The sequence below is a fragment of the Protopterus annectens genome, chromosome 13.part0 (genome assembly GCF_019279795.1).
Source record: "Protopterus annectens isolate FY-2018-M chromosome 13.part0, PAN1.0, whole genome shotgun sequence".
Taxonomy (NCBI): domain Eukaryota; kingdom Metazoa; phylum Chordata; order Ceratodontiformes; family Protopteridae; genus Protopterus; species Protopterus annectens.
The window spans coordinates 120,994,079-121,066,167 of record NC_056747.1 but is presented as its reverse complement, the minus strand read 5'-3'; the positions used below and the strand labels follow the sequence as shown (position 1 = coordinate 121,066,167).

Below are 72,089 nucleotides of genomic sequence, written 5' to 3'. Positions count from 1 at the left end.
AAGCGCTTTCAGCTAAGCAAGTCCCCAGCCTTCATCAGACAATCTACTTTCCTTTTGTGTGGTTTACTCACATTTATGGCTTACTTTAAGTATATTTTTAGACACTGCAGCACTCTGTAAATGCTGAAATAACAGGTTGTGGTTGAAAAAAGATTTCCTTGGACCAGCTAATCCACCTGATCAACAGAATAATAAATTAAATAAATCTAGTTTTATCTGTGCAGTGTATAAACTGTGTAATTACAGTAAATCCTTCCAGAGTGTGCTTTGTTATTACTTATTATAAAAGCTTACATGCAAAAGGCACTCCTTTGTGACTCTTGGTTATATAATGTCCATAGAGGAATGCTGAACTCTTGAGGAAAAAAATTCATCCTGACTTGCTTTACTTCCTTCTCTGCTGAGCCCCAAAATTCCTCTAGCAGATAGTATCACTGAAGGCAAATGACTGAACTAGATACTGACAATGTACATACAGAGATGGCAATGATTTTTCCTTACAGAATTGCATATGTAAACATTTCTACTGATCAGATTGCAGAGTAGAACCTTGGGCTTCCATTGTAGCAGCACATACTGAGCTGAGTTTGCTTTTCAGATCTGCTATGTGGAGACACAGAAGCACTGTACTGACTGCATTAGTTGACATGGAGGCATTTTCTATTCCTCTTTAGAAGCAGGCCTGCATGCACTGACTGACACAATTAAGCTTTTATGATCTAAAGATGATTGTTATTGGAGTAAACAAAAACTGAACAGCTTGCAGGCTGTGTAAGGTAAGCATCTGTCTAATTAATGAAATTATAAATAAATCATGATGCTACAGATGTCTTCTTTATCCTATTTAACTCATGTAGCTTCATTTACGTGTGCAGAGCAGACATAGTATGCAAGATGAGGACACAAATACCTGTTGAATTATTACTGATAGTGGAAGCAGATTCATTGTGTCTGACTGTTTGTAATGACACTATATAGTCACATTTTCATAAAATGCATAAGTATAAATACATAAATAAATAAAATGATATATGATAGTATCAGACACAATCTGATCCATGAGAAAGATACTATTGTATCTACAAAACAGCTTCCTTAAAGCATGGTATTTCATGGCTTAAATAATGAACACTACTTTAAAGTTTATTTTGTGAATTGCATGTACCACAGAGGGACCAGGTGCCACTTTTCAGCACTGACTCAGGAACATAGTTTCATTATTTCCTTATAGTTGTATAATTTGTATGTATTTACTAAAGGAATCGAACCTAAGACTTAACCATGAAAAATCTTAATCTCACATATTGCCTTAACCTACTCTGCTAAACTGTCAAGTGAACTTCAATACATGAACATTCTCATTTGTTCATAACCTTTGCTTTTCCCTGAAGTGATTGGTTTTCTAGTTTAAACAAAAATATGAATAATTGTTTAAAAACATAGATAAAAACATACAAATATCCATCCATACATCCATCCACAACCCCTTTTATCAATTATTTTACATTGTCTTGGAGTATCATTTCAACAGTGACAACCACCTGGAGCCAATGTTCACATTGCTGGTTGGCTAGTCCTGCCAAAGATCAGTGACATTCATTTGAGGAGGGCATAAAGTACTGTTGTATGTTCACATTGCTGATTGGCTCGTCCTGCCAAAGATCAGTGACATCATTTGAGGAGGGCACACAGTACTGTTGTATAACTTGAGAAGCATTCATTAATGCTTAAATATCCACTTGTGCCTATGAAGGGAAGGACATTATATATTTTCAATTGGGTAAAAAAGAAAACTTGAAAAATGCTAGTGTGGAAAGAAATGTGCAGCTCAGACTATACCTCAGTGATAGACAGTATGAGTGAGTGAGTGTATGTGTGTGCATGTCTATGGCTGTGTGTTTGTGTGTGTGTGTGTGTGTGTGTGTGTGTGTGTGTGTGTGTGTGTGTGTGTGTGTGTGTGCATGTCTATGTCTGTGTGTTTGTGTGTGTGTGTGTGTGTGTGTGTGTGTGTCTGTTAGTGTGTGTGTTTGCTTGTGTGTGTCTATGTGTGTGTCTGTGTTTGTGTATGTCTGTATGTGTCTATGTCTGAGTGTGTGTGTGTGTCTATGTCTGTTTGTGTCTATGTTTGTGTATATGTGTATGTGTCTATGTCTGAGTGTGTGTGTCTATGTCTGTGTTTGTGTGTGTGTGTGTGTGTGTGTGTGTGTGTGTGTGTGTGTGTGTGTGTGTGTGTGTGTGCATGTGTGCGTATGCATGTGTGCTTGTGTGTGTTTGTGTGTGTGTGTGTGTGTCTATGTCTGTGTGTCTGTTAGTGTGTGTATTTGCGTGTGTGTGTCTATGTCTATGTGTGTCTGTGTTTGTGTATGTCTGTATGTGTCTATGAGTGTGTGTGTGTGTGTGTGTGTGTCTATGTCTGTGTCTATGTTTGTGTATATGTGTATGTGTCTATGTCTGAGTGTGTGTGTCTGTGTTTGTGTGTGTGTGTGTGTGTGTGTGCGTGTGTGTGCGTGTGTGCGTGTGTGTGTGTGTGTGTGTGTGTCTATGTCTGTGTATATGTGTGTGTGTGTGTGTGTGTGTGTGTGTGTGTGTGTGTGTGTGTGTGTGTGTGTGTGTGTGTGTGTGTGTGTCTATACATGTGAGACAGATAGAGGGTGCAACTGAAGAAGACAGGGGCATACCCTGCTTTAAAAAATAATGGTGACCTTTGCAATAAAATGTATACTTAAATGCCTTATGCGTTCCACACAGATCTGCATGACTGAGAGTAGGTGAAGTTGAAGGAAGTTGTTCTTGGTGAGAAGAGGAAGGATAACCATTACTTAAAGTATTCTAGCCCTGTGGTGTCCGTCTTCTCTTGCCAATGTTCATATGCCAGTAATATACTTCTGCAATAAGGGTTAACATATCCCTCAAATGTGGAACAACAACTGGAGAGGCATTTAACTATCAGAACACCACTATAATAACACAATCAGATGGCTTTGTACTTCAGACACAGTTCTTTTCCTGACTTTATGTTGGGGTAGATTGTCAACATAGTAAAACAGAAGTAGTGTATCTTTACTGAAGATTGGTATACAACTAGAAGAAGAAAGTATACTGTATATAACACAGACAACTGCACTATTCACGTTGTGTTGGTGAAGCTTAATTTGTTTAAATATCTTCATAATTTTTTATAAGTATAACTATTTTTTTTCAAAATTAATATATGTCCACAAATGCAGCAACTGCTTATTTGACTTGCAATTGAAAGAGTATCTTTTATATGCAGTGTAGTTTTACACAGAATGCCTAATTCCAGCTGGCATTATTCATTTTAATACTATTGTCTTAAAATAGTTCGAAGAGGGGAAGCAGGAGGATGTGATGCTAAGGGGTCTGTAATGACGCATTTACAAATTGACAATGGTCTCTGAAGGCATAAAATCATCTATTAGTCTTGGTTCCTATGAAACATACAGTGGATGGTCATACTGGAATTGAATTACAGTTACCATTAAAGCTCAGACTCGTAAATTGAAAAGGCACTTTGCAGTAATAGCGTGTATAAATCATGATGTATATTTATCTACTTATATTTCAGCTTTTTTATCTTGATGTAAATAACATTTACTTGTAACTAATATGGCAATGGAATGTGTGCATTGTTATAAATGTCTTCACCATGGTAGTGAAAATAAAGTTACATAGTAAAATACTTATCAAGTAAAATCTGCTAAAATATATCTGCATCATTTTTTTCACCAGAGTTTGTCTTTTAAAACCTGTAACATTGGACTACTTGCCCAATGTTTGTACATGTATCTAACTAAGTTCATATTCTGTTAGCACAGGTATTAAGACTATGAGTTGTTAGCAAGCTACATTCTGTGGTTGAGGGTTTGATTCCCTTGGTGTCCATTTGCCTACTGTGCAACACTGAGTGAGTCACTCCCCAGCCTGACCCTCAAAAATGGTCATGTGTATCAACATTCTACTCCTGTCAGCAAATACAGATATGTAGGAGCCATCCTTGGGATTCAGTAATACCTACATTAAGTATACAATAAGTGTACACCATTCTGAGTGAACAGACAACAGAGGGATTCCGGCGTGTAGCTCGCAAGACATTTCCCTGCGAGCTACATCGCCGAAACCAAACAGCTGCATCAGCACTTTGCCGTAGTGCAAACTGGCTGAAAAGCATAGCCGCTGCAGCTATAATCTATGAATGGGCAGCTACAGCCATACGGGATGTGTAACGCATTCCTTCTTCTCATTCAAGGAATGCATTTATTTATTTATTTTGTTGTCACAGAAGATGTGCGACTGTTTCCAATTCTGTTTTGCAAAACCTACATTTGTCTGTTTCTCCCACATGTTCAATGGACTTTGTAAACCAACATGTATGTAGTCCACTATCTTGAGCCACCAGTTTTAACCTTTTGTCTTTTGGTTTTAATTCACCTCTCCTTAACCATTCCTGTGTTCAGTCCTAATCAAGAAAAGGTTGTTCCATGAGTTTTCTATACTTACAACTGTATTTATACATTTCCTACATTCTCATCTGATCCTTCAACTTATAGAGGTTTATAGGTTTATAGATTAGTACTAGGCTAACTGCCCTTGCAAGCCATTTTAAGCCTAGCCAATTATCCCTTGTGAGACTCAAACCCAGCACCTTGTGTTTGTAAGGCAAACACCTTAACCATTAGGCCACTTTCCCAATCCTTAAATTATTTCTTTCTAGTTTGATTTCCATTCCTGCTTGATGCCAATATGCTTCTGCTAAACTAAGCAGGGAAGTCATCTTAGACTTATTCTCCTCATGTTTCAACAATTTCACTACATTTGGGTCTTTTGAGGTCAGCAGATATGTAATCAATTTTGATGAGGCCTATATCCCCTTCAGAACTGGGAATATATAGTTTTGGTATACACTGATTTTTATAAATCATTTGATGAGCATGAAGCATCCTTCTTGTTTTCCTGTCCAACCCGCCCAATGCTTTCTGGGGCCAGTCAATCACTTCAAAACTGTCAGTTATAACAGGGACTGGTTAAAGCTTGGACTTTATTCCTAGATGTCAACACTGTTTTCATTATTAATTTTAGTCTTCTAAAGTATTCCTAACTAAGTTTAATTCATGTTTTATTGTTGATTCTTCATCAGTTCCCAACTATTTACACACTCTCTCCTGCTCAAGTTTTTTTTTTATATCACATTCTTGTCCCAAAATAATGTTTTCTTGGTGCTGAAGTTTTCCTGCTTTAAAAGTTGCTTTTGCTCATTTATCAAGACTAAATGGCATTCTTATTGTTTGTTTGTGTTTTTCGGCTTTTAGGGGTCGCCACAGCAGAACTCCGGTCCGCTAATGATTGGTAGTGGATTTTTACATACCAGGTTACCAGCCCTGACGCACAACCTTCAACGAAGGCACGCCCCATTCATGTATGCCTCCACACAGAAGACGCTCTAGCTGAGAATCGAACAGGACAATGTCTTGCTATGAGGTGACAATGCTACCGCAGTACCACCACCGCAGCACTAAATGGCATTCTTATATCATCTGAAAAAGTTTTGACCACTTGCAGTTGTGCTTTCAGTTCCTCGATCGAATGAGCTATACAGTTTTAAATCATCTATAAAATGAAAATGAGAAGTCTTTACACTGTTGTTTTCTGAGAGCCAAACTGCAGCCATGACCTAATTTGCTAAGTAGACATCTTAACACATTAAGGGCATAACAAAAGAGTGAAGGTGACAGAGAGTCACCCTGGAATATCTCCCTTTGAATGTTTATCCCTGGAAAAATAATGTGTCCTTTGTCATGGCTTAACTGTAAAGTAGTTTGCCACTGTTTCATGGTTGCTGTGATATAATCGATCAGTGTAGCATATATCTTATACATTTTTAAGCACTCTTTTATCCATGAATGTTGGATACTGTCAAATGCTTTTTTTAGTCCATCCATGCCGTAGTTAGATTCTTCCCCTTTTTACAGTTCTCCATTCTAACTTTATTTAACAACAAATCATCCTTTGTTCCATATGACTTTCTTTTGTTACGCTTTTGTTCTATTACCATGATTGACTTTTCTCCTAAATGACTATATACTATGTCGGCATCAATTCCAGTGTATAATTTATACGTTGTTGGAAGGCAAGTTAGTGGTTTATAGTTTTTAGGATAACTTGCAGGTTTGCTCTTAAGTAGGAGCATTGTTTTTCCTGTTGTTAACCAGGCTGGTGTCTGTTAAAGGTGCCCATATAAATAGTTCTTACTCATGGCCAAATCCTTATGTAAAAATGTTAATACTTTTAGCCAGAACTTAGGTACTGCATCTTGACCTGGGGTTTTCCAAATAGGAGATTTTCTTAACTTTATTTCAGTCCTTCTGGCTGTTAACTTCATCCCATTTCATATCCTGTACATTTGAACTTCTTATTCTTTCTTTTACTTCTTCTGTCCATTTAGCATCTTTGTTATGTTCCACAGGATCTTCATAGATCTTTCTCCAAAATGTATCTGCATCTTCTTTTTTGGTGGTGTTTCAATGCCTTTTGCCTTGCTTCCCATTTCTCTTATAAATCTTTTTTTGGGTCATCAATAAATTGCTTATTTTTACTTTTCCCTTATATTTATCTGCATATATTCTAAGTTTTTCTGCCTTTTCTGATATTTTTTGTTTATTATTTGTGATAGCACATGATACATCCTGATCTGTTCTGATAGTGTGCATTGCTTTTATCACGTCTATCTTTCTGAGCATTTTTCTTGATCTGTTCCCTCTTCTATACTGTTCTGACCGTGTCACTTCTTGTCTTAATTGCCTAATAGGTTTCTCTACTTCATACTTCCATGATAACATTCAGTTTCTCCCCTTTCCCTTACTACTTTGTGTTTTTGTGGTAAGACTTTATCTGTTATTAATTTAGTTGTACAGTAATATATCAGGAGTGTGGCAATGAATCGAGAGAGATGGTGACAGTTAACATGATACCCCAACCCCATGTAGAAAATGGGAAAAAGGGGGCTGATGATGATGATGAGTAATATATCCTATTTATTGTTATATCGCATCAATCTCTATGAACACTCCTAATTACTGTATTCATTTGTTTTATCACTCTTTTAATGTTTTGGGTTTTATTGACCTTCTGTAGTCTATTTCTTTCATTGATCTTAATATGTCTGTCCATCTCTATTAAATGAAGCAGCTCTTCTCTTAGATCATTTTCTTCTAAAGTGAGGGCATATTCTTTGTTCACCATTTCCTGCGGGCATTCTATAGAAAGTTCCAGTGCATCTTCCTGTGTCATATTCTCTGCAGTTTCACCCTGTGTCAACCATTGCTATTTCATATGGCCTATCACACCACAACATTGACTGTGTCAGAGTTGCCACAGTTCCCTGTTCTTTCCCTTGCTGTAAACTCCAATTGAACTTTTGTACTTCACAGGTAATCCATAACTTCAGTTTCTATTTTTTACCTTTTCCATTACTTATCCTCTTTTCTACTTTTTCTACTTGTTTTCTTATTTTTTGTATTTTGTAAACTTTTCCAAGACTGGATGCCTTTGCCTGTATTTCCTCTTCAAATTTCTGTGGTACCACTCTTTTTGTATTGGCTAGTTTTGCTTCCTCCTTTGCATAAATATTGTACCATATTGAATATCTTTTTCTTTCCCTTGTCCATATTTCTTCCTTAGATGTCTTCTTCTCCTCCCCTTTCACCTTAATTTGGGGACTTGTTTCATCATCTTCTTCTGTCAGCTATTCCTGGTTAGGGGTCACCCACAGCAGATCACCTGTCTGCTCATGATTGGCAGTGGAGTTTTATGGTGTCTAGTTGCCAGCCCAGTGCCCAACCTTCCACAGAAGGTGCACACACACACACACACACACACACACACACACACACACACACACACACACACACACACACACACACACACACACACACACACACGCACACACACACACACACACACACACGCACTCATGCCTAGGGACAATTTAGGGCATCCAATCCACCTACAGCATGTCTTTGGGATGTGGGAGGAAACCGGAGCACCCTGAGGAAACCCACGTGACCACAGGGAGGACATGCAGACTCTGCACAGAAGGCACCCCAGCCGCTGCACCACCATGGCCACCCAGGGACTTGTTTCATCATACTATGATATAACCCTTGTTAGACTTCCTACACCAAATCCTTCACTTTGCAGGTATTCCATAACTTCAACTTCTATTTTTTAACTTCTACTTTACTAATCTTCTGTTCTGCATTCCCTTTTTGTGATCTTATTTTTTGTATTGTGAAATTTTCCATATCTGAATGCCTTTGCCTGAATATCTTTGGAGCTGCCTTTTTTGTATTGATTAATTTGGCTTTCTCCTTTGCATAAATATTGCACCATATCAGATTTCTTTTTATTTCCCATGGAATGTTTCTTTTTTTATACCTTTCAAAAGTCTCGATTTTATTCTTTATATTTTCAGACTTCCACAGTTCCTTCTTTTTTCCAAATGGCACAAGGCTCCTTGGCCTATACAATGTTTTTCATAAATCTGTTGTAGTCATCATTATGGACTTTCCTGATATAATGAAAGTAATTCTGTAAATTTATGTCACAGTTCTTTTAACAATCTTGTTATCTTTTTTCTATAGCTAAAATTGTCTGAAATGGGAGTAATCATTATCACTTATACCTACTGGCATTGTAATATTATATAAAAGTCACATTTCTGTAAGCTTAACATTTTCTGTCTATAATGTTAACCAAATGTTTATATTTTTTGTACATTCAAGAAAAATATGTTCCCAATCTGCATGTACATTTTCTTTACATTTATAGAATTTCCAGTTGCTTTTAATTTTTGTGATTCTAGTTATTTGTGCTGGAGGATTTTTCCAAATGAATGAGGTTGTATTACACTCGATACATCTTAATATTAATGCTTTTTTCATTTTTAATAAATTCAATTCTTTTTACATTTTAAGTAGTTTATTTATTTAAATGTATTTATAGTTTATTTGTTGATTTATTTATTATGAACAATCATAGCAGGGCTAGCTACCCGACAATATGAACCTTGGCTCCAGATGATTGTCACTGTTGAAGTGACACCCCGACCCTATGTGCAAAAATGGGAAAAAGCATTGTAGATGGATGGAGGGATGGTGTCACTCGTCCTATGTTATGATTCAAAATGAACAGGCAGGGTAGTTCTTTTATATGCTTTGTTATATAGAAACACATCAGGATAGATGGAAGTATCATAAAATATAAAGAAACTGATAAACTGACAGACTGCACAGATATGCATGCTTACATCTCAACAGCTCTCTACAAAATGGCAGTCTGGCGCGGATGTGCTCAGTATTTATACACATGTGCAATCCCATGGGAAGCTTCTTAAAGGTACATGCATACTGATCTATATCCTCCCTCTTTAATGAACTGCCCACAATACAGTGACATTTGAAAAGAGACATGCGATTATACCAACACTGAAAAATAAACACAATGTTCCTTTCCAAGTTGTTGTATATCTGGAACATGGTCTGGAAATGCGACCTGATCTAGTGATATAGCAATCAGAACTGGGTTTAGCAAGAGGGACAGTTATCAATGAACAAACATTTTCTGGAGTTTCGGGATTCCTCTCTAGAATAGGGATATTTACTGCAATGTCCTCTGGAACTGAAATGTTGGATAACTCACTCTGAGATCTAAAGTCTTTCTCGCAGATATGATACTGCAATACAGGCTCGGATACTGGGATTAAATGTTTCTAGTTCTGCTTAAATTCTGCTTCTTGTGATTCCACAATGTGCGATCTTGGCTCTGGATATACACGTTTCATGACAACAATCCGATCAAAACCTTTGGACAGCTGCATCCTTACTTTCTCCCCTTCTTGTAATGGATTGAGACGTTTGCTGGACTTATCATAATAGGACTTCTGGGATAAGCGTTTCTTTAACATTTGCTTTTACTAATCTGTTGTCCTTGACACATGGAACTAATAATGTACTATTAATTGGTAGTTTGGTTCTGGTTTGTCTCGACACAAGTCTCTGTGCAAGTGAACCAAGATGTTTATCATGAGGAACATTTCTGAGATTCAAAAGATTCAAGAAAACATCACTATTGTCTCATTTTGACTTCTCTAGTAATTGTTTCACATTTTGAACTGCACATTCTGCCAAACCATTTGACTGTGGATACTCAGGGCTACTTGTAACATATGTAAAGTCTTTTGGTCTGGCCAATATACCACAAGGATGGTTCACAATCACATCCCAATAAGTTAATAAATATTCTGACTTCTCTTTGGTTATCCAGGAGGTGGTTACTCGTTTTTGGCCCATTGTTAAGCAGGATAGTGAAGTGGGACATCTTTTTCCTGATAAGGCTACTTTCTCCTTTAGTAGATTTTGTAATTTAAAAGAGATTTTGAATAACAAGGTATATGAGCATACGGGTACAAGCAAGGGTACTTTTCCTTGCGGTAAATGTAAGGTATGCAGCAAAGTAAAAAATCTAAATGGAACAAGTATTAATGGTCGAATTCATAGGTCCCGTGGTTATTTTAGTTGTAATACTTCTGGGGTTGTATATATCTTGGAATGTCATTGTGAACCATCCTTGTGGTATATTGGCCAGACCAAAAGACCAGTTAAAAGAAGAACAATGGAACATATGGGGACATAAGCAATGCCAGAATGGAGAGCCCAATAGCCCTACATTTTCACCAAGTGCACAGGGAGTTTATGGATAGTTTAGTTTTGAGTGTATTAGTGAAAGGGTTTGAGAAACAGGGCTTTTATTTGGTAAGGACCTTGTTAAGAATGGAGACCAGATATGTTATCAGTTTTAATGCCCTGTGGCCTAATGGTTTGAATATGGAGTTGGACTTGAATGTATGATCGTGTTTCAGAAGACTGTGTTTTTGGTTACATTATCATGTTAGTACATGCATCTACACTGATTTTTCATAAATGTTTGTATATTTTGAGCAGAGAAATTGGTCTCATAAAATATTTGCATTTTTTATGAAAAGCTTTTGTAATGCATTTAGTTTTTGTATTTCCAGATATTTTTGAAGAAATTTTGTACAAATGATGGATAAATTGTGAAGATTTTTTCTTTTGTTCAATTCTTGAAGTGAATAGAATGAATTCAATTACATAATTATATTATTATATAATATGTTAATTGGATAATTGAGAGTTGCGTTTAATATGGTATCCCAGATGATAAATTTATTCCTTGGAAGGCTTGTGTAAGCCGTGGTACCAGAATCATCAGTAAAACGTGGATATCTACACCAGTGTCTCCGGTGGGTTTTTGTCTTTATCAGTTTACTTTTGGATTAATTTGTACTATTACATACAGAACAAGATGAAAGTACTCTCTCAATGTCTTGTGACATAGAAGGTCAAAATACTAGTCTTCTTGCCCTTCTTTTAGTAGAATCAGTTCCTGGATGGACACGATGCACAATAGTAATATACTCTTGTTGCAAGGACTTTGGAACAATCACTTTTGGACCTTTCATGATGATTTTGTCAAACAAAATCTCGTCTCTGTAAGGAAAATAAGGTTGCACTTCCACTGGCATACAAGAAGAACTGGATCTGAGGCTGTATGACTTCTAAGCTCATCAAGATGTACGGAAGAAAAATGTCTCACTTCCATGACTTCAAAATCAAGTTTCTCATTTTCATGCTGTTCAGTGGTATTTCTGGACAATCTGGATAAAGTATCAGCAAGATAAAGAAGTTTGCCTTTTGTGTAGACAAGACTGAAATTGTACTTTTGCAATCTCAGCATCATGTGTTGCAATCTGGTTGGAGCTGTATGCATAGGCTTTCTCAAAATAGTGACTAGGGGTTGGTGATCAGTTTCAATCTGGATAGCAGGATGACCATAAATATAATTATGGAACTTCAAGCACACAAACACAATTGCCAAGAGTTCTTTTTCTATCTGAGCATACTGCATTTCAGTTTGGGTCAGAGGTCTGAATGCATAGGCTACTGGTCTAATCTCTTGAAGAATGACTGAACCAAAACCAAACTTTGAAGCATTACAAGAAAGAGTAACTGATTTGTGAACATCATAGTATCTGAGAGTTGGTGGACTGGCAATTTTCTGTTCCAGGACATAAAATGCTCTCTGGTGTTGTTTTAACCATGACCAGGATACACCTTTGTGTGTGAACTCTCTGAACAGTGCTAAAAGTTGGCTCAAGTCTTGAATGAACTTGCCTAGATAGTTAACCATGCCAAGAAAATGTTGTAAGGCTTGGACATTGACTGGAGCTGGCATCTCAAGAATTGCTGTTTACTTGTAAGGATCTGGTCATAAGCCTGAACTGGTAAACAAATGACCAACAAAATTAACTTCTCATAGCCTGAATTTACACTTCTGATGATTCAGCATAGGATTCATGTCATGTGCTCTTTCCAAAACTTTTTGAGGTTTCTGTCATGTTCTGCTTCACCATTACCTCCTACTAGAATATCATCTACTATAATAGCACACGGATACCCAGAAAGAATTTGCTTCGTTGCTCGCTGGAAAACTTCACTGGCAGAATTTAACCCAAATGGCATTCTGAAAAATCTGTACCTGCCTAAAGGAGTAGTAAAAGTGGTTAGCAACGAGGACTTTCTGTCAAGCAAAATTTGCCAAAATGAACTATTTGCATCTAAGACAGAATAAAAGTGGCAACTGACATAAGAGCTGCAACTTCTTCGACTGTACGCATTGGATGATGAGATCTTTTCAGTACTTTGTTCAAATCTCTTCAATCAATACATATTCTGACATCATCTGAACTTTAATTATGAGCTACAACCATGGAGGATACACATTTTGTTGGTTCATCAACTGAACAAATTACATCTTGCTGCACTATTTTATCCAGCTCGGCTTTGACTCTGTCCTGCATAGGTACTGGAACTTTTCAGACTGGTCTGACAACTGGCTGACCTCTGGGTGTAACTTCATGGAGTATACAACTGGGAGTTTGTCTAGTTTGTCTTTGAAAAGATCAGCATAGGTAGAAAAAATAGACTAGGCAAAATTAGAACTGTGGTCTTTCAAGTTAACACGGTGAACTTTCTTATTAAATCAAGCAGTCCCGTTTTCAAACTGTCTCTGAGGCCTAATAATGACTGTACGTGCCTCTGAATATGTAAAATTGTAAGTCATAGCTGTTCCCAGCAGAGTAAAATAAAAGCACTGCTGAACCTTCAGTTTGAATTTCTTCACCACCATAGGCAACAAGCTTCACACACGTTGCCAAATCAAGCTTCTCACCAACACATATGCTAGCAAATGTTTCTGCTGACATAACATTGCACTTTGAACCTGTGTCAACTTTGAGCTCTATTGGTCTTCCATTTATCCATACAGTACAAAGTCCTTAATTCTTTGCCCATAAATCTACTGCACTGACTGTTTCATTAAGCACAGACACACCATCAACATAAAAAGTAGGGTCACAGCTTTCTAACTGATTAACTTGTTTCTTGGAATGTTCCCCTTTAATAAAAGAATGAGTCCCTTTTGATTTACAAAATCTTTGAAAATTATTCCAGTTTTTACATCTGTGGCACTGCTGACCAAAAGCTAAGCACTTTTCTCTTCTAGCTACACAATTACCACCACAATTATGACAGTTGACTGTGAGGCTAGGTGAGGGCACATACTTTGAGTTTGCTGACTCACCCTTGTGCTTCAGTGAGACTTGTGCGCACTCTGGAATTTGCTAGAAATCTACAAGGTTGCCTAGGGACTGTTACAGGGTTCATAGTTGTTGCCATGTGCTTTGGCCTGTTTCTTTTAACCATGTGCTACATACTATCAATATTGACATTGGAAGATGCTGGAAGCATGCCTTTCTCATTTGTAAGCATATTTGTGTGCTCTTCTGTGAGCTCATATATTTGACAGATCTCAATGGCTTTATTCAAAGTTAAATCACTGTCATGAAGCTAAATCTTTCTCACAACATCATCTTTAATACAACACACAAGTGTGTCTTTTATCAACTCATCCATTAAATCACCAAATCTGCACATCTTAGCTTTGTTTCTCAAGTCAGTTATATATGCTGCAAAAGTTTCCCCAGGCTTTTGATCTCTTGTGTAAATAAGTGCCTTTCCATTGTAATATTCATTTGGGGGTTACACATTTCTCTAAATTTACATTTTAAGCTCTTGGGGTCTTTCCTTGTTTCAGCCGGTACCACTATATGATTTTTCCCCCACACCTGCAAATACTGCAGGTACATACAGAAACAAATGCTCTCTTTCTATGCCTTCTTGAACCAGCTAAATTAAGGTGAATAAATGCCTTTGTACGTGCATCTCTGTCAGAAAATGCAGCTTGTATGAAAATATCATACTCTTGCTCAAACACTCTCCATTTCTCTACAATATTATTATCAAATACAAGCAGAGCTGTTTTTCGAAATCCTTCAGCCATGCCAACAAAGTATGCTTAAACATACTGCAAATATGACCTTTGTAATTATGTATGAACATGCACACACACCAGGTACTTGTAATAACATTAAAATGCACAATAACCTCTTTGAAATACTGTACTTTGTGAAATATGCTCTGTAACAGCTGTATTTTGTGAAATAACTGTACTGTAATACTGCACAAACATGCAAACTCTCTATATAGTTTGGATGTTTTAAATAACTTTAAGAAATGTAAAAAAGTATGTGCTATGAGCTACTTAACAAAAAATTAGGTCGTTTTCCCTATTTTGTTCATTTTATGCAATTCAGACTTTATTTGAAACATTTTCCAGAGTTAATTAAATATTTTTTTCAACGTCACAGTTTTGGACATTTCTTTTACTTAAAAATTCATTTAGAGCATTCTGAGAACTTTGTTTGCTATTTTGCAATTAAGAGATCATTTAAGTAAGCTTTGGGACACGAAATACATTTCTGAACTGTTTTTGTGAGTTAAACGTGCAGTAGGAGTGATCCATTCCTATATATTCCTCCACCTTTAATTGAGTGCCTTCTCAGTCTGGAATCTGGATTTCGGTATCACATTCTGACACCATGTCACTCATCCTATGTTATGATTCAAGACAAACAGGTGGGGTAGTTCATTTATATGCTTTATTATATAGAAACACTTCAGGATGGACATCAGCAATACAAAATACAAATGAACTGATTAACTGACAGACTACACAGACATGCATGCTTACATCTCAACAACTTACTACAAAATGACAGTCAGGCTCGCACATGCTCAGTATTTATACACATGTGCAAGCCCATGGAAAGCTTCTTAAAGGTATACATACATACTGGTCTACAAATAGATGGATGGATGGATGGATGGGTTTATTTATTTATTTATCCATTGACTTTGCTGTAGGATAGTCTAATAAAATAAGATTGTCGGTGGAAACGTTTTGTACCAAGTTTCACCAAGTCATTGGGCGTGATAGAGTCTCAGTAACCAGAAAAAACATGCTATCATGATAGAGTTTCAGTAACCAGAAAAAACATGCTATGTTGGTTTGTAGTTTGACAGAAGCTTGTTTGTAGGGAAAGCTGAAATACGTCTTGTCAAACTCCCAGAGCATTTGAAAACTGCAACTGAGCTCCTGTGACCAAGTAACTGAAGCCATCTCCACCACAAGGATGAACTCTTGGCTTCTGCTAATGTTGCTTGCTGTTCTACCTAATCTGGCAACAGCCAACAAAGGGATCTCTCTTCTGGAGCATGGATTTTGCCAGCCTATCTAAATCCCTTTGTGCATGGACCTTGCCTACAGCCAGACTATTTTGTCAAACCTGTTGTGCCATACTAACCAAGAGGATGCTGGGTTGGAGATGCACCTGTTTTACCCTCTGGTGAAGGTGCAATATTCCCTGACTTATGTTTCTTCCTGTGCTTCATGTATGCTCCTGTGTGTACACTGCTTGACAAGCTGGGCACTCTGTGAGTGGGCTCATCATGGCTGCAAGGTGCTCATGAATAAGTTTGGGTTCCAGTGGCCTGAATGGCTGTGCTGCAAACATTTTCCAATGCATGGTACCAGAGAGATCTACATGGGCCAGAACACATTGGAAGGAACCAGAGACAGCTCCACTCCTGCCTATCCTACACCATACAACTGTGGAAACTTTGCATTTCCCACTCTGGGCCACTATTGTCCCAGGTTTGTGTGCCAGTGCCAACTGGAAGTGCCTTCTTATCTAAGATACCACTTTATGGAGGAGAGGGTGTGGTGCACTTTGTGTGCCTACTAAGCCCAATGGACTCATGTACTTCAGAGAGGAAGAGATCAGGTTTGCCAGACTGTGGGTAGGCATCTGGTCTGCACTGTGTTTATTATTCACCCTTTTCACAGTCCTGACTTACCTGGTGGATATGAGACATTTCCATTATTCAGAGAGACCCATAATATTTCTTTCAGGTTGCTATTTAATGGAGGCCCTTGCTTACAGAATTGGCTACCTACTGGAGGGCAGGGTGATCTGCATTGACAGGTTCACATAATATGGGTACAAGACAGTAACCCAAGGCACTAAAAAAGAAGGCTGCACCATTCTCTTTATGATTTTGTACTTTTGGAATGGTCAGTTCCATCTGTTGTGTGATTCTTTCACTGACTTGGTTCCTAGCAGCAGGCAGGAAATGGGGCCATGAAGCCATAGAGGTTAACCTTGCAACATGGGCAGTCCCTACAATGAGACTCCCCAATTCTAAGTTCCCAACCATCAAAAGAATATTGACACATCTAGGTGTTCTTACTTTGTTAACTGTAGCAGCCTACAACTCCAGCTACCATACTACCATACAACAACCAGTCTCACACCACGCTACCTCCATGCATAGTAATTTCTCTCAGACATCTGCTAACTTCACTATATCACCATCCATCTTCAACATATGTATCCATCATTTTACTCACTATTCATCACTTCCTTATGCCACCACACCCACTCCTTCTCTAAAAACCTCTGGTTTCTATTGTCTCCAACTTAGCTCTCACTGGCAACATTCATCCCAACACTCAAAGAAGTAAAAACACCAAATGTAGAATCACGGAACCTCCACTTTTCATTGAGACAATACAATATAAAATCCACGTTAAGCGCTTTCACCCAGGAATCTCCTGAGCTTCATCAGAACAGTTCATACATAAAATGGCCAGCCTTTTATAAATATCCATTCATATTTCCACCAAAAAAGGAGGTTCCGTGATTCTGCATCAGTGTTTTGACTTCTTTGAGTGTTTGGCGCAACTGTTGGTGGAAACATTCATCCCAACCCTGGCCCCTATACAAATCCTCACTGTTTTACTACTGCATATTTCAAACAGATGCAATGCTTGACAATCCCTCTAGGGGCAAATCTGACCTTCTAATCCTAACCTTAATATTAGAAGTATCAGTAACAAAATCCAGGACCTACATGCCAGTCTAGCACTATATTCCAGACATAGTCCTACTCACCGAAACTTGGTTTAAACTTGTCACTTCCAATAATGAGATTCTCCCTCCAGGGTACAATATCCTATGGCTCGACAGATCAGGGACAAAGGGTGGCACTGTTATCTTTCTATATCAAAATCATCTAACACTAGAAGCCTTCAAACAAAACTTCCCATCTTTGACAAAGCGGAAGTATTTCTTGCCAAACATATCCTGAACTCAAATAAACATATTAACATAAATGGAATCTACATCTCTCCCAACAATAATACCCTTACGTTGGAAAACATACTAAGCTGGTCTGACAAATCCCTACCCCAAGAAACGATTATCCTAGGAGACTTTAATATAAACTGGACAGCTTGTAGTTCTCAAAATCCCACTAACCACATTAATCTGTATAGCTTTACCCAGCTCATACAAACCCCTACCAGGATCAGTAAAACGTTCAATAAACAATCCATACTAGACTGGATATTAACTATCCAATCACTACACATCATCCACTCTGGCTGTCTCACAGACTGCCTAAGTGACCATCTCTCAACCTACATAATCAGACAATGAACCAACTCAAAGAAACAAATAACTTACAAACAAATGAGATGCACAAAACGATTTAACACCAAAATCTTCATCAACTCTCTAGTCCACTCCAGCTGGCTGTCACTGAAACATCTTCCCCTGGAGGATGCTATCCATCATTTCAATAAAGCCTTCTTCTCTATTCTAACACTCACACTCCTACCAGAACCACACATGTAAAATCTAATTAGGCCTCATGGCTAAAAAAAGAAACAAGGTGTCTATTAGTTGCAAAAGATAACGTATGGAATCAATGGTACAAAACGAAATCCAATACCGCCAAACAAAAATGCCAAGAGCTCAGAAACAAAGCTAAGAAACAAATCAGGCAAGATTACTATATCGATATCCAAACTAAATACCAAAGGAACCCTCAAAAATTCTGGCCAGCAATAAAAAACGTACTCCAGCCAGGTAAAACAACTACTCCACAACTCACTACCTGAAATAATGCAGATAACATAGCTATCCAGTTCAATAAATACTTTACCGAATCCATAGCAGTCCTATCTAGAAAGCAACCACCCTCCCCTGTCCTAGACAGTCCAAGTCTCAATAAAGCTGAAACCACCTTTTTTCATTCAGCCAGTATCAACTAAAACAATAAAAGTAAATTCTTAGTAAACTGAAGCCCACTACTCTAGACACAGACAGTTTACCACCCCAATATCTAAAATTAGCAGCCGAAGAAATAGCATACCCAGTTTCAATACTTATAAACAGATCTATAGTCGAACACCAAATCCCAACCTTATGGAAGATTTCCCATGTAATTCCACTTCACAAAGGAGGCAATTGTACTGTCCTAGCCAACTACTGACCTATTGCTATCTTATCCCCACTGTCCAAAATATTAGCGAGAATTGTCCATACACAGCTTATGCACTACCTGCAAACAAATAACCTATTAACTCAGTCACAACATGGTTTCCATCAACACCACAGTACAACCACTGCCCTGTTATCTTTTACCAACACAATAAACTAACAAGAAACAATCACAAATATGTATCCTCTATTTTCTTAGCCTATCAAAAGCCTTTGCTATGGTATCCCACAGCAAACTCCTAACCACGCTCGCTTCACTAAACTTTTCTCAATCTGCACTTGACTGGTTCCAAGACTATTTGACTGGACGCCAGCAAGCAGTACAATGGCAAGGAGCTCAATCACCCCTTCTACCTACCACCATAGGTGTCCCCCAGGACTCCATACTAGGTCCCCTCCTTTTCTCATTATTCACCAATAACCTCCACATGTCAGTCCCACAAGCATTCATAATTCAGTATGCCATTGATTCCACAGTAATTTGTGCTGCCTCTACTATCCAATAATTACAAGTGCCCGCCCAAAACTCATTTCTTGCAATCAAAACCTGGCTAACAAACTCCCACCTCATCCTGAACTCAAACGAAATGAAACTTATGCTATTACACCCAATCAAGACTACAACAGCTCCCTCTTCATTCACTATCGAATCTGTCAACAAAACCAGAATCTCTCCCACTGTCCATACTAATCTGTTAGGAGTTGAAATAGGCAATAACATGAGATTTGATTTCCTCATATCCCAAACCATAAAAAAAGTCCACAAAAAAAAATAGGTACTCTGTATAGGAATAAACTTTACCTCACAAACAACGCAAAAGCCACAATAGCTCAAACACACTTGATCTCAGCCCTACTGTACACATAATCTATTCTCATCAACCTTAGGAAATCTAACCTTGCAAAACTTGAAACATGTTATAATAAAATTGCTGGATTTTCAACCTACTCAAACTCCAGGTCTCATCACTGTAAAGCCCTCAGGCAGCTTAAATGGCATGAGTTTCCTCAGCTCCTACTTTACACCCAACTAACCATAGCCACAAATTACTCCATCAGAAAGAAAAGACACCTGCCTTGCAAAATCTACTACAACCATACCCCAGTACCAGAACTTTATGATCCAATAATAAATCTGGGATAAAAGTCTCCACTGCCAATAATCAGGCTGGGGAATCCCTCTTCTCCAACTGTATAGCTAAAATCTGAAATACATTACATCCCAGTATAATATCCACCACAACCTCACCTCAATTTAAACCTTTACTAAAAACTCACCTATCCAAAAGCTGAATATGTCCATGTACGGCTCCTGACTAACCTACTTGTTCCTAATGCTGATACTATATTGAATTCAATCTTACTAATTGTACATATAAACACAAATGACATCTAGTACTCTGTTTAATTACACCATGCATCTCACATTATATATTTAACTGTGTTCTGTTGTGTTTGTTATATGTTAATTGTATCTGTGTTGTATTAGCTTACTTTTATGTGGAGCTTTTCTCCACGGGCCTCTGCTGAAAAAGGACTCGTGTCCAGTCGGACTTTCCCAGTTAAAAAACGTAAAATAAATAAATAATTTATTTATTTTATTTAACCTTTGTTGACTAGGTTAGCCCAACTAGGCTAGCAGCCTCTTTTCAAGGGAGACCCAAGGTGGTATTTACACTATTAGGTGTAATTTGACTAGGGCATCACAGAACTTTCCCCTACTCAATTAGTGTATGGGGATGCAGTTTGCAGTTATGCTTCCTGCTTCCAGTCCAGTCATGAAGGTGGCTCAGACGAGCAGAGAAGCAGTATTGAGGAAGATAGTGCAAACGATAGTGTAAGTGGGTGAAAAGAAGGAGAAGTGATAGTGAAGGCAGTCAAGCCTTCATGAGAAACCTAATTTATGGTGAAAGAGATCATGACAATAGAGAAGTAGAAGAAGAAGGGTATGACGTTTCAGCAGGAGGACAGTGATAATGAGAGATTATTCCAGCAAAAGTTGTTTGAGGGTGAAGGAGAGTCACAGAAGGAATGTATCATTAAAATTCTTTAGTCAGAAGGGTTGGGAGATGTATATTAAAAAGATTTGATAAAACAAAGTGAGCCAGAAAGTGAAAAATAAACATCATCGGGAGAAATAATAGACAGAATACAGGAGGAGGAAATACAAGAAATATGGTCAGGAAAAATAAATCATATGTGCAAACTGTGAAAGAAGGAGGAAAAAAGGATGAAAGGAAATTGTAAGTTAGAAGAAAACATTGTATGAGAATAAGTAATAAAGCAGAAAAAGAACTAGACAGGTATGAAATGTAGGACAGCATCATATCATCACTGGGTATTGAATCCAGAGAGGTAAGAGCATTTATTTGTATTAATAAAGACTCTTTTCATGACTTTTTTTTTGACGAGGCACAATATATGGAGAAATTCTAGAGCAAGATGAAAGAAAAAAGAATGATAATCCTTGGAACTTATATGTGATACAGGCTTTTAATAGAGAAGCAAAAAACGAGAATGTATACATAATTCCATACAGACGTTGAAAGAGACAATTTATAAACTATGTGTAGAGAAGTAATGGATGTTATGAAGGTTTATGACAACAGAGGTTTATGGACTGGGGATGAGAATGTCTAGTGATATTGCAAATACAAAATAAAAAGATAATGCATGTGCCTAGAGTAATCAATGTGGAAGAAAATGCGTGACAAAAATGATCATTTAATTAATAATTGTGACAAAAGAAAATGTATTTGTAGTAAAATTGGTCATGAAGCAAAAAATAATGTGAACTCAAATATATCAAATGTAAAAAAGGTAGGATATTCATGGATGGATTGTGATGTAAAAGAAAAGAATATACAAGAAAGGAGGGAAGCTACGGTAAATGAGAGTGTAATAGAAGATTATGTAAAAAATACAAAAAGGAAGACAAGAGAGATACTACAGTAAAAATAAAGGCAAACAGTGAAGAAGTAGAAAAAAGAAGAAATAAGTAATTCGATTGAAGAAGAGAAATGGATATGAATTAAAAGCAAAAGAAATTCTATTGGAAAAAGAGTAAAAAGAAAACATTCATGTAAAAATATAGGAATAGGAGAAAACAAGTAAGGAAAAGGAAAAAAATCACCTAATATTTGTTATAGAGTGATAATCTTATCTATAAATGTGAACAGTATCAAGGATGTAAGAAGAAGACTAGGGGTAGATTATTGGATATGGATATCGTAATATTAATAGATATAAGAATTTTGACAGAATAAGAAAGAATGCAAGTTAATGAACTATAGGAAGGAAAAGTAATATGGAATATAGGAGAAGAAAGTTGTTCCTGAATAGCATTTCTAAGTAAAGAAAATATAGAAATTTTACATTTCACATTAGTAATTCTAGGAAGAGTGTTAATAATGAATATAAAATGGAAGAATCAAGTGTACAGAATTCTGGCAGCATATGCATACATTATACAAAAACAAAGAAATTATGTTTAAGAAAATTCTTGATTATGTTAGTGTCAACATGCAAATTATATTAGTAGGAGATTTTAAGTGTGACTTAAAACATAGGTGAAAAGGAGCAGATGTTAACGTTATTTTGGAAGTAATAAAAAGTGGCAAAATGTATTTATGGGATAATAAGCAATGGGCTTACAAAGGAGGTAACTTAAAGACAGAAACTATTTTATAGTATCAGATAATATGAAAGTATTTAATAAAGGTATAAAAATTGCATGATTTTCTGATTACATAATTAGGGTAGAGGTTTAAGATAAGGAAGGAGATATTAAACTAGGTAGAAACATTAAAAGATTAAATGAAGTGGAAATAAATGAAAATATAAGAAGAATAATGTTGCAGTTATGGGTAGATCATACAAATATGAGGATTTTTTTTTACAACAATTGGACATGCTGGTGGATAGCTTTTAAAGGGAAATATAAAAAAATAGTATTTGGAATGGCAAAATGCAAAATAAAACTAGATAGCTGTAAATATAAAGAAATTAATAATCAAAATGTTAGATATATAAATAATAATAAAGAAGGATTTATAGAAAAGGGAAAGAAAATATATGAAATGAATCAAGAAAGGATTAGAAAGATGTTTAAACAAATATATTTCTACAAGGAAGAAAACAGGTAGTAGTGCTCTACCTAAGAAAGATGGTTAAAGAAAATAATAGAATAATAAGAGGGTTAATAGATGAGGAAAGTAATAAAGTGAAAACACAGAAAGAAATAATGCAAGCAATAAACAATTATATTATGAAAACATTTGCTAGAAACAAAAATAAAATAAGGTATAAATGAAACATAAAAAATAGTTAAAGAAGATAATAAAGAAATGGAAAAGAAAATTACTATAACAGAAAAAAGTTTTTAAAACAGTTAGCTCAGAAGCTGTGGCAGGAATAGATGGAGTAGAATATTTGATGTACAAAAATTTGAATGAATGGCAAGAGGTTTTTAATGAATGGTTAGAGAAATGTATATAAGATGAGAAAATATGTATGAATGTAATGAAGTTTCTATGGAAGAAGGGAGATAATAGAAATATAATGAATTGGAGACTTATAGTGTTAAATTATGTTCATTAAAGATATTTATGAAAATATTACAAAGTAGAATAGAAGGTGAAGTAAATAAGCTATTGAATGAAACATTTTTTCAAGAAAAGGAAAAGGAAGTTAAGGAATTTTAATGATAAGAGAAATAGTAGAAGATATAATAATAAGAAAAGTGGAAGCTAAAATCTTAATAGGACATGTGAGTAAAGCATTTGATAAAATACATTATGCAGTGTTGTGGGAGATGAAAAACCTGCTGTGATCTACCATCATTCATATTGTTATGGCTCCCTCTGAATGTTGGTAGATCACAGCAGGTTTTTCATCCAGTCCCTCTTCCAGTGTCCAAAGAGAAGGTGAACACATACCTCTCAACCTGGAAACATCAAAAATCTGGACAAAGGCCCATGAAAAATAGGTACAAATCTGTATGCTAATTAACGTAACATTTACATACATAATTATGTAAACCCACCCACTCCAATGGAATTGTGGGATACCAACTTTCAAACACAAACTGAAGACCAGACAACCAAAATATGGCCTCAGGCACTGTAGTAAATGGTAACCATTTTTTTTTAATGTGTAGCAATGATGTTCACTGGGAAGGGAGAAGATGCTGAACCTTAGGATTTTTTGTGATTTGCAGTATATGGGTTTTGTGGTAAACGTAAGGCATTTAATGGTAGGTAATATTCTAATCTTAGCAAAAGAATATTACAGATTGCTAGGACCTCCAAAAGTGGATTCTCCATGGCCTACTGGTCAGTGGTGTAGCTAGAGTTTGTATTGCCCAGGGTTGCCTGAGTTTGCTGCCCTCCACCCCCTCACAAAATCATGGTCAAATGGACCCCCCCATACAAAGCCCTCCACCCTGCAGCCATTCCAATGCCCCATTACTTGGCTATTTTGCTCTATTTACCATAAGCACTGTAATGTGTATACTTTACTTCTACAATGATTATTTGGATTTCATTTAAAACTTATATCTTACATTTTGTAGCACAAACACTGATATCTTCTAAACAAAGCAATACAGTCTCAAAATGAAAATAGATTTAGCATTAACACTTATCTGGTCTTGAACCTAAACTCACATTCATTGAAACAGCATTGAAACCCACATTAAAAAAAAAAATTAATCTGGCCAGTGGCAGATAAAGATTACCTTTGTTCTGTTTTCAAATCATAGGCTCCTTGCACACAAAACACATGTTTTCTTTGATACACCTTCCTGATTGTATTAAATTATATTCTTTGTATAATACAGCACACTTGTTAGAGCTCATTTTAAATTTCAGAATATTTCCATCATAAAAGTCTAATCAAACTTCTACAATCCACCAGTATCAGTAAATATGCATAATCTCTGCAGAAGTAAAAGTCATCTAAATAATTCCACATTAAATAGATCTATAACTAATGAAGAGGTTGCTGCTAGCAAACAACTTTATATTTCATTGTTTCATCTACAAATAAAGTACCTGTTACCCTTGAGGAATAAATTACCTGTTAGATAAGCTACTAATATTGCAACAGGGAATAGATGGCAAACTGATAACAGGTTCATAGTTAATAGGTATCTCTGACAAAGAGGACATTCTCAGGACTGCAACATCCACCCCCTTTAAAAGTACAACACAGTAAAGTATCAGCATTACATCTGCATACTGTGGGAGTAGAACCCACAAGCTTCTGAATCAAAAGAAAGTATTCTACCAGTTATGCTACTAATACAAGCATAATTTGTATAAACAGCACCAAACTTCTCTACCCCTGAGGAACTATGCAACACAAGAAATCTGGAAAAAGCCAACATTTAATGGGGGGGGGGGGACAAAGGTCAAAAGCCAGGGACACATTTTAAACACTGCTTGTATAATCTTAGAAAAGTTGCTAGAATAAAATGTTTTCTGTTACCATGTGTTTCCTGAAAGATAGCCATTTAAGTTTGTCTTATTATTATTTAGCAAATTCAGTTCTCACTAATTTGGCACAGAGCCACAAATTTTAAGAGGAACAGACAAAAGAGTGGTGGTGTGAGTAGGGAATTCAGGCTCTGGGGCATTTTACACACACACACACACACACACACACACACACACACACACACACACACACACACACACACACACCAGATTAAATACATAGAATGTAATGGTTGAATTAAATAGCGAGTAGCAAAAATGGTTGAATTAAATAAATAGAAAGTGAGCATGATGCCCAGCAGAAATGGTTGAGCTAAACTAAATCGAGAGCGAGCATGACGCCCAGCAGAAATGGTTGAGCTTGAGCTAACACACACCAGAAATGTTCATTTAAATAGCGGTTGAGCTAACACACACCGGAAATGTTCATTTGTTCAAAGAGCACACCAAAAATATTCATTCAAACAAAACTTGAGCGGAAGACTAAATGCAATAATAGTTCACTGACTTAAATGTTAAAATCTGCCCCTACCTACAGATAATAAAGCAGTACAGCCAGCAGTTGAGCGGCATGATGCAGCAGAACAACAACTGTGTTTAAGTTGCACACTTGGTGCCAGCAGATTAAATAAATAGAAAACTAAGCTAGCGGCACACACACACACACCAGAAATGATCAAACAATGGTTGAGCGGAAGACTAAATCTACAAGTTCACTTCATTGAGCAGATTGCGGAAGATAAACTAAAGTTCGCAGACTTATTAAAATATGCCCCCTACCTGCAGATAAAATGAAGCAACAAACAAGGTACACAACACACCAACAGAAATGTTAAAATATGCTTATTATTGAATGCATACCCCACTGAAATGCCCAACCAGCAGATAAAATAAATCAACAAACAATGGCTGAGCAGCATGATGTATGCAGCAGAAGATAAACTAAATGCACAACAAATCAACAACATTAACTTGCATGGACTTAAGTTGCAGATTTGGTGCTAGCCCAGTAGATTAAATAAATAGAAAGCTAAGCTAGTGGCATACAAGCAAATAAACTGAATGCAGTCAATGCACAAATAAAGCAAATAAAATGATGGTTGCACTAGCGGCACACATGCAGAAAAACTGAGTGCACCCCCCCCCCATGAAAATATGCCAGCAAAATACCAGGAGAAATGTTAAAAAACCCTACCTAATGAATGATATGCCCAGCCAGCAGATAAAATAAACAACGGTTCAGCGGCATGATGCAGCAGAACTCAGAAGATAAACTAAATACATCAGGAAACAAAACGAAAAAGGCTAATACCACCAAAGATGAGCAAGCCTGGAACACAGTGTCACAAGAACTCCACCAGGATAATCAAAAACCTTTTATCGAGCGCTTTCATCAGGTTGTAACCAATCAGAATACAACAAAACTTAATACACTCTTGTTAAGTATACTAAAACCTGTGAGAACACATGCCATAGTGAGCCAATGAAACTAATCATAACATTAATTATAAACAGACTTTCTCTATCTAGCACATCACACTTAAATTTATGGACAAATTTTAAAGTAAAACAGCAAAAAAACACTTTTACCTAAAAAGTGACAGAAATGTTATGATAACAGTTCAACAAACAGAAGCCATAACATACAGCTCATACATATAAAAACTAATAAAAACTATATAACATAAGAACGCAGCCTTAACAGGCTGCTAATACTGATGTTGTCATTAAGACCGGGGGGGCACAAGCATTCAACTTAATTTGCCAACATAATTCCCTGAATTCTAAATAATCTTCCCAGGGACCCCCTCTAGGATCTATTTTGACCCCTTTAACAACAGCAAATAAAAAACATGTGTTGAGTATTTTTCTATGTGCTTATACAAGGCATTGTTTTTATTACTGTTTTTTTATGTCCCTATGATGCTCGTAAATTCTGTCCCCTAACTTTCTTTTAGTTTTCCCAATATAGAACATACTACAGTGTTGAAACAGGGCAGCATAAACAACCCAAACAAAATGAAAGAAAATGCACCAAGCTAGCACACCGAGAATGTTTATTGATAGACAAAACAGAAAACAGAAAATGGTGAGCGCTTTCACAACATAAAGTTAAATGTGGTAAGCGTCTCTTGATTTTGATTCTGTACAGCTTGCTAGCCCTAATTAGTTAATTGAGTAATGGATATCTGACTATTTAAATAGAGTGTAAGCTTTTTACTGTTGTCTGATGAAGCAACTGCTTACTGTATCCCTGTGTTGACTCATTTCAGAAAACCCTTCTAGAGGTACTTTAAGAAACATTACTATATATATTTTTTTTGAAATCCACTCAACAGTTTTTGGGGCAGTTTAGCTTTCCACTTGAGTTTTTCAATGGACAAGATGGAGAACTGAGAAGAAAATTTTACATGGACTGCAAATTTTAAATGTCAATATGTCTTGTCTGTTTAGCTATCAGGTGGCAAATGATTGTAAAAGTCAGATGTAGTTAGACTACAGTTAACTTGAGCCAGCTACAGTTGTAGAAACAAATATCTTTTAAATAGGTTTTCTTATGCACTCTCTCTCTTTTCAAAGCATATTTTATTTTATACCTGTCTGGCAAGGCTATATTTGTATATGTAATTTTTAAACTGTATTGCCTAGTTTCATAAGCAAAGAATTTCATTTTTTTTGTCTCAACGTCTTAAGATTAAAGACGAGGTAGAAGGCAAGTGTTTAGTTATAAGTTATAGTGTAAATACATATAGTGTATAAGTTATAATATGTGTGTGTGTGTGTGTGTGTGTGTGTGTGTGTGTGTGTGTGTGTGTGTGTGTGTGTGTGATTTGATGAGGAGGCGCACTGGACAGACCGTGACAACTGATTCTTTGGCCACAGCCTAGTTATGATATATAATAAAGCATTAAAAAAAAAACTTAAGCTTGGGGTAATGCCCTGAATTCAAAACACAGCTGAGAGGAAAGAAAAATGTAGATGGCACACTTCACTGCACTCAGAAAGCTAGTAAACAATATTATTGATATACAGGAAGTTCTGATCTAAGAAGACTTAAAGAAATCAAAATCCCTTACAGACACGCCCTCCAGTGATCTAAACCTTGTCATCACGGACAAAACATGCTGGAGGGATAGGTTCCTGACCCAGAGACTCCCCAGACTCTGGAATAGATGGCCCGTACATGTCAAGCAGAGCGCCTCTTTGGCCCTCTTCAAAAGGAATGTTGATGATTGGATGGAAGATAGGAAATTCACCCCGGGGTTCATGTCAGTCGCCCTGCTAGACAGGGGTCATAGGAAGTAAATACTGTGGGAAGAAATAGCCAGGGAATTGTTATGGCTAGGCTTCTATAGGCCCTAGGGCCAATAGCCTAGTACCAACCTATGAACTTATGAACCAACTACTATCACAGCTAGGTAAATCACAATAACAGCCTTGGGACAGTGATACTCATATATACAATAACAGCCTTGATACAGTGATATTCATAAACAATGACAGCCTTGGTACAGTGACATACATATACAGTGATATTCATATAAAATGAAAGCCTTGGCACAGTGATATTCATATATACAATCACAGCCTTGGTACAATGATATTCATATACAGTGATATTCATATATACAATGGCAGCCTTGGCACAGTGATATTCATATACAGTGGTATTCATACACAATGACAGCCTTAGTACAGTAATATTCATATACAGTGATATTCATATACAATGACAGCCTTGGTACAGTGATATTCATATACAGTGATATTCATATACAATGACAGCCATGGTACAGTGATATTCATATATAGTGATAGTCATATACAATGACAGCCATGATACAGTGATATTCATATACAGTGATATTCATATACAATGACAGCCATGGTACAGTGATATTCATATACAGTGATATTCATATACAATGACAGCCTTGGTACAGTGATATTCATATACAAAAACAGCCTTGGTACAGTGATATTCATATACACTGACAGCCATGGTACAGTGATATTCATATACAGTGAAATTCATATACAATAACAGCCTTTGTACAGTGATATTCATATATACAATAACAGCCTTGGTACAGTGATATTCATATACAATAACAGCCTTTGTAGAGTGGCATTCATATACAGTGATATTCATATACAATAACAGCCTTGGGACAGTGATATTCATATACAGTAACAGCCTTGGTACAGTGATATTCATATACTGTGATATTCATATACAATGACAGCCTTGTACAGTGATATTCGTATACAGTGATAGTCATATACAATGACAGCCTTGGTACAATGATATTCATATACAGTGATATTCATATATAATAAAAGCCTTGTTACAGTGATATTCATACACAATAACAGCCTTGGTACAGTGATATTCATATACAGTGATATTCATATACAATGACAGCCTTGGTACAATGATATTCATATACAGTGATATTCATATACAATGACCGCCTTGGTACAGTCATATTCATATACAGTGATATTCATATACAATGACAGCCTTGGTACAGTGATATTCATATACAGTGATATTCATATACAATAACAGCCTTGGTACAGTGATATTCATATATAGTGATATTCATATACAATAACATCCTTGGTAAAGTGATATTCATATACAGTGATATTCATATAAAATAGCCTTGGTACAGTGAAATTCATACACAATGACAGCCTTGGTACAGTTATATTCATATACAGTGATATTCATATACAATAACAACTTTGGTACAGTGATATTCATATACAGTGATATTCATATACAATAACAGCCTTGGTACGGTGATATTCATATACAATGACAGCCTTGGTACAGTGATATTAATATACAGTGATATTCATATTCAATAACAGCATTGGTACAGTGAAATTCATATACAGTGATATTCAAATACAATAGCAGCTTTGTTACAGTGATATTCGTATACAGTGATATTCACATACAATAACAGCCTTGGTAGAGTGATATTAATATACAGAGATATTCATGTACAATAACAGCCTTGGTAGAGTGATATTCATATACAGTGATATTCATATACAATAACAGCCTTGGTACAGTGATATTCATAGACAATAACAGACTTGGTACAGTGATATTCATATACAATGACAGCCTTGGTACAGTGATATTCATATATACAATAAAAGTCTTTGTACAGTGATATTCATCGTCAATAACAGCCTTGGTACAGTGATATTCATATACAATGACAGCCTTAGTACAGTGATATTCATATACAATGACAGCCTTGGTATAGTGAAATTCATATACAGTGATATTCAAATACAAAACAGCTTTGTTACAGTGATATTCATATGCACTGATATTCATATACAATAACAGCTTTGTTAGAGTGATATTAATATACAGAGATATTAATGTACAATAACAGCCCTGGCACAGTGATAATCATATACAGTGATATTCATATACAATAACAGCCTTGGTACAGTAATATTCATAGACAGTAACAGCCTTGGTACAGTGATATACATATGCAATAACAGTCTTGTTACAGTGATATTCATAGTCAATAATAGCCTTGGTACAGTGATATTATTATACAATGACAGCCTTGGTACAGTGAAATTCATAAACAGTGATAATCAAATACAATAGCAACTTTGTTATAGTGATATTCGTATACAGTGATATTCATATACAATAACAGCCTTGGTAGAGTGAAATTAATATACAGAAATATTCACATACAATAACAGCCATGGTACAGTGATATTCATATACAGTGATATTCATATACAATAACAGCCTTGGTACAGTGATATTCATAGACAATGACAGCCTTGGTATAGTGATATTCATATACAGTGATATCCATATACAATAACAGCCTTGGTCTAGTGATATTCATATATACAATAACAGCCTTGGTACAGTGATATTCATATATACAAAAACAGTCTTGGTACTGTGATATTCATAGTCAATAACAGCCGTGGTACAGTGATATTCATATACAATGCCAGCCTTGGTACAGTGATATTCATATACAATGACAGCCTTGGTACAGTGATATTCATATATAAAATAACAGCCTTGGTACAGTGATAGTCATATACAGTAACAGCCTTGGCACAGTGATATTCAAATACAATGACAGCCATGGTACAGTGATATTCATATATACAATAACAGCGCTGGTGCAGTGATATTAATAGACAATAACAGCCTTGGTTCAGTGATATTAATATACAGTGATATTCATATACAATAACAGCCTTGGTACAGTGATATTCATATATACAATAACAGCCTTGGTACAGTGATATTCATATCCAGTAATATTCATATACAATTAACAGCCTTGCTACAGTGATATTCATATACAATGACTGGCTTGGACAGTGATATTCATATACATTGATATTCATATACAATAACAGCCTCAGTACAGTGATATTCATATACAATTACAGACTTGGTACAGTGATATTCATATACAATGACAGCCTTGGTACAGTGGTATTCATATACAATAACAGCCTTGGTATAGTAATATTCATACACAATAACAGTCATGGTGCAGTGATATTCATATACAATGACAGCCTTGGTACAGTGATATTCATACACAATAATAGCCTTGGTACAGTGATATTCATATACAATAACAGCATTGGTACAGTGATATTCATATACAATAACAGCCTTGGTACTGTGATATTCATATACACTGACAGCCATGGTACAGTGATATTCATATACAGTGATATTCATATACAATAACTGCTTTGGTACAGTGATATTCATATGCAATGACAGCCTTGGTACAGTGATATTCATATATAATGACAGCCTTGGTACAGTGATATTCATATACAATAACAGCCTTAGTACAGTGATATTCAAATACAATGACAACCTTGGTACAATGATATTCATATACAATAACAGCCTTGGGACAGTGATATTCATATACAATAACAGCCTTGGTACAGTGATATTCATATACAATGACAGCCTTGGTACAGTGATATTCATATACAATAACAGCCTTGGTACAGTGATATTCATATACAGTGATATTCATATACAATGACAGCCTTGGTATAGTGATATTCATATACAGTGATATTCATATACAATGACAGCCTTGGTACAGTGATATTCATATACAATAACAGCCTTGGTACAGTGATATTCATACACAATAACAGCCTTGGTACAGTGATATTCATATACAGTGATATTCATAGACAATAACAGCCTTGGTACAGTGATATTCTTATACAGTGATATTCATATACAATGACAGCCTTGGTACAGTGATATTCATATACAGTGATATTCATAGACAATAACAGCCTTGGTACAGTGATATTCATATACAATGACAGCCTTGGTACAGTGATATTCATATACAACAACAGCTTTGGTACAGTGATATTCATATACAACAACAGCTTTGGTACAGTGATATTCATATACAATGACAGCCTTGGTACAGTGATATTCATATACAATAACAGCCTTGGTACAGTGATATTCATACACAATAACAGCCTTGGTACAGTGATATTCATATATACAATGACAGCCTCGGTACAGCGATATTCATACAGAAATAACAGCCTTGGTGCAGTGATATTCATATACAGTGATATTCATATATGACAGCCTTGGTACAGTGATATACATAAACAGTGTTATTCATATACAATAACAGCCTTGGAACATTGATATTCATATAAAATGATAAACTTGGTACAGTGATATTCATATATACAATGACAGTCTTGGTGCAGTGATATTCATTCACAATAACAGCCTTGGTACATTGATATTCACACATAATAGCCTTGGTACAGTGATATTCATATACAGTGATATTCATATACAATGCCAGACTTGGTACAGTGATATTCATATACAGTGATATTCATATACAATGACAGCCTTGGTACAGTGAAATTCATATACAGTGATATTCATATACAATAGCAACTTTGTTACAGTGATATTCGTATACAGTGATATTCATATACAATAACAGCCTTGGTAGAGTGATATTAATTTACAGAAATATTCATATACAATAACAGCCATGGTACAGAGATATTCATATACAGTGATATTCATATACAATAACAGCCTTGGCACAGTGATATTCATAGACAATGACAGCCTTGGTATAGTGATATTCTTATACAATGATAGCCTTGGTACAGTGATATTCATATACAATAACAGCCTTGGTACAGTGATATTCATATACAATGACAGCCTTGGTACAGTGATATTCATATACACTGACATTCATATACAATAACAGCCTTTGTCTAGAGATATTCATATATACAATAACAGCCTTGGTACAGTGATATTCATATATACAATAACAGTGTTGGTACTGTGATATTCATAGTCAATAACAGCCGTGGTACCGTGATATTCATATACAATGACAGCTTTGGTACAGTGATATTCATATACAATGACAGCCTTGGTACAGTGATAATCATATATAAAATAACAGCCTTGGTACAGTGATAGTCATATACAGTAACAGCCTTGGCACAGTGATATTCAAATACAATGACAGCCATGGTACAGTGATATTCATATATACAATAACAGCGCTTGTGCAGTGATATTAATAGACAATAACAGCCTTGGTTCAGTGATATTAATATACAGTGATATTCATATACAATAACAGCCTTGGTACAGTGATATTCATATATACAATAACAGCCTTGGTACAGTGATATTCATATCCAGTAATATTCATATACAATTAACAGCCTTGCTACAGTGATATTCATATACAATGACTGCCTTGGACAGTGATATTCATATATAATAACAGCCTAGATGCAGCGATATTCATATACAATAAAAGCCATTGTACAGTGATATTCATATACATTGATATTCATATACAATAACAGCTTCAGTACAGTGATATTCATATACAATTACAGACTTGGTACAGTGATATTCATATACAATGACAGCCTTGGTACAGTGGTATTCATATACAATAACAGCCTTGGTACAGTAATATTCATACACAATAACAGTCATAGTGCAGTGATATTCATATACAATGACAGCCTTGGTACAGTGATATTCATACACAATAATAGCCTTGGTACAGTGATATTCATATATAATAACAGCATTGGTACAGTGATATTCATATACAATAACAGCCTTGGTACTGTGATATTCATATACACTGACAGCCATGGTACAGTGATATTCATATACAGTGATATTCATATACAATAACTGCGTTGGTACAGTGATATTCATATGCAATGACAGCCTTGGTACAGTGATATTCATATATAATGACAGCCTTGGTACAGTGATATTCATATACAATAACAGCCTTAGTACAGTGATATTCAAATACAATGACAACCTTGGTACAATGATATTCATATACAATAACAGCCTTGGCACAGTGATATTCATATATACAATAACAGCCTTGGTACCATGATATTCATGGAAAATAGCCTTGGTACAGTGATATACATATACAATAACAGACTTGGTAAAGTGATATTCATATATACAATAACAGCCTTGGTACAGTGATATTCATATACAGTGATATTCATATAAAATAACAGCCTTGGTACAGTGATATTCAAATACAATGACAGCCTTGGGACAGAGATATTCATATACAATATCAGCCTTTGTACAGTGATATTCATATACAGTGATATTCATATACAATAACAGCCTTGGTACAGTGATATTCATATACTGTGATATTCATATACAATGACTGCCTTCGTACAGTGATATTCATATACGGTGATATTCATATACAATGACCGCCTTGGTACAGTGATATTCATATACAGTGGTATTCATAAACAATAACAGCCTTCGTACAGTGATATTCATATACTGTGATATTCCTATACAATGGCAGCCTTGGTACAGTGATATTCATGTACAATAACTGCCTTCGTACAGTGATATTCAAATACAATGACAGCCATGGTACGGTGATATTCATATATACAATAACAGCCCTGGCACAGTGATATTAATAGACAATAACAGCCTTGGTTCAGTGATATTCATATACAGTGATATTCATATACAATAACAGCCTTGTTACAGTGATTATCATACATACAATAACAGCCTTGATACAGTGATATTCATATGCAATAATAGTCATATAAATTAACAGCCTTGCTACAGTGATATTCATATACAATGACTGCGTTGGGCCATTGATATTCATATACAATAACCGCCTTGGTACAGTGATATTCATATATACAATGACAGCTTTGATACAATGATATTCATATATGCAATAACATCCTTGGTACAGTGATATTCATATACAATGACAGCCTTTGTATAGTGATATTCATATACAATTACTGCCTTGGGACAGAGATATTCATATGCAATACCAGCCTTGGTACAGTGATGTCCATATACAATAACAGTCTTGGTACAGTGAAATTCATACAAAACAAAAGCATTGGTACAGTGATATTTATATACAGTGATATTCATCTACAATAACAGCCTTGGTGCAGTGATATTCATATACAATAACAGCCTTGGTACAGTGATATTCATATACAATAACAGCCTTGGTACAGTGATATTCATACACAATAACATCCTTGGTACAGTGATATTCATAACAATGACAGCCTTGGTACAATGATATTCATATACAATAACAGCCTTGGTACAGTGATATTCATATACAATAACAGCCTTGGTACAGTGATCTTCATATACAATGACAGCCTTGATACAGTTATAGTCATACACATTAACAGCCTTGGTACAGTTATATTCATATACAGTGATATTCATATACAATGACAGCCTTGGTACAGTGATATTCATATACAGTGACATTCATATACAATGACTGCCTTGGTACATTGATATTCATACATAATAACAGCCTTGGTACAGTGATATTCATATACAGTGATATTCATATACAATGACAGACTTGGTTCAGTGATATTCATATAGAGTGATATTCATATACAATGACAGCCTTGGTACAGTGATATTCATATACAGTGATATTCATATACAAAAACAGCCTTGGTACAGTGATATTCATATACAATGACAGCCTTGGTACAGTGATATTCATAGACAATAACAGCCTTAGTACAGTGATATTCATATATACAATAACAGACTTTGTACAGTGATATTCATATACAATGACAGCCTTGGTACAGTGATATTCATATACAATAACAGCCTTGGTACAGTAATATTCATATACAATGACAGCCTTGGTAAAGTGATATTCATATACAATGACAGCCTTGGTACAGTGATATTCATATACAATAACAGCCTTAGTACAGTGATATTCATATACAATGACAGCCTTGTTACAGTGATATTCATATACAGTGATATTCATATACAATAACAGCCTTGGTCTAGTGATATTCATATATACAATAACAGCCTTGGTACAGTGATATTCATATATACAATAACAGCCTTGTTACAGTGATATTCATATACAATGACAGCCTTGTTACAGTGATATTCATACACAATAACAGCCTTGATACAGTGATATTCATATACAGTGATATTCTTAAACAATGACAGCCTTAATACAGTGATATTCATATACAGTGATATTAATATACAATAACAGCCTTGGTACAGTGATATTCATATACAATGACAGCCTCGGTACAGCGATATTCATACAGAAATAACAGCCTTGGCGCAGTGATATTCATATACAGTGATATTCATATATGACAGCCTTGGTACAGTGATATACATAAACAGTGTTATTCATATACAATAACAGCCTTGGAACATTGATATTCATATAAAATGATTAACTTGGTACAGTGATATTCATATATACAATGACAGTCTTGGTGCAGTGATATTCATTCACAAAAACAGCCTTGGTACATTGATATTCACACATAATAGCCTTGGTACAGTGATATTCATATACAGTGATATTCATATACAATGCCAGACTTGGTACAGTGATATTCATATACAGTGATATTCATATACAATGACAACCTTGGTACAGTGAAATTCATATACAGTGATATTCATATACAATAGCAACTTTGTTACAGTGATATTCGTATACAGTGATATTCATATACAATAACAGCCTTGGTAGAGTGATATTAATATACAGAAATATTCATATACAATAACAGCCATGGTACAGAGATATTCATATACAGTGATATTCATATACAATAACAGCCTTGGCACAGTGATATTCATAGACAATGACAGCCTTGGTATAGTGATATTCTTATACAATGATAGCCTTGGTACAGTGATATTCATATACAATAACAGCCTTGGTACAGTGATATACATATACAATGACAGCCTTGGTACAGTGATATTCATATACAGTGACATTCATATACAATAACAGCCTTTGTCTAGACATATTCATATATACAATAACAGCCTTGGTACAGTGATATTCATATATACAATAACAGTCTTGGTACTGTGATATTCATAGTCAATAACAGCCGTGTTACCGGGATATTCATATACAATGACAGCTTTGGTACAGTGATATTCATATACAATGACAGCCTTGGTACAGTGATAATCATATATAAAATAACAGCCTTGGTACAGTGATATTCAAATACAATGACAGCCATGGTACAGTGATATTCATATATACAATAACAGCCCTGGTACAGTGATATTCATAGACAATAACAGCCTTGGTTCAGTGATATTCATATACAGTGATATTCATATACAATAACAGCCTTGGTACAGTGATATTCATATATACAATAACAGCCTTGGTACAGTGATATTCATATCTAGTAATATTCATATACAATTAACAGCCTTGCTACAGTGATATTCATATACAATGACAGCCTTGGTACAGTGATATTCATATACAATAACAGCCTTGGTACAGTGATATTCATATACAATGACAGCCTTGTTACAGTTATATTCACATACAGTGATATTCATATACAATAACAGCCTTGGTCTAGTGATATTCATATATACAATAAGAGCCTTGGTACAGTGATATTCATATATACAATAACAGCCTTGTCACAGTGATATTCATACACAATGACAGCCTTGGTACAGTGATATTCATACACAATAACAGCCTTGATACAGTGATATTCAAATACAGTGATATTCTTATACAATGACAGCCTTGGTACAGTGATATTCATATACAGTGATATTAATATACAATAACAGCCTTGGTACAGTGATATTCATATACAATGACAGCCTCGGTACAGTGATATTCATACAGAAATAACAGCCTTGGTGCAGTGATATTCATATACAGTGATATTCATATACGACAGCCTTGGTACAGTGATATACATAACAGTCTTATTCATATACAATAACAGCCTTGGAACATTGATATTCACACATAATAGCCTTGGTACAGTGATATTCATATACAGTGATATTCATATACAATGCCAGACTTGGTACAGTGATATTCATATACAGTGATATGCATATACAATGACAGCCTAGGTACAGTGAAATTCATATACAGTGATATTCATATACAATAGCAACTTAGTTACAATTATCTTCTAATACAGTGATATTCATATACAATAACAGCCTTGGTAGAGTGATATTAATATACAGAAATATTCATATACAATAACAGCCATGGTACAGTGATATTAATATACAGTGATATTCATATACAGTAACAGCCTTGGTACAGTGATAATCATAGACAATGACAGCCTTGGTATAGTGATATTCATATACAATGATTGCCTTTGTACAGTGATATTCATATACAATAACAGCCTTGGTACAGTGATATTCATATACAATGACAGCCTTGGTACAGTGATATTCATATACAGTGATATTCATATACAATAACAGCCTTGGTACAGTAATATTCATATACAATGACAGCCTTGGGAAAGTGATATTCATATACAATGACAGCCTTGGTACAGTGATATTCATATACAATAACAGCCTTGGTACAGTGATATTCATATACAATGACAGCCTTGTTACAGTGATATTCATATACAGTGATATTCATATACAATAACAGCCTTGGTCTAATGATATTCATATATAAAATAACAGCCTTGGTACAGTGATATTCATATATACAATAACAGCCTTGTTACAGTGATATTCATATACAATGACAGCCTTGGTACAGTGATATTCATACACAATAACAGCCTTGATACAGTGATATTCATATACAGTGATATTCTTATACAATGACAGCCTTGACACAGTGATATTCATATACAGTGATATTAATATACAATAACAGCCTTGGTACAGTGATATTCATATACAATGACAGCCTCGGTACAGTGATATTCATACAGAAATAACAGCCTTGGTGCAGTGATATTCATATACAGTGATATTCATATACGGCAGCCTTGGTACAGTGATATACATAAACAGTGTTATTCATATACAATAACAGCCTTGGAACATTGATATTCACATAAAATGATAAACTTGGTACAATGATATTCATATATACAATGACAGTCTTGGTGCAGTGATATTCATTCACAATAACAGCCTTGGTACATTGATATTCACACATAATAGCCTTGGTACAGTGATATTCATATACAGTGATGTTCATATACAATGCCAGACTTGGTACAGTGATATTCATATACAGTGATATTCATATACAATGACAGCCTTGGTACAGTGAAATTCATATACAGTGATATTCATATACAATAGCAACTTTGTTACAGTGATATTCGTATACAGTGATATTCATATACAATAACAGCCTTGGTAGAGTGATATTAATATACAGAAATATTCATATACAATAACAGCCATGGTACAGTGATATTAATATACAGTGATATTCATATACAGTAACAGCCTTGGTACAGTGATAATCATAGACAATGACAGCCTTGGTATAGTGATATTCATATACAATGATAGCCTTGGTACAGTGATATTCATATACAATAACAGCCTTGGTACAGTGATATTCATATACAATGACAGCCTTGGTACAGTGATATTCATATACAGTGATATTCATATACAATAACAGCCTTGGTACAGTGATATTCATATACAATAACAGCCTTGGTACAGTAATATTCATATACAATGACAGCCTTGGGAAAGTGATATTCATATACAATGACAGCCTTGGTACAGTGATATTCATATACAATAACAGCCTTGGTACAGTGATATTCAAATACAATGACAGCCTTGTTACAGTGATATTCATATACAGTGATATTCATATACAATAACAGCCTTGGTCTAGTGATATTCATATATAAAATAACAGCCTTGGTACAGTGATATTCATATATACAATAACAGCCTTGTTACAGTGATATTCATATACAATGACAGCCTTGGTACAGTGATATTCATACACAATAACAGCCTTGATACAGTGATATTCATATACAGTGATATTCTTATACAATGACAGCCTTGACACAGTGATATTCATATACAGTGATATTAATATACAATAACAGCCTTGGTACAGTGATATTCATATACAATGACAGCCTCGGTACAGTGATATTCATACAGAAATAACAGCCTTGGTGCAGTGATATTCATATACAGTGATATTCATATACGACAGCCTTGGTACAGTGATATACATAAACAGTGTTATTCATATACAATAACAGCCTTGGAACATTGATATTCACATAAAATGATAAACTTGGTACAATGATATTCATATATACAATGACAGTCTTGGTGCAGTGATATTCATTCACAATAACAGCCTTGGTACATTGATATTCACACATAATAGCCTTGGTACAGTGATATTCATATACAGTGATGTTCATATACAATGCCAGACTTGGTACAGTGATATTCATATACAGTGATATTCATATACAATGACAGCCTTGGTACAGTGAAATTCATATACAGTGATATTCATATACAATAGCAACTTTGTTACAGTGATATTCGTATACAGTGATATTCATATACAATATCAGCCTTGGTAGAGTGATATTAATATACAGAAATATTCATATACAATAACAGCCATGGTACAGTGATATTCATATACAGTGATATTCATATACAATAACAGCCTTGGCACAGTGATATTCATAGACAATGACAATTGGTATAGTGATATTCATATACAATGATAGCCTTGGTACAGTGATATTCATATACAATAACAGCCTTGGTACAGTGGTATTCATATACAATGACAGCCTTGCTACAGTGATATTCATATACAGTGATATTCATATACAATAACAGCCTTGGTCTAGTGATATTCATATATACAATAACAGCCTTGGTACAGTGATATTCAAATATACAATAACAGTCTTGGTACTGAGATATTCATAGTCAATAACAGCCGTGGTACCGTGAAATTCATATACAATGACAGCTTTGGTACAGTGATATTCATATACAATGACAGCCTTGGTACAGTGATAATCATATATAAAATAACAGCCTTGGTACAGTGATAGTCATATACAGTAACAGCCTTGGTACAGTGATATTCAAATACAATGACAGCCATGGTACAGTGATATTCATATATACAATAACAGCCCTGGTACAGTGATATTCATAGACAATAACAGCCTTGGTTCAGTGATATTCATATACAGTGATATTCATATACAATTAACAGCCTTGCTACAGTGATATTCATATACAATGACAGCCTTGGTACAGTGATATTCATATACAATAACAGCCTTGGTACAGTGATATTCATATACAATGACAGCCTTGTTACAGTGACATTCATATACATTAACAGCCTTGGTCTAGTGATATTCATATATACAATAACAGCCTTGGTACAGTGATATTCATATATACAATAACAGCCTTGTCACAGTGATATTCATATACAATGAGAGCCTTGGTACAGTGATATTCATATACAATAACAGCCTTGATACAGTGATATTCAAATACAGTGATATTCTTATACAATGACAGCCTTGGTACAGTGATATTCATATACAGTGATATTAATATACAATAACAGCCTTGGTACAGTGATATTCATATACAATGACAGCATCGGTACAGTGATATTCATACAGAAATAACAGCCTTGGTGCAGGGATATTCATATACAGTGATATTCATATACGACAGCCTTGGTACAGTGATATACATAAACAGTGTTATTCATATACAATAACAGCCTTGGAACATTGATATTCATATAAAATGATAGACTTGGTTCAGTGATATTCATATATACAATGACAGTCTTGGTGCAGTGATATTCATTCGCAATAACAGCCTTGGTACATTGATATTCACACATAATAGCCTTGGTACAGTGATATTCATATACAGTGATATTCATATACAATGCCAGACTTGGTACAGTGATATTCATATACAGTGATATTCATATACAATGACAGCCTTGGTACAGTGAAATTCATATACAGTGATATTCATATACAATAGCAACTTAGTTACAATGATCTTCGTATACAGTGATATTCATATACAATAACAGCCTTGGTAGAGTGATATTAATATACAGAAATATTCATATACAATAACAGCCATGGTACAGTGATATTAATATACAGTGATATTCATATACAATAACAGCCTTGGTACAGTGATAATCATAGACAATGACAGCCTTGGTATAGTGATATTTATATACAATGATAGCCTTGGTACAGTGATAATCATATACAATAACAGCCTTGGTGCAGTGATATTCATATACAATGACAGCCTTGTTACAGTGATATTCATATACAGTGATATTCATATACAATAACAGCCTTGGTACAGTGATATTCATATACAATAACAGCCTTGGTACAGTAATATTCATATACAATGACAGCCTTGGTAAAGTGATATTCGTATACAATGACAGCCTTGGTACAGTGATATTCATATACAATAACAGCCTTGGTACAGTGATATTCATATACAATGACAGCCTTGTTACAGTGATATTCATATACAGTGATATTCATATACAATAACAGCCTTGGTCTAGTGATATTCATATATACAATAACAGCCTTGGTACAGTGATATTCATATATACAATAACAGCCTTGTTACAGTGATATTCATATACAATGACAGCCTTGGTACAGTGATATTCATACACAATAACAGCCTTGATACAGTGATATTCATATACAGTGATATTCTTATACAATGACAGCCTTGACACAGTGATATTCATATACAGTGATATTAATATACAATAACAGCCTTGGTACAGTGATATTCATATACAATGACAGCCTCGGTACAGTGATATTCATACAGAAATAACAGCCTTGGTGCAGTGATATTCATATACAGTGATATTCATATACGACAGCCTTGGTACAGTGATATACATAAACAGTGTTATTCATATACAATAACAGCCTTGGAACATTGATATTCACATAAAATGATAAACTTGGTACAGTGATATTCATATATACAATGACAGTCTTGGTGCAGTGATATTCATTCACAATAACAGCCCTGGTACATTGATATTCACACATAATAGCCTTGGTACAGTGATATTCATATACAGTGATATTCATATACAATGCCAGACTTGGTACAGTGATATTCATATACAGTGATATTCATATACAATGACAGCCTTGGTACAGTGAAATTCATATACAGTGATAATCATATACAATAGCAACTTTGTTACAGTGATATTTGTATACAGTGATATTCATATACAATAACAGCCTTGGTAGAGTGATATTAATATACAGAAATATTCATATACAATAACAGCCATGGTACAGTGATATTCATATACAGTGATATTCATATACAATAACAGCCTTGGCACAGTGATATTCATAGACAATGACAGCCTTGGTATAGTGATATTCATATACAATGATAGCCTTGGTACAGTGATATTCATATACAATAACAGCCTTGGTACAGTGGTATTCATATACAATGACAGCCTTGGTACAGTGATATTCATATACAGTGATATTCATATACAATAACAGCCTTGGTCTAGTGATATTCATATATACAATAACAGCCTTGGTACAGTGATATTCATGTATACAATAACAGTCTTGGTACTGTGATATTCATAGTCAATAACAGCCGTGGTACCGTGATATTCATATACAATGACAGCTTTGTTACAGTGATATTCATATACAATGACAGCCTTGGTACAGTGATAATCATATATAAAATAACAGCCTTGGTACAGTGATAGTCATATACAGTAACAGCCTTGGTACAGTGATATTCAAATACAATGACAGCCATGGTACAGTGATATTCATATATACAATAACAGCCCTGGTACAGTGATATTCATAGACAATAACAGCCTTGGTTCAGTGATATTCATATACAGTGATATTCATATACAATAACAGCCTTGGTACAGTGATATTCATATATACAATAACAGCCTTGGTACAGTGATATTCATATCCAGTAATATTCATATACAATTAACAGCCTTGCTACAGTGATATTCATATACAATGACAGCCTTGGTACAGTGATATTCATATACAATTACAGCCTTGGTACAGTGATATTCATATACAATGACAGCCTTGTTACAGTGATATTCATATACAATAACAGCCTTGGTCTAGTGATATTCATATATACAATAACAGCCTTGGTACAGTGATATTCATATATACAATAACAGCCTTGTCACAGTGATATTCATATAGAATGACAGCCTTGGTACAGTGATATTCATACACAATACCAGCCTTGATACAGTGATATTCAAATACAGTGATATTCTTATATAATGACAGCCTTGGTACAGTGATATTCATATAAAGTGATATTAATATACAATAACAGCCTTGGTACAGTGATATTCATATACAATGACAGCCTCGGTACAGTGATATTCATGCAAAAATAACAGCCTTGGTGCAGGGATATTCATATACAGTGATATTCATATATGATAGCCTTGGTACAGTGATATACATAAACAGTGTTGGAACATTGATATTCATATAAAATGATAGCCTTGGTACAGTGATATTCATATACAATAACAGCCTTGGTACAGTGATATTCATATACAATGACAGCCTTGGTACAGTGATATTCATATACAGTGATATGCATATACAATAACAGCCTTGGTCTAGTGATATTCATATATACAATAAAAGTCTTGGTACTGTGATATTCATAGTCAATAACAGCCGTGGTACAGTGATATTCATATACAATGACAGCCTTGGTACAGTGATATTCATAGAAAATAACAGCCTTGGTACAGTGATAGCCATATACAGTAACAGCCTTGGTGCAGTGATATTAAAATACAATGACAGCCATGGTACAGTGATATTCATATATACAATAACAGCCCTGTTACAGTGATATTCATAGACAATAACAGCCTTGGTTCAGTGATATTCATATACAGTGATATTCATATACAATAACAGCCTTGGTACAGTGATATTCATATATACAATAACAGCCTTGGTACAGTGATATTCATATCCAGTAATATTCATATACAATTAACAGCCTTGCTACAGTGATATTCATATACAATGACTGCCTTGGGACAGTGATATTCATATATAATAGCCTATATGCAGCGATATTCATATACAATAAAAGCCTTTGTACATTGATATTCATATACATTGATATTCATATACAATAACAGCCTCAGTACAGTGATATTCATATATAATTACAAACTTGGTACAGTGATATTCATACACAATGACAGCCTTGGTACAGTGGTATTCATATACAGTAACCGCCTTGGTACAGTAATATTCATACACAATAACAGTCATGGTGCAGTGATATTCATATACAATGACAGCCTTGGTACAGTGATATTCATACGCAATAACAGCTTTGGTACAGTGATATTCATATACAATAACAGCATTGGTACAGTGATATTCATATACAATAACAGCCTTGGTACTGTGATATTCATATACACTGACAACCATGGTACAGTGATATTCATATACAGTAATATTCATACACAATAACAGTCATGGTACAGTGATATTCATATGCAATGACAGCCTCGGTACAGTGATATTCATATATAATGACAGCCTCGGTACAGTGATATTCATATATACAATAACAGCCTTGGTACAGTGATATTCATGGAAAATAACAGCCTTGGTACAGTGATATACATATACAATAACAGACTTGGTAAAGTGATATTCATATATACAATAACAGCCTTGGTGCAGTGATATTCATATACAGTGATATTCATATACAATAACAGCCTTGGTACAGTGATATTCAAATACAATGACAGCCTTGGGACAGTGATATTCATATACAATAACAGCCTTTGTACAGTGATATTCATATACAGTGATATTCATATACAATAACAGCCTTGGTACAGTGATATTCATATACAGTGATATTCATATACAATAACAGCCTTGGTACAGTGATATCATATACTGTGATATTCATATACAATGACTTTCTTGGTACACTAATATTCATATATGGTGATATTCATATACAATGCCCACCTTGGTACAGTGATATTCATATACAGTGGTACTCATATACAATAACAGCCTTCGTACAGTGATATTCATATACTGAGATATTCATATACAATGGCAGCCTTGGTACAGTGATATTCATGTACAATAACTGCCTTGGTACAGCGATAGTCAAATACAATGACAGCCATGGTACAGTGATATTCATATATACAATAACAGCCCTGATACAGTGATATTCATAGACAATAACAGCCTTGGTTCAGTGGTATTCATATACAGTGATATTCATATACAATAACAGCCTTGTTACAGTGATTATCATACATACAATAACAGCCTTGATACAGTGATATTCATATGCAGTAATAGTCATATACAATAACAGCCTTGCTACAGTGATATTCATATACAATGACTGCCTTGGGCCATTGATATTCATATACAATAACAGCCTTGGTACAGTGATATTCATATATACAATGACAGCTTTTATACAATGATATTCATATATGCAATAACATCCTTGGTACAGTGATATTCATATACAATGACAGCCTTGGTACAGTGATATTCATATACAATGACTGCCTTGGGACAGTGATATTCATATGCAATAACAGCCTTGGTGCAGTGATATTCATATACAATAACAGCCTTGGTACAGTGAAATTCATACAAAACAAAATCATTGGTTCAGTGATATTTATATACAGTGATATTCATCTACAATAACAGCCTTGGTACAGTGATATTCATATACAATAACAGCCTTGGTACAGTGATATTCATGTACAATAACAGCCTTGGTACAGTGATACTCATACACAATAACATCCTTGGTACAGTGATATTCATAACAATGACAGCCTTGGTACAGTGATATTCATATACAATAACAGCCTTGGTACAGTGATATTCATATACAATAACAGCCTTCGTATAGTGATCTTCATATACAATGACAGCCCTGATACAGTTATATTCATACACAATAACAACCTTGGTACAGTGATATTCATATACAGTGATATTCATATACAATGACAGCCTTGATACAGTGATATTCATATAAAGTGATATTCATATACAATGACAGACTTGGTTCAGTGATATTCACATACAGTGATATTCAGATACAATGACAGCCTTGGTAGAGTGATATTCATATACAGTGATATTCATACACAATAACAGCCTTGGTACAGTGATATTCATATACAATGACAGCCTTGGTACAGTGATATTCATATACAATGACAGCCTTGATACAGTGATATTCATAGACAATAACAGCCTTAGTACAGTGATATTCATATATACAATAACAGCCTTGGTACAGTGATATTCATATACAATGACAGCCTTGGTACAGTGATATTCATATACAATAACAGCCTTGGTACAGTGATATTCATATACAATGACAGCCTTGTTACAGTGATATTCATATGCAGTGATATTCATATACAATAACAGCCTTGGTCTAGTGATATTCATATATACAATAACAGCTTTGGTACAGTGATATTCATATATACAATAACAGTCTTGTTACAGTGATATTCATATACAATGACAGCCTTGGTACAGTGATATTCATACACAATAACAGCCTTGATACAGTGATATTCATATACAGTTATATTCTTATACAATGACAGCCTTGGTACAGTGATATTCATATACAGTGATATTAATATACAATAACAGCCTTGGTACAGTGATATTCATATGCAATGACAGCCTCGGTACAGTGATATTCATACAGAAATAACAGCCTTGGTGCAGTGATATTCATATACAGTGATATTCATATACGACAGCCTTGGTACAGTGATATACATAAACAGTGTTATTCATATACAATAACAGCCTTGGAACATTGATATTCATATAAAATGATAGACTTGGTACAGTGATATTCATATATACAATGACAGTCTTGGTGCAGTGATATTCATTCACAATAACAGCCTTGGTACATTGATATTCACACATAATAGCCTTGGTACAGTGATATTCATATACAGTGATATTCATATACAGTGATATTCATATACAATGCCAGACTTGGTACAGTGATATTCATATACAGTGATATTAATATACAATGACAGCCTTGGTACAGTGATATTCATATACAATAACAGCCTTGATACAGTGATATTCATTTTACAATGACAGCCTTGGTACAGTGATATTCATACACAATAACAGCTTTGTTACAGTGATGTTGTAAAACAACAGAAAAACCACCAACTATATTTTCAACAACAAGAACAAAAAGTGAGTCCCAGCTCTACTTTCAAAGTCTGGATAATTTATTCAATACAGTTCAGTATATTTGCAGAAACAATTCTTAATCTCTTAGTGCCTCGGCCAACAGCCTTTTCAGAGTAAAAAACTGTTACAGTGATATTCATATACAATGACAGCCTTGGTACAGTGATATTCATACACAATAACAGCCTTGATACAGTGATATTCATATACCGTTATATTCATATATAATAGCAGCCTTGGTACAGTGATATTCATATATACAATAACAGCCTTGGTAGAGTGATATTCATATACAATAACAGCCTTGGTACAGTGATATTCATATATACAATAACAGCCTTGGTACAGTGATATTCATATCCAGTAATATTCATATACAATTAACAGCATTGCTACAGTGATATTCATAGACAATAACAGCCTTAGTACAGTGATATTCATATACAATAACAGCCTTGGTACAGTGATATTCATATACAATGACAGCCTTGGTACAGTGATATTCATTTACAATGACAGCCTTGGTACAGTGATATTCATACACAATAACAGCCTTGTTACAGTGATATTCATACACAATAACAGCCTTGTTACAGTGATATTCATATACAATAACAGCCTTGGTACAGTGATATTTATATACAATAACAGCCTTGGTACAGTGATATTCATATATAATAACAGCCTTGTTACAGTGATATTCATACACAATAACAGCCTTGTTACAGTGATATTCATATACAATAACAGCCTTGGTACAGTGATATTTATATACAATAACAGCCTTGGTACAGTGATATTCATATATAATAACAGCCTTGGTACAGTGATATTCAAACAAATATTTTTTTCAGTAACTACCTTCAAAAGCAAACATGTACCAGTAGCTTAGTATGAAAGATTTCATTATTTTTCTTTTTACTGGATGGTATTCAGTAGCTAGTGGCAATGGGAACATAATCTCTGGCTTTCTTTTCTCGTGCCAAATGGTGCATGCATCCTGATTGCATGTACAATGAATCACTCATGTGTAACTCCTGGCCTCTATTTACATCTCCTACTTCATAATGCAAACAGAAGTGTCTATCAGTCTGACTGTGGTGCTGTAAATATTTACAAGCTGGGAGGGATTATGCAGTTTATGTTTAGAGCTTCACAACAGAAGTTCATTACATATTTGTTGGAGAGTGGATATTGTGCTAAAAACACCTGTGCTAGTTTTGTATACCAACTGCATCATTTTTGCATCTTGGAGTGAAGGGAATTTCTCAGTTAAAAGAGCACTAAACTTCTATACCGCTACTATTTATATATGCCAACACCTTGATGTCTGTATCTCAGAGCAAAGGGGATTTTCCAAGATATGTGACCCCTCACATCCTTGCTAATTATATATACATACACACACACACACACACACACACACACACACACACATGCACGAATACATGCATGCGCATACACACACCCACATATATCTCTATCGGTATATATATATATATATATATATATATAGAGAGAGAGAGAGAGAGAGAGATAGATATAGATATAGATATGTATTCTGTATCTATCAGTAAAGGGATTTCTTTGAGATATGCAGGCTCAGTCAGAGAGGTGAGTGATTTTGCATCCAGTGATGATACACAGATCTGATGCCCCTCAGAGGAGAAAAAAAAGTTCATTCCTCAGTTTAGGGCAGGAAGAGCAAAGCAGTCTGCAGTCATAACAGGCTGAAGCCCTATACACTGTGTTACCACACATGTACTGTATTGCAGCAGCTACAGAGGCTTATAGCAGCAGTAACAATGCTACAAATGGGCAAGATGAACACTTGGGAAAGCTAATAGACTCGCTATTGTGTTACAATTTTTTCAGTTTCAATGGCCAGGCTTACAAACAAACAAGGGGGATAGCCATGTGTGCAGCTATGTCCCATAGCCTGGTCAATGTAGCTTTAGAAAAGTGGGAGGAGAATTTGTGCTGCAAAGTGAATACTGAAGATTTATGACCAGCTGCCTTCGCTTTATAGATGATGTATTTATTGTCTAGCAAGGTAAGAAATCTAAACTCACTGAATGTATCCACTACATCAGTAACTCCACCTTCTTCCTGAAACCACGTCCATCAGTTTGGAGTCAGTGCAGTTCCTTGATATGGCTGTCAATATTGATAAAGAAAGAGGAAGACTAATTAGAAACTTATACAGGAAACCAAGAAGAGTGAACTACTTGCTTCACATAGACAGTATGCATCCAGTAAAAAACTAAGACAGTGTAATAAAATCACATGGTTATAGATTAGCACATATCCCACATTTTCTCAAAAATATGAATGATCTTGAAAATGATTTCTTAACCAGAGGATAAGAAGCAAACATGTTGCATATGATCCTGAATCACATTAGAGATTCTAAAACTAACAATGAACTTATGTGGAATAGGCCTTTTGGTATAATTATGCAATGAGGTCACCCCAATCTATAAGAAGAGAAAAGTAGGGACAGTTGCATTCTAACTTACACCTGTGATTTCAATACAGTTAAAGCCATTATTGATTATGGTTGAGCCAACCTGATTGACAATCAGCAGCTTGTAGGGGTTTTAGGAGAACACCCTACCTTTGTATATAAAAAGAACAGAAGCATACATAGCTATGTGGAAAAGAAACTTAAAGAAGACCAGGATGACATGAGCACTAAAATCTGTGGGCCACCTAGCTGCACTTTCTGTGAATTGAGTACTTGATGGAGTGTGACACATTTGAGTGCCCCTCTCTTAAAAAGATGGTGAAATCAACAGCAGGTGGTAATTGTAATACTAAAACAGTTGTATATAGGTCCAAGTGTAATGCCGGCCCTGTATTTTATGTAGATAAGACTATGAATAAACTGAAAAGGGGTATTTCTGGTCATATTTCCGACATCAGACGTAAATGCCAGAGGAATGTCTTATCCAAACACGTATTAGAACACCCCAGACATTCAGGTTTTACATTTATCACTCTGGACTGTGTGGAGATAGATGAGCTTAAAGGGGATGTCAAAGGTGTTTTGGAGAAAAAAGAATTATGCTGGCAGCTGAAATTAAATGCATTCAGAAAACCAGAACTTAACTACTATTGCTCTATTAAGAGTGTGTTGAATTTATGTAAGCTGCCACACATTCTGTAAAGTTTTTTTTTTTTTTAGGAAATTTGTGAGCAAATATTTTTATGTACTAAGTTACCAAACACACTAAAAATAATAAAAATATATATAGTGTGTGTAAATATAATATATATATATATATATATATATATATATATATATATTTTGTTACTTCAACCTCAGTTCTGATTTGATTAGATTTAGTACACTCTTGTATCACACTAGAGTTTTAAATGGTAGATTCAAAACACATTTTTTCATGACACTATTACCATAAAGTTTTAATATAATTCCCCCATTTAGCATGCTGGTGCACACTGATGCACACTCATGCACACACCCATACACTTTTATACATTACTAGTTTACTTAATTCACAGTTTTCTATATTTTTGTGTATTTTTTTCTACTGGTTTTCATTGTATAAACATTTTTTGGGAGCTGTAAACATGAAAACTGCCATGACAGGTGTTTTTTTTCTCTCAACTGCAAAGCACTGACATTTTCTTCTGAGCTGTAAATAATTTAGTTTTTATGCACATTAATACATATGGATGGATGTTTATAAGATATTTTTATACAGATATATATTTATATTTAGTGTTCTAATTAGATAATGTTTAGGTTTAGATAGCTATGTGTGCTTTTTCTTTTATCTATCTAGTTAGCTCTTTTTACTAATCTACCTATGTATATGATTTTACTTCATGTCACTGACCTGATGAAGGCTTTTTTGCATAAGTTAGCCGAAAGCGATTTTAGTTAAAAGTCAGTCTTTTTATATGTATGTTATACTTTTCTTAATACCTGATTTTGGAATGTGGGTTGTAAATAGATGGGTAGTGTTATCCTTAACTAGGATTTTGTTTGATCTAATCAGTAGTAGTAGTAGTGTGTGTGTGTGTGTGTGTGTGTGTGTGTGTGTGTGTGTGTGTGTGTGTGTGTGTGTGTGTGTGTGTGCGCGGAGTACCTGATGTTACTAAATGCACTTTTATGGCCCTGTTTATATTGTTTGCCTGGAATAGGCTGGTTTAAAATTAAACAATGCAACTATTTCCCACGCCTACTTCTAAGTGTATAAAATGTGACATTTTTAACACTGTAAAGCATTTCTCATTTTTACATTTTTTTGTTACTGAGGATCACTTGTCTGTGATGAATAAAGGCTTGTTGCTTTGGAACACTACCTGGGTTTCATGATTTTTGGAAATTATTGTGACTGAGCTCATCAACAAAGTTTTAAGACTACTAGTTTTTCGTTTTTTTTATTTTTTTTCCTCAACACTCCTGTTGATGAGGTTGGAACTAGAAAGATTCCCATGCTTGTTAATTGTTTTGCTTTAGTTTTGCATAACATAGCTGATTCCCCTTGTTTTTCTGCCCCGTCTCTCTCATACCTCTAAACTATTCTCAGATTTTTTACTTCTCAACCTAAACCATAGCACATATTAATACAAGAAAGTCTGGGCAACTGGACTTTTTCTACTAGAATATGCTGGATTTTACAATGGGCATGCTGGATGGGCTGACCAATCAGCATGCACGTTTTTGAAGGTTAATGATTAGTCATTGTATAATTGTCAATAATTAGCAGTTCATGTTTAGCTCCATATACTAAAAACTGTTATGACAAGCTTGTCATAAATATGTTTATTATCCATTGTTGAAAATTTTTCAGAAAACTCATTCAATTTGCAGTGCCTGTGAAGGTGAATTACTTGAAATCCATTTCTAAAACGTAAAAAAAAAACTGATTATGATCAGAGACCTAATCTTTATCATCTGTGATAAATACAAATTTACAATTCTTCAGTTGGATAAGAGATCTCATTTGCTAGTGAAAACTGTAAGAAACAGATTAACATTTAGACATAAGGAAAGCAGTCAGTGGTAGTGCCTCTGGTATAATACCACCATAAACCTTTTAAGTGAAAAATCTTGCTACTGAAATTGGAAAGTTAAGTTTTAGGATGGAAAAGCATAGAAAAGAGTATGTGGTATTTGATATTTATGTAGATTAACCCTGAAGATGACCAGGTCCAGCACTAAGCAACCAATGCAGCTGGCCTAGAGCCTGGTGCTGACTAGTGGGCCCAGCCCCAACATTAAATTAAAAAAAATACAAAGAAAGAAAGAAACGTTTTCCTTCATTTACAGTCTGTGTACTGTTGCTTTAATAAAACAAAGCTTTTATGCTTTGCCACATCCTGCTGCTTCCTGCTTGACACTTTCAGCCAATGAGACGGGAGCATGCACACATATAGATGGCTCAAGATTTAACTTCACAGCAGAACAGACAACACAGGAAGAGTGCAGCAAGATGGGTTTCACAGCAGCTGAAGAGTTTTTCTTGCAGCGTTCTGTTCAGGATGTGGATTTCACAGTAGAACAGTTTTAGATGCAGATTTCATAGCAGAAATGTTTTTTCCACAGTAGAACAGGCAACATCAGTACAGTCTAGTGAGATGGGTTTCACAGTGTTCCTGTTAGCAAGATTCAGGTGCAGATTTCACAAAAGTAAGTGTGTGTGTGTGTGTGTGTGTGTGTGTGTGTGTGGCAGTTTAATTAAGTGACTAGCTCAGGCTCAAACCCTGCACCTTACTTGTAAGAGGCAAGAGCCTTAATCCTCTACATCAGCTGCTAGTATTTTTCCCTTGGTAAATTATTGAGGATTATAGTCTGTGTCAGTCATTGCAGTTTCACAGTTTTGTTAAACCTGTTCTGTAGCTTTTTTTAGTGACAAATGGTAAAAAGACAAACTGTAAAACCACAACGAATAACCAGACAGAGATGCTCGAAGGAAGGCACACAGTTACAAATGACCACGCACTCTAATAAAGCTAAAAAAATTAGAAAATGTAAGCACTTTTGTCTCTTACATAGTGACTGCAAGACTTCATCAGGTGATTTGTCTATTATTTAAGGCAACTTGCAGATGATGCTTTTATCTGATGAAGTCTCACAATCATTGTGTAAGAGATGAAGCATGTATATTTTTTTAATTTTTTTTTTAACTTTATGAAATTGTGTAGTCATTTGTAATTTTTTTAGAGAGCTATGTTCTTTGGGTGTGCTCTTTGGTTTCCTTAATGATGACAATGTGTTTATTATTTAAATGAAATAAGTACCCCCAAAAAAACAAAATAAAGTCCGCCAAAGATAAACAGTGCCGGGTGAATATAGAAGTATCAAAGAAAAATAAAATACACTGGACACTGAAACACGGGCTTTAAACAATGTCAAATTGGAGCAGAGCAACACAGAAATGGGACTAAAAAATACAGCTTTATTAAGACAGTAAGTCCTGTCACGTTAAAATTAAATGCTTCTTCAGACCATAAAATATCATTAGAATCAATTCTATATAAATATAAAACAAAAAAAATTAATCTAAAACTAACTGCCAATGGAAACCTGAAGCAGCCACGGTTGCTAAGTGATCAGTACAATGGCAGCCAATCACAAGCGCTAAATAATAATTGCAATGTATTCTCTTGCCCGCCACCAAAATTAAACTGATAAGCTGCACATTCTTTATAAAATATCGCGAACTATATCATTCAATTTAAAATGCACAATCCGTACTCCAATATTAATAAAATATATAAAAAAATATGTTGAATAACTAATGTCTCACTCATAAATATCTAACTATAACTCAATTAATATTTGCAATTACATTAAAACAATATAATAACACAGAAACAGACCTACAGCACAGATAGCCTGAATAAAATCATTTAAAAAATAATATTAAGAAACATACAAACAAACAACTTCATGGAAACCCCAAACATCATTCTATCTTACTGATCTCCATGATTTCAATACCAGCTTGAGAGGAACATGCTCATTCAAGCCAGATCCTCTATTTGCTCTAGGGGTAATAATCCATCTTAGCTCAGAATTCTCAGTGACATTATTAAAATCACCTAAGTGTCCTCTCTGATTCAGGCAATCAATTTTCAGGCATTCCCTTTCCTGATATGGTAAAGATGCTCATGAATCCTCATATTAATTATTAATAATATTATTATTATTTTCCCTACATAGAAGCTCCTGCAAGCTACACAGTGAGCTAGATACACAAGATCCTTCATGCAACAATTCACTTGAATGTTAAAAGAATATTCCACCCCTGTATCAGGATCTACAAAACAATTACTGGTATCAATATGACAGCAGTAACTGCATTTCCCACAAGGTATCGTACCAGAAATTGAAATTGTGGACACTCTGCATGCATTACCTGAAGGATAAGAAAGTAACCTCTTCAAAGACTTCCTATTTTTATAACAAAAGCTAGGCTTAAAGCCAATAATTTTTCTGATTCCTTGATCAGCCAATAACATTGGCCAATGCTTCCTATATCAATAATAGCCATAGATTTACCACTATGAATGGATGGACATCCTGACATTATTCTGATTATAAAAATCACCTGTCTTCATCCCAAGACCAGGGACTGAGAAATAAGGTTTAGACCTCGTATGTCTGGTAGATATACTAAAATCACAAGCATCATCAACTTCATGTAGACCATAGCCCCCATTAACCAGGTCTTGCTTAAGACTATCCTAATCTGTCAAAAAAATCATTGTTATTAACATTCAGCCTAGATGTCCTTATGCACTGCCCTCTAGCAACATTCTGAAAAACATGTTTGAGGTGCATGCTAGATCTACATAATAGGGAACGCTTATAGCAATCTTTCCTGTATAACCTGTGGTATATGTCAAGTCTGGTTTCCTATAAATCCTAATATCCAAAAAATCAATAACAGAATCAGAATAATTGTCAGAAAACTAGTAGTATAGTATGTGTCACTGTGTGAATGCAGAGAGGAATGTAGGTGTGTGTGTGTGTGTGTGTGTGTGTGTGTGTGTGTGTGTGTGTGTGTGTGTGTGTGTGTGTGTGTGTGTGTGTGTGTGTGTGTGTGTGTGTGAGTGCGTGTGTGTGTGTGTGTTTAACATACCTCTCAACTGTCCAGATTTAGCCTCATAGTTTTGGTCTGATTGTCATAAAATTTGCGGTTTTCTGGCAAATCATGGTGGACTGAAGTCACTAAATAATGATATATGAATTTCAGATTTCATATCGTTCAGAAAATACATGATAACACAAATTATGTTATTCTAGCAACTTTCTCAGTTAAAAAGAGCTTCTTCTTCTTCTATCAACTTTTCCCGATTAGGGGTCGCCACAGTGGAACTCCGGTCCGCTAATGATTGGCAGCAGATTTTTATGGTGCCGAGTTGCCAGCCCGATGTCCAACCTTCAGTGAAAGCATGCCCCTTTCGACCGTGGGGAGGACATGCAGACTCCACACAAAAGGTGCTCCAGCCGAGAATCGAACGAGAGTACCTCTTGCTGTGAGGCTCACCACCACGTCTGGTTCTCAGTTAAAATTTATCCCTGATTTGGGCCATTGTATCCTCATTATTTCGGGCTTTGTCCAGATTTTTTGCACATCTCTCAACTGTCCAGATTTTTTCACAATATTCTAATTTTTGCACCATATTTTGGCCTATTCCTCAACATTTGTGCTTTTTTGGCAAAGCACTGAGAACTGAAACATACATTTTGGTTTCAGACTTCATTTCCTTTACAAAATGCATGCTAAGACAAATGTTATTTTATCAACTTTCTGTAAGAGTAATATTTAAAATATGTCCCTATTTTGGGGTCTTTATCCTCCATTATTTTATGCTTTGTTCAGATTTCTTATGCTAAGAGGACGAGAGGTATGGCACTATGGTATGTAATGCCCTAGTTAGGGGGAGGGCAGATTAGTCAATTAACTTGATTTGGCTTGACCCTGTAACTTGGTTACAGGAGACAAGAGCCTGAATCCTGTACACCAACTGCTAGACTGCTGACAGAACTGCAAGTTTGAGTTTTAGTACATTTTCAGGGAATTATGAGTTTCATTTCATTTCATGGAACTGTGAGTTTCAAGGGAAGATAAGTTTATTGCTGCTCATGCTAAGTTTGTTTTCAATGGTAATTAACTAACTGTTTTGTTTATCAAATGGCTGTCACTGTTTGTGTTGCAGAATTTGAAAGCAGTGTTAATAACATAATTGCCTTTGGTGCAGAAGGCTGTGGATTCTACCCCCATACCATGTAGATGGATTGCTGGTATTGCAGTGCCCTTATGATTGCCAATTATTTGGTGCATTTTAAAGGGGATAGGGGTTCAACACTACAATGTCCTCCTTTGTGTGAGATGCCTAGTAACTATGAACTTGTTGTTAGTTTGTCAGCCATTCCCTATGACAGTATTCCCAGTTTACCAATTTTTTAATGGATCATAGACAATTCATTTTTCAAGGGCAGGACTCACTGAATTTGTAGATGAAACATTGAAATGGAAAGCTGTTTTGCCAGTAGCAACCTCTTCATTACAGACCTCCTCAATGTGGAATTATTTGGATGACTTTTACTTCTGCAGAGATTGTGTTTATTGAGTGATATTGGTGGATTGTAATGTGACATGTAATATGACAAATGATAAACTATACTTATGTAAAAGTAACTCAACAGTAATTTGTTACTTTAGTTAGTAACTAGTAATAGTAATATATTACTTTTTTAGAAAACTAATACATAATAGTAATATATTACTTCCACTGAAAAGTAACTAGTAATAGTAACTTACTACTTTTATAAGTAACTAGCACAATACTGACTGTACGTTAGGACAGGAAGAGCAAACTGGTTTATAACTTTGACTGTGTTCATAGATGTCAACTCCGTTTTCATTATTAAAGTCTTCTAAAATATTCCTTACTAAATTTTGTTAGCATTTGTTCATGTTTTGTTGTTGATCCTTCAACAATTCCCAGGTATTTATACACTCCCTCTTGCTCAAGTTCTTTTATATATGATACCTGTTTTGTGTATTATGCTGGATGTACTGTATTTGTATAACTTGATGTTGGAGCTTTTCTCCCCGGGCCTCCGCTGAAAATGGACCTGGTCCAGTCGGAATTTCCCGGTTAACAAATGTAAAATAAATAATAAATAAATAAATAATTCCTGTCCCACATGTTTTCTTGGTGCTGCAGCTTTACTGCTTTAAAGGTTGCTTTTGCACATTTATCAAGACAAAATGACATTCTTATATCATCTGAAAAAGTTTTGATCTCTTGCAGTTGTGCTTTCAATTCATCCACTGATGAATTATGCAGTTTTAAAATGGTCCACAAAAAGCAGATGAGAAGTCTATACACCATACCTCTCAACCGTACCAAATTTCTCGGTCATTACCGGTTTTGAGGTTCAAAAAATGGGGTGCCACGATTCCTGAGTGGCACCCCTTAATTTCCAATTTTCCCGGCTTTGTTTTTTTTTTAAAAAAAAAAAAAAACTTTTACAGCTGATGTCATCGCGTGGAGAGGCGTGCGTAATGACATCAGTGATGTCAGCTCTGTGAACAGCCTGTCGGAATTAGCTCCACTGTATGCAGTGTGTGTGCTGCGTGTGAGCAATTTCAAATCAACGGCGGTTCTTTTTGCAAACCAACTGACCTTATATTTAAGTTGCAGCCATGCACACGAGCCGAGCAGGGAGATTTTTTGCAAGGAGGATCCAGACAGTAGTATAGACAGTGTGTGAGCCGAAGAATGGATCCAGGTACTACTGTGTATGGAATATCAACGTTTCTTCCGTGACTGTCCGTTTTTCAGCTGCAAGGACCAGGTACTGTGTGTTTGCATGTGTATATGTCTGAGTGTGTGTATATGCATGTGGTAGTCTCATCATAAAGATGCTTACATTTTACTATTAATTTCAAGCTGCACCATAACCTAAAATATGATAACCTTGGCAGGACTGTAACAGAAAAGTGAACGGCAGCAATAATATCCAATTTAACAACAAAATGTCTGTTACTGTGTGCGTGCACGTCTGTGTGTGTATGTATGTATGTGTGTGCATGTGTGTGTACCCCGGTCTACAGTAAGCTGCAAACCTGTTTTTTTTTTTTTTTTTTAAGACCTAGTTCAGTATTAGAGTGACTAAAAAAAAAAAAAAAACTAAGCTTGGTCATACGACTCGTGTCTTTTGCAATGAAAACTTCCCAGGCAGTGTTTCATCTCGTCAGTAGGAAGCATGTGCATAGAATATAAAAAAAAGCATTTTTTCAAGCAATGCTTACAAGATGCTTCTGAGGAGAAACATTGAGCTTTGAAGCATGGCAAACTGTGTGAGGCTTTGAGCATGGAGTATAAATAACTCAGTTTACACCTATGAAAATATAGTAGTTCTTGTTTTTATAACTTCAGTGGTTACTGATGCTGAGCTGTGTGTGAAACACATTTCTTTGCAGCGTAAGGAAAGCTACGTTTTTCAAAGCAACCATCTGCACTTAGTAACAAATGAGCATGCCGTATACACATTTAGTGCAGGCTGCCTGAAACCCAGCTTGGCTTGAACACATTTCTGGATTAAAATAGAGTATAATTGTTTAGGCGAGATGTAAAGGCTTTTGTATATTTTATTTCTTCCAGGATAACTATATCAGTTGCACTAGTTTAATATAATTCACTGCCGTGCAGTTTCTTTCTGTTCTGAATGGATTAGCAATGTTAACCAATATCTAGACATTTAAGAGCTGAGAGCATTTAAGACAGATTAATGTTTCAGACTCACTCTTCTAGATAATTTGTACGTGCTTTCATAATATAAGTTAATTATTTTGTCTCATTGTGGAAGATACCACCCCAAGGTTTGTGAAGGAAATGCATGCAAGGGGCAGAAGTTCTGAATTCCAACTAATCTATGATTTTGTCAGATTAACACATTTTCAAATACTAAACATGCTCCTTCTGGTTTTACATTACTTTATATGGATTTTTTTAAGCAAATAAGAAGGAAAGAAAACATGAGAATTCATTCTGTGTTCCAAAATTTTTGTTCCCATTATGTCAGTTTTTTTTTTAAATTAGAACTCATGCAACACAAATGACTGGCACTTAATACAGTGCATTAATGCTATGAGCTATCAATGAGGTACTTTCTGTAGTCTAGGGTTTGTGGAGTGATGAGGAGTAATGAAGTAATTAGATGGACTTTTATAAGCACCTGTGACACTGATTACTTCAGCTATGTTTTTAAGCACTGCAGTAAATATGCCATATATCAACAATGTCTCTTTCAAAAACATTGATAATAAACTGGAAACACTGATCTGACTGCATCGATAAGTTTACACTATGAATGGTGTATTTTATAAGGCAATTGCTTAATCTGCTTTTACAGCCTGCTTTGTGTAAACAAAACTGCAATAAATTAGATTCCCTTTTCCAAACCATTAGTGCTAATGCAGGTTCTATTAGCCCTTGATTTGCAGTTTATTAGATAGCAGCTAATATGTCTTTTACAGGCATAAATGCTGTAACACTATGACACTTGAAAAGAACATCTATGTTCATATTTCTGTCCATTACTTTTTTGATTAAATTTCAGGTTTTCATACTAAGAATTTTCTAACTATAATAACTCGAGAAATACAAGCATGTTTTGAAGTGATATGAACTACCATTGCTGCAGTTTTTTTGAATAGTGCTTTATATATAAATGCATACATGCCTGAATATTTCCATTTATTTATTGACATTTGATAACCAGGAAAGTCTGACTGGGTAGAAGCTCATATGTATCTACACTTTGCAATACATAGTCTGTATTTTTTCTTTATAATGAAATGAAGTAAAGTGCAACAGAAATTAATGTAAATGTATATTGTTGGGGTGTCGTGTTAAGATCCACAGTCTAAAATGTCATGTTTTTAATTAAGATATACTAGGTCACTGCATACCAAATGATTCTCTGGGGCCATATTTTGGCTGTCTGTTCAGTCTGCGTTAGAAAGTTGATATCCCACAATTCCATTTGTAGTGGGCGGGGTTACATGAGTATGTATGCAAATGTTATGTTAATCAGCGTACAGATTTGTACCTATTTTTCATGGGCCTTTGTCCAGATTTGTGATGTTTCCAGATTGGGAAGTATGCTTTACACTTTGTTGTTTTCTGGGAGCCAAACTATAAATATGACTTAATCTGCTAAGCAGACAGCCTAATGGGTTAAGGGCAAGACAATAGAGCAGCGGTGATAGAGAGTCACCCTGGAATCAGGACCAGCCTTTTGTCAACTGGTGCCCTAGGCAAAAGATCTCCACAGCACCCCCCAAACACCACCCTGTGCCCCCATACTGGTTTACCAACACCATCCAGATTACTGAAAGAGCACCCCTGCTAGACCAGCACCCTAGGCAGCTGCCTAGTTGGCCTATGCCTAAGGCTGGCTATGCCTGGAATATCCCTCTTTGGAGTTTTATCTCTGGAATATTAATTTGTCCTTAATCATGGATTAACTGCAAAATGGTTTGCCATTGTTTCATGGTCACTGTAATATAATCAATCAGTGTAGGATGTATCTTATATATTTTTAAGCACTCTTTTATCCCTGAACATGGGATACTGTCAATGTTTTTTGCAGTCTATCCATGCACTACTTAGATTCTTCCTCTTTTTAAAGTTCTCCATTATGACTTCATTTAACAAAAATGATCCTTTGTTTCACATGACTTTCTTTTATTATATTTTGTTCTATTGCCATGATCGGGTTTTCTTCTAAATGACTATAAACTCTGTCAGCATCAGTTCCAGTGTATAGTTTATATATCGTTGGAAGGTATTATTGTTCTATAGCTTTTAGGATAGCTTGCAGGTTCACTCAAGTAGGGGCATTGTTTTTCCTGTTGTTAACCAAGGTGGTGTCTGTTCAGGGTGCACATATAAATAGACAAACACACCTCTGACTTTGATTCTTAGCATTAAGCAGCATAACCTTGAGTTTGTCTCTAGTGGATTTTTTTTTTATAGCAGGGAATTTTGTTGTTATGACATTGCCTAAAAAAGGCCCTATGGGGGAGGCAAGTACCGTTGCCAGCAACTGAAAGCCAAGAGGCGACAGGTTAGGACCATATCTGGCAAAGCAGTGTGGTCTTTCACCATATCTTCCCAGGCTGACAGATACTGGATCCCCCTGGACTGACACCAGAAGCTAAGCCAATTGTTGAAGTCAATCATTGTTTATTTATATTGAGATATTATCCTGGGTGAAGGTAGAATGTTGCTTAGAGCTAGAGACATACCTGCGTGGGACACATAATCTAACAGCTCATTCATGTTTTTCTTCATATAGTCCAGTGAGCTCTGTCTCAAGTCATTCATTCCAACAGTGACTATGACAGAGTCATAATTGCACTTGTTGTTGAGAGACTTGGGTGCATGCATGATCTGATGGATCCTGGCACCTGACAGGCAGCTGACCATGACATTCTCCTTGTCCAGCCTGGTGTGGGGGACATCTATGTGTCTCACTATGGACCAAGACATTCAGTTTTGAGGTGTTTCGCTTTAAGGGCTTATTGGCTAAGACACTGTTGTGTGTATTATTATGTGTAGTGGATTCTGTTGGGTCTGCAGTGTGTGCAGCAAGTTTGCGCTTGGGAGGTCCCTGATCTTTAGGTAGGCTTCTACCGAGTACCTCTGCATATGTGGGTTTATGATGTGTTGTGAGCTTGTTAGGTGTAAGAAGTGAAATGTATGTACTGATAGCCTGTTTGATATCTGGTTTGTTGTTATGGGAAAGAATTGATTCCAAATTCATAGTATAGATACAGCTCTCAAAGGTTCATAGGTTGGTCCTAGACTATCGGCCCTAGGGCCTATACAAGCCTAGCCATAACAATTCCCTGGCTATTTCTTCCCACACTATTTATTTCCCTGGAACCCTGTCAAGTAGGGCGACTGACGTGATCCCCGGGGTGAATTTCCTTTCTCCCATCCAATCGTCAAGGTTTCTTTTGAACAGGGCCAAAGAGGCGCTTTGCTTGACATGTATGGGCAGTCTATTCCAGAGTCTGGGGAGTCTCTGGGTCAGGAACCTATCCCTCCAGCATGTTTTGTTTATTGTGATATAGATCCCTGGAGCGTGTGGCTCTGAGGGATTGGGATTTCTTTAAGTGTAGCATGTCCAACAGCTCTGGGTTTGACATGGCCTTGTATGTTAAGCAGAGATTGCCTCTGAGTAGACAATATGCAACAGAGTATAGCTGGAGTTTTTTAAGGTGGTCAGCACAGGGCATCTGCTTTAGGCCTGTGATTTTTTTAGTGAGGTATTTCTCTGGCCTTTCCCGTTGTTGCAGATGTCTTGAGAGGTATTCTATAATGGGTCTAATGAGGGATGAGTACAGTGGGACAATGACCTCCTTTTTTCTGGATGAAAAGTCCTTAGTGATGAGGTGTGCCACATAGAATGATTTCCTGACTGTTGTGGTGAAGTGGTTATCGAAGGTGAGACCACTGTCCACCTGTGTCCCTAAGTCTCATATCACACTTTCGGTGTTTAGGTACTGCCAACTATGTGGTAATTCATGGATACATTTCTTGGCATTGAGCTTGAGCCCATGGCTCTGGTACCAAGCATCTGTTTCTGTAAGGCCCTTTTGTAGAGTATCCACATCATTTGGGGATTCAATAATGGCTCCCAGTTTGCAGTCATCTGCGAACATTGTTAGCCAGAGTCCCTCAGTGTTGGCCTGTACTTCAGAGAAGTAGATGCCAAACAAGACCGGTCCTAGTACTGAACCCTGAGGTACTCCACTTGTCACTTGTCTGGAGCTGGATTTGGAGTCTACTACTTTTACAGTGTGGGTTCTGTTAGTAAGCCAGTTGGCAACCCATCGAGTGACATAAGGATTAATGCCCAGCTTAGTAAGTCTATGATTCCAGAGTGGGGGATGGTGTCAAAGGCCTTGGCGAATTCCAGGTAGGCTGTGTGGACTGCGTTACCATCATCCACAGCTCTTTTCCAGCCCTGGCACCAGTGTGCCTACCAGGATTGCATGCTTCTTTTATCCAGAGTCTTCTGCACCCAGCTATCTTTTATATCCATTAACCTATTTCTGTCCATGATATGACAACCAGTTACTCCTAAAACAAACAAATACAACATATGACTAACACTTTAGTCATAGGTGACTCTATAGTCAGGCACACTGATGTCCCACTCACCAGGTTAAACAAGGAGAAAGTTACTGTCAGCTGCCTGTCGGGTGCCAGGATCTGCCACATAATGCATACACTCAGGTCACTCCACAACAAGTACAAATATGACTTTGTCATTGTCCATGTTGGTGTGAATGACCTGAGACTTACCTCCTTGGACTACATGAAAAGAGACATGGAGGAGCTCTTGGATCTTGTAGACCATGCAGGTATGACCCTAGCCATGAGTAGCATCCTGCCATCGCCCAGAATGATACTACAGTACAAAGACAAAATGACTGACTTCAACAATTGGCTCAGCTTCTGGTGTCATTCTAAAGGGATCCAATATCTTTCTGCCTGGAACGACATGGGCGACAGACTATGATGCTTTGCCAGAGATGGCCTGCAGCTGTCGTCCTCAGGATTCCGGATACTGGCTAAGGCTCTTGCCACCCCTATAGTGCCTTTTTAGGCAAGGTTCAAATGCTAAATTCACCACAGTAACAGGTACAAGCAAGCAAACTCTGAGGGTAATGCTACTCAATGCCAGAACTCTAAACCTCAAAATGGACTCACTCATGGCACTCCTTAAAATGGAGAACATCGACATCTGTGCAGTGACAGAGCCCTGGTTCAAGGCTTCCAGAGAACACCCCTGCATTACCAGGCTATAATTCATACCACACCTTTCGGCCACCTAACGTGGACCAAAACACTAAAGGTGGAGGCGTGTCCATATTCATTAAGGATATCCACACCTCCAGGCTAGTTGCTCAACATAATGCATCTGAAATTACCCAAGTGCAACTAACACTGGGCAAGACTGCAATCCAGGTTGTAGCTTGTTACAGATCCTCCACCATGCCCCAGGATTCCCACTCTTCATTTCTTAAGATACTGGAAAATATTAATGTACAACTCAATACCTTAATTATGGGCGATTTCAACTACCCCACCATCAACTGGGAAAACTACTCATGTACCAACTCATTCGTTCAATGTTTTCTGTAATTCATTAATTCCAATGTCTTGGATCAGCTTGTCCACACCCTCACCAGGGGCAGCAATATCCTGGACCTGGTCATTACCAATATGGGTAAACAGTGTTCCACACCAGAGGTCATCTCCTCGCTGGTCAGATCTGACCACAAGCTAATCTCCCTAGACATCCATATCCCACCCCCACCCCCCATTAAGGAAACCACCGTCAAAAATTACTCCAAAGTCAACTTCATGCTTCTTAAGACAAAGTGGCAAACTTCACAACACCCATGCAGACGGAAAATAGAGGTACGACTGCTGAATTTTACACAAATGCACTGTATAAGCACATACACGAGTGCATGGATCATGCCATTTCCAACAGAACTAAGACTCTATCCTCCAAAAAAAAGGGAAGCCAATCTGGTGGTCCTCTGCCATAAACAAAATCTATAACAGAAGGAAGAAGCTGTTGCAAAAAAGAGTAAAATCCCAAGATTGGAGGAACTCCCTGGTCAGCCTCAGCAAGAAGCTGAGATCACTCATAAAATCCTCCAAAACCAGTTATGAAAATAAAATCGTCACTGATTCCAAAGACTACCACAAAGCATTCTACAGCCATGTCAAGAATCTCAATGGCAACACTCAGATCTGCTCTGAGCTACAGCACAATGGCACTAAATATACAGAACTGACCGATATTGCCAACATCCTGGCAGATAGGTTCAGAGCTAACTTTACCCCCCTCTTGCCCACCAAAGGACCCATCTTAATACTGGAAGAATGCAAAGCCCCTGTAATCACAGATGAACAAGTAAAGACTGCACTCTCCAAAGCCAAAAACACAGCATCCATGGGACCAGACAACACCCCAGGCTGCGTACTGCATGAACTACAGAATGAACTGGCACCCCACCTAAGTACCATGTTCAATCATAGCCTCACCTCAGGCTATGTGCCTACTGAATGGTGCACAGAGATAGTTATCCCACTCCACAAAGGGAGTGCCACCACAGACCCCCAAAACTACCGCCCCATTAGCCTTATGAGCCTGGTCTGCAAGGCCATGGAACGTATCATCTTGGAGCTTATAAACAAAGACAGAGGTAACCTCCAAACCCTGGACCCCACTCAGTTTGGGTTTGTAAAAGGTAGAGCATGTCTACTAAACCTGACTGACTTCTTTGATGCAGTTACTAGAGTTGTAGACAAGGGCAAGGTAGTGCACACAGCCTATCTTGACCTCGCCAAGGCTTTCAATGCCATCCCTCACTCTAAACTCACTAAACTGGGCATACATACCTATGTCACAAAATGGGTGGCTAACTGGCTCACTGACAGAACCCACATAGTAAAAGCAGCAGAGTCCAAGTCCAACTTCAGACCAGTGATGAGTGGAGTACCACCAGGTTCGGTCCTGGGTCCTCTCCTGTTCAGCATCTACTTCTCTGAAGTGCAGGCCAACACAGAAGGTCTTTGCCCAACAAAGTTCACAGATGACTGCAAACTGGGAGCCATAACAGAATCACCTATTGATGTAGACATTCTACAAAAGGGCCTCACAGAGACAAATGCTTGGTGTCAAAGTCATGGCCTCAAGCTCAATGCCAAGAAGTGCATTGTCATCCCCTTTGGGAAAAACTTGGTACCCATGAACTACCACATAGGCAGTATCTCACTAAACACTGAAAGTCTGATAAGAGACCTTAGGACACAGGTGGACAGTAGCCTCTCCTTTGATAACCACATTGGGACAGTAGTCAGTAATCCTTCTACTTGGCACACCTCATCACAAAAGGGTTCTCCTCTAGAAAAAAGGAGGTCATTGTTCCTCTCTACTCATCCCTCATCAGACCCATTATAGAGTACAATGCCCCGTTTGGCATGTATCTCACAAGATATGTACAACAATTGGAAAGGCCACAGAAATATCTTACTAAGAGGATTACCAGCCTCAAACAGATGTCGTACACAGACTGTCTCAAAAAACTCAAGCTCTACTCTGTCGCATATCATCTACTCAGAGGTGATCTCTGTCTAACATACAAAGCTATGTCAAATCCAGAGCTGTTGGACATGCTACACTTAAAGAAATCCCAATCTCTCCAAATCACATGCTCCAGGGACCTAAACCTTGTCACCACAATAAACAGAACATGCTGGAGGGATAGATTCATGTCCCAGAGACTTCCCATGCACTGGAACAAACTAACCATTCATGTCAAGCAAAGCTCCTCATGGGACCTATTTAAAAAAATATCTTGATGACTGGATGGGAAATAGAAAATTCACCCTGGGGATCACTTCTGCGGCACTGCTTGACAGGGGCACAGGAAAATAATTTTCTTGGGTGGCGAAAGCCAGGGAACATTTTTGGCTAGGCTTATATAGGCCCCAGGGCTGATAGCCTGGTACCAACCTATGAACCTATGAAAAAAGAAGCCCCAAAGATATTTGAAGAGAAATACAGGTAAGGCATCCAGATATAGAAAATTTCATGACAAAAAACATCACAAAGAGGGATCATAGAACAAAAGATTAGCAAAGTAGAACTTAAAAAAATAGAAGTTGAAGTTATGGAATACTTGTGAAGTGAAGGATTTAGTGTAGAAAGTCTAACACAGTATATATCACTGTATGATGGAACAATGAGTTCCCGAAGTAAGAAACAGGAGGAGCAGGAGACATCTGAAGAAGAAATATGGACATGGGAAAGGAAAGAGATTTAATATGATGCAATATTTATGCAAAGTACAAAGCAAAACTAATCAATACCAAAAAGAGAATCAAAGATATTTAAAGAGAAATACAGCCAAAGGATCTGGACATGGAAAAGTTTACAATACAAAAACAAGGAAACAAAGAGGAAAAATAGAAAAGAGGATTAGTAATAGATAAGTTAAGGAAATAGAAACTGAGGTTATCAATTACCTGCAAAGTGAATGCTTCAGTGTAGAAATTCTAACTCAGATAACATCATAGCAGGCCAGAGCAATGGATCCCCACATTAAGGAGAAACCAGTGGAGTGGGAAACATCTGATCAGTTGCCATATGAAGATACTTTGAAGCCTTCCATAGGAAACCATTACAAATGTTTAGTTGCAGTTGCACAGCATGGGAAGGGACAGGAAACTGCGGCAGCTCTGATGCAGTCAGTGTTGTGGAGTGATTGACCAGTGAGTTCCCATATGAAAGAGCACTGGATGGCACAGAATGAAATTACGTCATTTAATAGAGATAGACAGACATATTAAGATCGATGAAAGAAATAGACTACAGAAAGTCAATAAAACCCAAAAAGTTAGAAGTCTGATAAAGCAAATGAACATAGTCATTAGAACTGTCCATAGAGATTCATGCGATATAACAGAAGTAAATTCTAGGGATGGGAGGCTGGCGTTTAGGGGTGGGAGGTTGGTGTAATGGTTAACGTGCTTACCTTAGAAACACAAGATGCAGGGTTTGATTTTCACATGGGGTAATTGGCTAGGTTTAAAATGGCCCATGAGGGCAGTTAGCCTAGTAGTAATCTATGAATCTATGAAATAGGATACACACTACTGTGCGGCTAGATTCATAACAGATAAAGTCTTACCACAAAATCACAGGGTAGCAAGGGAAAGGACGAGGAGAAATTGAAAGCCATCATGGAAGTATTGAATAGAGAAAACTATAAGGCTATTAAGACAAGATGTGTCACTGTTAGAACCTAATAGCAGAGGGAACAGATCAACAAAAATACACTTCAACCATACACTGCCAATTGTAACCTTCAATCCAACAACAATTCACTTTTACAGATCACCAAAGCCAACTACTCTGCTGGAAAAGCCCTTTATTCAAACTGCATAACAAAAACTCGGACCTCCCTCCCCCAAAACATAAAAACAACCTCCAACACCACACAGTTCAAAGAAATCCTAAAAATACATTTAAACAAAACTTGGAAATGCCCTTACTCGAGTCCTACATAATGACTTCCTACATGCTTTAAGCATTCCATTAACCAACCTACCTCCCACAACCTGCAGCGTAATGCTTCAAAATCATATCAGTTCCATGTTTCCCATGACCATTACTACTCAAAATCTTTCTCAAGCTGTTTCTACACTACAGCTCTCAAAACTGTAGCTGGTAATACTATCCACTGCTACCCAAATCTCCATTAGGTAATATTACATTTAAACCTCTGTGTCAACCAGGAACTCCAAAATTGCTGTACAAAATCATGGAATGTTGACTGACTGTTTTTCATACCTCTATACCAGATGATAATATTGAATACAACTGAATGAGCTGTTCCAAATGTAAATATTGGTAATTTTCTGCACTTGTTAAAGTAAATAATCATTGTGTGTATAACTTCAAAATTATACTACCAGTTGATATTGATGTAAAGCATGTAATAAATACTGAACAATGGAGTTTTTTTCCCTGGGCCTCCACTGAAAAAGGACAACTTGTAATTGTAAAATAAATAAATAAATAAAAATACTCAGAAAGACATAATAAAAGCAATGCACAGTAGCAGAACAAATTGGAATTTATTGTGCACTATTGCAAATAATAAACTAAAAATATCAGCACAGACACAAAAGCTTAGAATATACACAAATAAATATAAAGGAAGAGTACAAATAAGCAATTTATTGATGACCCCAAAAAAGTTTTATAGGGAATTGGGGAACAAGGCAAAAGGAATTGAAACACCACCAAAAAAGAAGAAATAGTGAAGAAAAAAAAAAAAGAAAAAGTTCAAATGTACAGGATATGAAAAGGGATGAAATAACAGCCAGAGAGATTGAAATAAAGTTAAGAAAAGCTCCTAACTGGAAAACCACAGGCCCAGATGCAGTATCTAACTTCTAGCTAAAGTATTAACATCTCTTCATGAAGATTTATCCATGAGTAAGAACTATTTATATGACCGCCCTGAACAGACACCAACCTGGGTAACGACAGGAAAAACAATGCTCCTACTTAAGAGTGAACCTACAAGCTATCCTAAAAATTATAGACCAATAACTTGCCTTCTGACGACATATAAACTATAAACTGGAATTATAATAAAAATCACAAAAGAAGCGGAATACAGCAGAAGTAAGAACAAAACTCCAGATTTAATTCCAAGAATGTGCACCTAAAACATACGGATGAGCACTTTCACCATTACAGCTTCTTCAGATCCTTGTATAAAAATCACAATAGACCTCCCCTCTTATAAGCAGCTCAATTAATCAATTAAAAACAATGCTAGAAAATTTAAAGAACTCTCCCATATTTAAACATACTGATATAAGGTGAGCCAAAATATAAAAACATCCATGGTGACCTAAAAACATATAAATGCTAATAAGTTGATATTATATTAATAAAATATATAATCAAAGACATATACAAATAAATAATGATTCATTTTATATTCCTGCGTTGTCTCAACTTGGGTTTTATAGAAGCTCTATCATTCAACCCATGCCCCCTGTCAGCTTTCAAACGAATGATCCAGTCAATCTCCTTAGATTCAGTAAGATTCATAGTATCACCACCCCTCTTATTCACAACAATTATCTCTAAGACCCGGAACAAAAAAGTATGATCATTGTCATTGGTGGTTGTATGTTTTGCTAAGGCA

The 72,089-nt window shown here is 36.0% G+C and overlaps 1 pseudogene; it reads left to right on the top strand.

Annotated features, from left to right (window-relative positions):
• Nucleotides 1–15,685: 15,685 nt before the first annotated feature.
• Nucleotides 15,686–54,809, top strand: LOC122787843 (annotated as a pseudogene).
• Nucleotides 54,810–72,089: the final 17,280 nt, after the last annotated feature.